Source organism: Orcinus orca, chromosome 13 (genome assembly GCF_937001465.1).
Source record: "Orcinus orca chromosome 13, mOrcOrc1.1, whole genome shotgun sequence".
NCBI classification, from domain to species: Eukaryota; Metazoa; Chordata; class Mammalia; order Artiodactyla; family Delphinidae; genus Orcinus; species Orcinus orca.
Window position 1 is genome coordinate 91,025,487 of NC_064571.1, and position 71,002 is coordinate 91,096,488.

At 50.6% G+C, this 71,002-nt stretch overlaps 1 protein-coding gene across 2 annotated transcripts; it reads left to right on the forward strand.

The window, feature by feature from the left end:
- Window positions 1–12,017: 12,017 nt before the first annotated feature.
- On the forward strand, window positions 12,018–17,075 carry TMEM18 (transmembrane protein 18). Of its 2 annotated transcripts, none has more exons than XM_033437528.2 (5): window positions 12,018–12,194; window positions 13,082–13,199; window positions 15,413–15,467; window positions 16,524–16,617; window positions 16,705–17,075. In XM_033437528.2, exons 1-5 carry the CDS (start codon window positions 12,138–12,140, stop codon window positions 16,915–16,917), a joined length of 537 nt encoding a protein of 178 aa, XP_033293419.1. In that variant the 5' UTR covers window positions 12,018–12,137; the 3' UTR covers window positions 16,918–17,075. The 2 variants fall into 2 exon arrangements, with proteins under 2 accessions (XP_033293419.1, XP_012390312.1); XM_012534858.3 differs by having other exon boundaries at window positions 12,034–12,194; window positions 13,079–13,199.
- Window positions 17,076–71,002: the final 53,927 nt, after the last annotated feature.

The following is a 71,002-nucleotide window of genomic DNA, read 5'->3' on the forward strand; positions in this document are numbered from 1 at the left end:
AGAAAAATACTTTTGGCCTCAGGGAAAAAATTAAAACATGTGAGAAAAAAGGTAAGCTTAACTTCCTAACAGATTGGCTTTCCAAAGGACGAAATGCTGCCTGCAGGGGGTGTGGTCCCCTCTCCAGAGAAAGTCCTGTAGGTTTCCACGGTGATGCCAGAGATGATTCAAGAACTGTGTGTATCCCTGTGACACACGAGTTAATTGAACAACAGCTCATGTTCCTCTGACCACTGCCTCTCTCTTCTCTCCCCCCACCCCATTTTCTCCCCTCTAACCCGTGTTACTCTTTTTTCCTGCAGTGACTCTGATTTTTGAAGCAACACATTTTTTAAGACTTGGTTAAATTCCCTCCTCGTATTAAAAAAGATGTCTGGGTAAAAGAAGTTTCAGAACTAATGTTGCATACATACAATTTCCTTTTAAAATGTCAGACTCTATACCTTCTTAAATGTATACAACACATTAAAATTTAAAAGAGGGCATGAGTGTATTGACAATTAAATTGATTATTCCAAAGTCTCAATTTCTGGTATAATATTCTTTTTTTTTATTTAGAAAAGATATGATCATTAAATTTGTATACAAAATGTAAGATACCACCATTTTTGCTGAGTCTTGAGAACATGAATGAGGAACATCAACTGTCTGAAGCTGTGCTTCACGTGGTCTTTAAACTGGTCGGTAATTCCTGGGCCGAGGGAACTCTTAGCAAACGTGAGCAATGTGTGTAGCGGCCATGTGCCATCAGTGTGAGTCAGCTGGCCCTTCTCCACATGCTTTATAATGTGTAGGAATGATGAGACCTCTGATACATTCCCTCGGTGTAAACGTATCATCTGTAAGTTACTTCAGCTACATGAGGGCCTCCTCCTGGCGGTTTTGGAAATTCCACTTATGATGAAGACATGGTTTTCCTTCTTCCAGTACAACAAGCATTACCAGGCATATATAACTTCATGTTTCTCATGGTTGTTTTCAACAAAGCAGTAACTTTGCAATCAGTGCGAAGCAGCTGGACCCTCATTGACAGAACACGGTACCAGAGACCTGGACGCCCCGCATCCGTCCTGCTCAGCGTGGTTTCCTGACCAGGAATCAGCACGTGTGGAGGCATCTCAGCCTCGCCTGCAGCATCCTGCCCATGTTTCCGTGCTGCTCGCCCCTCCCCAGGCTCTCAGAGAGGACAGTGGTGTCTGCACCCCGCCCTGGAAGACCAGGCAAGTACGTCCCCCCATCACTCTGATCACAGCCCACCTGAGACAAAGACCCTCCAGGTCACCTAGGGAGTGAGTCTGTGCAGCTTCGAGGGCAGCAGCCGGCAGTGTCACTGGGAGTCCAGGCAATTCAGACGCCAGAGGCGCTGGTGCCTACCTTCCCACACTCTGATGGTGCTAGAAAACGGCAAGTAAAAGACCCTATAAGAATGGGTGAGGATTTTTTGTGGTAGATTTCCCAGGGAAAAATGGGAACTATATTAGATTGGACCTGGCAAGAGGGAAGATCTGACCCTTAGGACCTGTCAGAATTCTAAATTAACCTTCATTTATGCCAGAGTGAATTTTAAATAGGTATATAAACCTCAGTTCGCCTATACTCCTCAATGAAAAGCAAGTATGTAAATGAAATAAAATAAGTACTACTGTTGCATAAGTAATTTGAATTCTATTACAAACTAAGACATAATAGACTATAGAGGAAAAAGAAGCTTGGATCCTCCCTTAAAGTCAATGGGGAGGTTGTAGAGAAGCTAATATCACCTACGAAGAGGAGAAAGTCATTGCCCTCCATCAGGAAAGGAAAAAGGCTATTGTTGCAGGTAAAGCATCCATAAAATGGTTTAATACATCCTTTTTTTAATAAATACTCTCTGTGGCTGCGTGCAGGAGGTAGTATTAGGATAGGCTTCACTCTTAAAATGATGAAATTGAGTTCAGTGTAAATTTATAGAGGATAAAGAAAATAAAAATATGCTCTTGTAAGTCATATGGGACAGAGGAATTTTAAAATCAAGAGAAGGAAAGTCTCTAACCTTCTCAGGTCTGAACTGCTCAGTTTCAGGCTCTCTTGGAAAAGGTGAGTATTAACACTCACTTACATTCAATATCCTGTAAATAAAATACCACACGATGAAAAAGCAAAAGCATTCTCTATGGCAGCCACTGGAAAACAATAGAGGATTGATAAAAAGCTTATTTAACAATAACACTGCTTAAAACATCGAACTATCACACATGACTTGGAGTAGATTTATAGACGGTGACTTTTCGTGCAAGCGTTTTGTTTTGCTTATCTTTTGAGACTTGTCTCCAGGGAGAACGACACATCTTTCAGCCCAGAACAGAGCAGACATGGAACGGCACCTTTGCAAGCAAAGGAACCTGGCCTTTCTCTTTTAATTCTATCCTTGCACCAATGAAATATTAACTGACTCAGTGCATCTAATTCAAAGACCACGAAAGCAGTGAAGGGAACAGACAGTAGCAAGATTCCATGTCTTTTTAACGACAGGACGTAGCCTGTGGGCACGTGATAAGGAAGCATCACTTAGTAATAGTCGCAGGAAAGGAAGAGACTTCTAAGCACCACCGGCAGATTTTCTGTGGAACGAAGTCAGTGTCTGAATGCATGCGATGCGTTTACCCACAGTCCTCATTTCCAAAGCCCTCTATCTGCTGACACAGCTGACCCCTGGTAGGGCTGAAAATCCGTTACCCTATTGCTGCTTCTTCCATGGGGACAGCAGGGGATTCTGCCTAAACGGGGCATTCACAGGAGAGACGGCTGTAGGCAGAGGTGGACCTGGATTTTCAAGCGCGTCCTGTGTCAGATGCACAGAGATTTGAAGAATAAATGGAGGATTGGTGAAGGTGAAGTTTGAGGAAGATTTACCTTGGTCCGTAAAGGATAGGCTGACATGCCAGGCAGTCCCTTCGGCAGACAAGCCTCCGTGTCAGAGGACATGGGAATTTCAGTCAGCACCGTCCCTCCAGCCAGTGGACGGTCACCATGGCCACTCCCTTTCCCCTTTGTGATCTGCCCGTGCAGTTACGACTCGCATGTTCACAGGAAGCAGACAGGTGACAGACCCCCAACGGTCAGCCGCACGAAAATCCCCTCAAACTGGGTGCCCGGGGCTCACGGTGCTTCTTCCACTGATGCCAGCTCTGGACGTCTTGACCACTTCATCCACCGTTCACAATTTCACATAAAACATCACTTCTGACAAAATAACTCATTTACAGCAAAACGGTAAAGCAATGTTGGATTCGCTGATCCGATCATGTTCCCAGTAATAGAGTGACTGTATAATTATCATCCCAAACTGGACAGTTCTGCACTCAAAAGGGGGTGCTGTTGATAATCTTATGAGGAAATGTGTGATCCAGGACTTTCCAGCCAGGAGGGTGGCCCTGGCTGTCTCTCACTGGGGATGGTCGAACGCCTAGTGGTGATTCTAGCTGCCAAGACGCGTGGCGCTCTGCTTCGCCTTGAGCGGGCTGACCTTATTCATTTCGTTCCTCATTTACACTCAGCTGTTTTATGAGTGTGGAGGGATGTGTGCCCCCGGGAAAGGCTCCAGCTCACATCACACTAGGAGATGCATCGTAGGGGAAACAACAGAGCAGACAAGTCCAGGATACGTAAGCTCTGGGAACCAGAAAATGGACTGGATTTTCTCCATGGACTCTGAGAATTTAACTAAGGATTTAGACATTTTCTGCAGAAAAATTCCATGTAAACAGACGGAAGAAGAAACTTGGTGATTTCCAGAGCTTCATGCATCTACTGAGGCCACCACGGATAGCAGCTTCAGAAACCTTGATTTTTGTCAAAAAGGAAAAGATGTATCCAGTTGGCTTTTAGTTAAATGACCAACCCATCAAAGTATGTTGTCAATTTTTCCTGCTTCTCAATAGTTAAATTCACTCTGCTGTCAAAGGAGAAAGTGCATCATCACCATATCATTAATTAATCCTTCCATCCAGGTCACAACCAACAATCCAGAGACATACTATGCAGAATTACATTTGGATTTGTGTGTGGAGGGAGATCTGTGATTCAAAACAAACTATCATTTGTGTTCACTGTAAATTTGTATTCTAGATTAGGTACTGCATTCAGCTTCTTATGATATTCCTTCAGATATTATTGAAACTCAGCAGCTCTAATCACAAAGTTTGCGATAACAAAAATGTCATGCTTCTTGGAAGTTGCATGATTTCAAAGCAATAACTGAAGAAAAGTTACAACGATCACGCACGAATATAGCGACCTGCAAGCCACTAACACGGCCCGGAAGTTGGGTGTAAGGAGGACTCCCCGAGCGGGGCCCCCCAGCTGCTGACTCCTGCTGACCCCCAAGCACTCTCTCCCCTCCTTTGCAGAGCTGTGGAATTACCATGAGCTGAAGCTGGAGGAGAGGGCGACTCAGGACAACCGAAGGGGCCGGGAAGGGACTCTGGGAACCCAGACAGACCCCAACACGGATGCCAGGTGTCGCCAAGTGACAGACACACAACCAGAAGGTGCAGCCCTCTTCCCAGGATTTGTGCACACCCAGTTTGACCTTCAATCGATCACTTCCTTTTCCCTTTTTGGGTTAAAGTCCTTGTTAACACTGCCATTGACCGCGTGGAGGTGGGGATAAGCTTGGTGCCCAGGAAGAAGAGAAAAGGGTTTGGTAAAAGCCCAACTCACACCTGCCTCCTGTCACTGGTCAGAAGTGTCTACCTCCTTCCAAGGAGTAACTGTACATCCTATATTCTCGAATAGACTGGAGGCAATTTAGGACAAAGAGAAACGTGAACCTGGCAAGTTAAAAACTCAAGGAAGCAAAGCTGAATGCTGTTCACATCTTCAGTAACAGACCTATTTATTAGGCAACCTAGATCTCCAGCTTCAGAATAGAATATCTGTGTAAATACTTTATGTTTAATGAATGCAGGAATATTTACATTAGAAGCAATAATTTGAATTACAGAGTGACAGTGATTGGATACGAACTGGCTGTAGAGTCTCAGACCTTTAAACCTCTTCCAAGATGCAGTATTCAACGTGCAATGGAATTCAAAGAAGCAAATAAAATACAATGTTCTATTTAGAACAACACCGTCCCCAAAATAAAAGAAACGGCACTGTCATGACGAGAGTACCGGATGTATCTCCCTTCACCTCCATCTGCACGGCTTCCCCATGTGCAGAAAAGAGCTGGAAACAGATAGAATATCCATCTTATGCATTAAAAGAAATTTGAAAAGAAGATGCCCTGGGGATAGTTGGGATAAAACAGTATAGAAATAGTAATAGGCATTATATGGCAAGGCAGTGAAGGCGTATCATTACAGTCCAAAAAAATTACATCAGAAAGGCCTTAGTGTGCTCATTCACACAGGAGTAAACTAGTGCTCAGATAATTAAAAAATAATAGCCGCAAGGTCATGCAGCCAACAAGGGGAAAATTCACATTCAAATTGTTTCCTTTGATCTAAAGTCCATTTTCATTCCACTGTTCCCAGTGCTTTATCACATTAGAAAAGGACATGAAAGATCCTCTCTCTGCACTGAACGATCCCCCTGGGAGTGGTTATGGGCTGAGCTGTGCCTGCCCAAAATTCATGTGTTGGGGTCCTACCCCCAGAACCTCAGAATGTGATGATATTTGGAAATATGGCCTTTACTTAAGGTAAAATGAGATTACGTGGGAGGGCTGTAGTCCAACATGGCTGAAGCCCTTAAAAGAAGAGGAGATTGGGACGCAGACAGGCACAGAGGGACGACCAGGTAAGGACACAGGGAGGAGACAGGGGTCTCCAAGCCAAGGAGAGAGGCCTCGGAGGAAACCAACTTGTGGACACCCTGACCTCAGACTTCCAGCCTCCAGGATTGTGAGAGTGAATTTCTGTCCTTTAACCCATCTGGTCCGTGGTATTTTGTTACGGCAGCCCACGCAGAATGTTATGCAGAAAATCATCTGGCAGCTCTCACAGAAGGGTTAAGATGTCCCACGTGAAGGCTGTCTTCAGCCTCTCTAAATGTCCCACGAGACGTCAGTGTGAACTGATCACCACGTGTCACGCTGTCATTTTACACCAGTAAGAAGGGTGTAATATTCGGGGAACCCTGCCGCCTCCATAGTGCAGGAGCCCGCAAACCTCCCAACACCAATCTTCGTGTCAGAGCGCCGGCCCTAGCGTTCAAGGACTCCCGAAGGCTTATCTGCGCATCGAAAGCCCAGAAGCGACCACCTGCTGGCTTTGCTTGCTTCACAAGCAGGCTTTTCCTGGCTGCACCTCATGCCTTGGGGCTTTTGTCCTTCTGTGGCACCAGGACAATAGCAGTTGCCCCTAAATGAATAAGGTGAGAGATACTCAACAGAATGTCTTTGGCCCATTAATTGGGTAAAAATGAGCCAATGATTGCTTGAAGCAGAGGTGGAAATTTCCTTGTGTTTAACAACTGCATTTAAAATTATATCTTACTTGTCTCAAATGTCTTAAAAATAAGTGAGATGATAAACCCCACGGCCGCGCACAGGAAAGCCCACGTGAATGAATAATGTTGCTGCCGTATCAGTAAACAAACGATGCTGTAGCCGTCAAGCCATCCACCGCTACAGCTGCCGGACGGTGAGCCCTGAGGATGCCCACTGCCACGCTCTCAGCCCCTGCAGCCACTCCCTGAAGACGGTGCCCCCTGAGGGCACTCAGGATGGGAAAGCACAGGACACTGGTCCCAGGTAGCTGAGGTGAGGATCAAAGGAACGATTCCAGTAAGCCCAGACTCTTGCCTCTTCCCTTGCATAGAAAAGGGCTGAATTCATTAACCTGAGATGTCTGGTTTTCTTTAATGAACAGTCATCTTTGATGTTCCGACTGCCTGGTCTCTGTGGCAAAAACCCCTGTAGATCCTGGTTCCTCCCCGACCTCTGCACAGCGGTCCCTCAGCGCTACTGACAGGCTGCGTCCTTGGCTTAAGTCCTCAGTTTTGTCCGCCAGATAAACATCATTCTCAACTTTTAGGTTGTGCATTATTTTTCAGTCGACACCCACAACGCCTTCTCCACTGGCTCTGGACTCTTAGAGGGACTCACCGGTGGCTGCTGTGAAGGCAGCGAGCTCCCTGAGGGGACAGGAGCCCAGAGAGCTGACCCGGTCACTTCCCGGGGCGGGTTGTCATAGGAACAGGAGGAGTGAACAGCGGCTGCTAAGGCATCCGGCTTGCCCTGCGTTAGACACAGTCAGCTACTCTAACTCGGCCCTTCTCCAGCGACACTGCCCTGGAGCCGGCGTTGGCAGGAAGCCGAGAACCCTGCTCTTTATGCCCTAGTGTAAGAAGCCATCGTTAGCGAGGAGAAAAACTGCCTTTGAAGTCGTTGATTTCTCCAGCCCGTCTCCCTGACAGGTCAGGGTAGTAAATCCTGAGTATAAACATCCAACATCAGAGTTGAGAGCAGTCACTGCAGGATGGCAGACTCATTCTCAAACAGCTCCGTCTTCTAAGCAAATCCTCACCTGGACAGATGGTTTAACAGTCACAGCGTTTCTGGCCCTCATCCCACAACTCCAGCTTTGCCTTAGAGGAGAGCTGAACCTGACGTAAGACCCGAACGTCAACTCAAGAAAGGCAGGTTGTTGGTCTGCAGAATTGTTGGAGAGTTGCGTTCTGAGACAAGGCTGTACTTGCGAAGAGAATCAGGCATTAAGCCAACGGTTTGCTACTCTGGGGAAGAGCTGTCTCCTGTGCAAAGAAGCGTTTTCTAATTAGAGGGGACCATTTGGGAGGAGGCCGATGGCGGAAGAGTAATAGCCTCTGGAATCAGCTGAGTCTCCCCCGGATCCGGACTGTCTCACTGGCTGTCACGCTAGGCAGTGTATTTACTTCCCTGAGTCTCAGTTTCCTCACTGCACAGTGAATCCACAACATCCATCCCCTCAGTGGTTTAGGAGCATTTAAGTAATAGGTCGACATAGAGGTTTCTGCTTCTGGAGCGGTCAGCTACACCCCATCCTGTCAACCTCTTTCAGACGAGGAAGCCTGTGGCCTGTGAAGTGGGACTGAAGCCAGTTAAGAGGCCCCAGAAGGGCAGTTGTGAGATGATGCAGGTGTCAGCAGCTCTCGGCAGGAACGAGCTCTCTGCAGGAGGCCCCTTCTGTCTTGTCACTAAACTTAGACCAGCCACCCCCATGCTCTGCTTGTCTCCGACCCAAGCACACCTTTCAAATCTCTTGGTCACACAAAGCCTTGCCTAATCTTGTTTCCTTCCGTAGATCAAGGAAGTAAAGATGAAGAATAAGTAATTAACAGATGACCAGATCTTTCCCCAGCTTCCCCTTTCAGGAATCTTGTGAACAAACTGTGAACAAGAGAGCAACTAAAGAGCGAGCCACGGAGTCGACAGCCTGCACACAGTGGGGGATTGCGATGAGTCTGATCTCCTACCTCCACGATTTAACTGAGATTACGTCCCCTCTCTCCCTTTAAAAGCTTGCATGGCCGGGCAGAATCTTTGGGGTTGGTTTTGGGGATACCCAGTCCACCTTCTCCCCAGATTGCTGGCTTTCTGATTAAAAGCAATGTTTCCCATTTCCACCAAAACTTACCTTTTGAAGACTGAGTTCTGAGCAGCAGGCAGCTGGACCTGAGTTCCGTAACACAGGTATCATACCCTCGGGGAGGGGAGGACATATATTACTCCCTCCCTAAGATAGTGGCAATTGAAACCTACAAACTTGAGCTCCTCCTGAGGTTTCCTTCTTTTTTCCCATCCACTGTGTTCAGAACCCCTTCCTCCCACTTGCTGTGTCCGCTCCTCCTGAGGTTTCCTTCTTTTTTTCCCATCCACCGTGTTCAGAACCCCTTCCTCCCACTTGCTGTGTCCGCTCCTCCTGAGGTTTCCTTCTTTTTTTCCCATCCATCGTGTTCAGAACCCCTTCTTCCCACTTGCTGTGTCCGCTCCTCCTGAGGTTTCCTTCTTTCTTTCCCATCCACCGTGTTCAGAACCCCTTCCTCCCACTTGCTGTGTCCATTTCCGGAGCAGGCACCCTTGGGTGTGGCAGAGTTATCTGTTACACAGGTTGTGGGTTAACTGCATCCCCCAAAGATATGTTCAAGCTCTAGTGCCCGTGAATGGGAGCCTATTGGAAACAGGGCTTTGCAGATGTGATCAAGCTAGGATGAGGCTCTACTGGAGGGGGGTGGACCCTGACTCAGTGACCGGTGCCCTGATGAGAAGAGAAGGTGGAGGCGCATGTGACAGTGGAATGTAGGGCTTGCCACCCTCCGTGGGAAGCTGAAAAGGCAGCAGGGACCTTGCCCCCCTCCTTCAGAGGGAGTTTGGCCCTGCTGCCCCTGGGGCTTTGGACCTCCGGCCTCCAGACTGAGAGGGGCTGTCTCCTGCTGTTTTAAGCCCCCTGTCGGGTGTTCCATCAGCGCAGCCACAGGCAAGAACACAGTGCTGGCTATGCAGCAGGTTGGGCCCCGGAGACACCCCCCGTCCAGGTTCAGTCTGGAGGTGTCCTGGGGTGTGAGGTGTGACTTGTATACTGCTGGACGGTCCAGGGCTTCCCAGCTTCACCCCTTGGCCCTTCCTGCAGAATGGTGGAGGGCACGATTTGCTGGGCCAGAAACCCCCCTTTACAGCTGGAGCCGCCTTGCAAAGGCCAAAGCAAACGGTTTTCTGGTTACAATGACTCTAACACTCGTATAAAATCGAGCCCTTGTTGGGTGTCTCTGATCTGATGGCATCTACCCCAGTCCCTGCCTTTGTGGACCCACATCAGTGACACATGCAAAGGCCAAAGCCCACCTGGCTGAGCCCAGGTCTGCAAACCATCACAGTCGAAACACCTGACCTGAGTCCACAGCCGGCCCGAGGAGTCCCCAGCCTGGCAGCCCCAATTGTGACACATGAAGGTACAATTGTGACACATGATTTAAACCCTCAACTTCCATTTAAAAAATTCTCAGTATGTCCAGGCAATGCACAAAATGTTGTGAGTTTGACAAAGGTCAATAAACACATCGTCTCCTATGTCTGAGACAGAAACATAAATCAATGGAAACAGCACATGGCGATGTGCCCTGTAATCCGTGTAGTTACAAACTCCTCCAAGAGCCCTGAGGTCAGGAGACACTAACAGAATAGTGAAAATATAAATTGAGGATGAGATATTAATTTGTTGTATTTTATCTATAAAGCTTTTATTATCCATAATTACGGACTTTTCACAAGCACATTTCTAAATGACTATAATTTTGTAAAGGCAATCTGTGAAAAAAAGAGTCATAAATAACAGATTTGGCTATTCCGTAATTCTCAGAAGAAAAGTATTTCTCCACCTAAAATTAAATGGTATAAATTAAAACCTCTCAATTCAACAACTATGAATATATGAAAATGCATTTGTTGCAAACAACTTTACCTAATTTATGTTTTTAAAGCTGGCTGTGTCTGCGGTGTAAAGACTGGACTGTGGGAGAGTGAGGCCAGGAGGACAGAGCCGTCTTATCCAGCGGGGGATGGGCAGGGCGGGGGCGCGATGGGTGGCGGCCGCCATAGAGACCTCCCCACCCTGGAAGCCGGAGTTGCCAAGTATGGAGTTTCTGGAAAGCTCCTCAGGCAGCAAGGAAGAGAAACCCTGGTGCAGCCTGGCTCACATGTTTGGGTTCAATCCTGGCTTGATTCCCCCAGTCAGGGAGGCCACCTGCCGAGAGCTCACTTTCTCCCTCCCCCCTGCCGCTCTGCAGGTGCCAAGTACCCTCAAGGTGGCGACAGGCTGCAGTCCTTTTCCTCACACCGTCCCCCAGGTCCACCCAGAGAACGGGGTCCGTGTCTTCACCTGACTGAGTGCCTGCGAGCCAGGGGCTTCCCTGTTAGTCTGCAGACACAGGGCAGGATGCCAAGTATTGATTCCATTAATTCTGTGTCTTGAATCAACAGAGAATTCAGGATTCCCTGATTGGTGTGAAAATAAAGGGAACCTCATTTAAGATGGAAACGGGAAGCAGAAGGGGATACGCTCAGGCAGGTACCACTCCGGCCCTCTGCAGACCCAACAGAAGGAACGTCCCTACTTAAGACCGGCAGGGGAGGGAAGATTTTCTCCCCGCCTGGCAACAGCCCAGCCAATGAGAGACTGTCACCACTCATCCAATGAGAAACCACCACTGCCCAGCCAATAGGAACCCCTCAGCACCCTTCACGCTCCCTTTCCTCCAATGGACTTTCCTTCAAAGCAGCTCTTTCCACTTCCCCCTTTTTCTTTATAAAATGACACGCTCCTGTCCTTTGTTTGCCCAACTTGCCTGTGGTTTTGCCTTAGATTATATGTCCCAAGCTGCAATTCCTTTCTATTCAGGAACAAAGCCATTTAGCTGGTAAAACTACTGGCCGTTTTGTTTTTAAGGTCCATGTGAGCTAGAAGCAATCAGCACCCACTTCTGGAGCTGACGGTAGAGTGAGCATCTGGAGACCCTGATTTCTCAGAGGGGCAGGGGCACTGTCCCCTCTGTCCCACTCCATCCACCGACGTCCAGGTCACTGTCCCCCTCCGTGCAGGGCACTGTGCCCCTCTCTCTCTGGGGTCCAGGTCACTGTCCCCTTCTGTCTCCCGGAATCCAGGTCACTGTCCCCCGTTTTCCCCAGTGTCCAGGTCAATTCCCTCTCTGTCCCCCGCCCGAGTCCAGGACACTGTCCCTTTCTGTCCCCGGGATCCAGGTCACTCTCCCCTATGTTCCTAGGGGTCCAGGTCACTCTCCTGAGCCCTAGGCGTTGCGCGGGGAGGAGGCGGGGACGCCCACTAGCCCCCAGTCCTCCGAGCTGCCATTTATGAGAGCCCGCCACATAGGAAGAACTAAAACGTCCCTCTCGCAGCAGCTCGGGGGGGAAAAACAACGCTGGAAGCTACTCGTAATTCCCTTATATTTATTTTAACACCACGGAATCTCGCGAGATTTGAACCTGGTACCGGGAACTGGAGATATCGCGAGATGGCAGGTTGCCTGCCGCTTCCGGATACAGCAGGCATCGCGATAAGTGGAGATAACGCGAGAGGACACCAGAGGACTTCTTGACCTATCCGGGCGGGGCGGGGAAGACGAAAAGGTGGTGGTGAGGCAGGGCCTTTCCGGAGGCGATGCCGTCTGCATTCTCAGTCAGCAAGTTCCCCGTCAGCATCCCCGCCGTGATCACGGTAAGTCGTTGCCTCCTTGGCCGTCAGTTCGGTCGCTGTCGGCTGGGGCCTCTCCAAATTTCCCAGCCTCCGCCGGGGACGCCGGCGGCGCCGGACGGGAGGCGTGGGTGGGGGGTGCAGGGGCGGGGCCTGTACCTGGGTGGGCGCGGCGTGGCGTGGCGGTGGGGCCGGGGCGTCGGGGCGGGACGAGATTGGAGGACCTTCAGGCTGGCGGGATGCTGAGGTGCGGGGCGGTCGGGGGTCGGGGGTTTGCGGGGAGAGCTGGGGCCTCGTGGCGGCGAGGAGCGGGGAGGTGGGCCGTCCTGGGCTGGGATGGGGGGTCCGGGTGGCGTGGACCCGCTGTGGGCAGAGTGGCAGGGCGCGGGCCGCTCCCCCAGCACCCGTGCCCCCGGGGGACCTGAGCCCCAAGGAGGGGGTCCGAGTTCAGGGGTGCGGACGAGCCCACCTCTAGAGTTGAGCGGACGTGCGGTCGCAGCACTGTCTGGAGGGCGGGAGAAAACCACATCTTGCCAGTTTGGGTGGCCCAGGTTTCTGAGGCTTTAATCACTGCTCGGAGGAACTGGTAGCTTTGCCTCTGGGGGCGACCGAGTGCAGCCAGGCACCGCTTTCTCATCTCCCCGTGGGGGAGGGTCTTTAGGTTCTCCCAGCTTGAAGCGCAGTTCTGTTCGACGAGTAGGAAAGCCTTCAGTCCTGTGTGGAGGGACAGCCAGGCACGGCCGCGTGACAGTCCCTGGACGTGGGTGCAGCGGGGGTCCCTGCTCCCCCTCCCCTCCCCGTGTCCCGTGAGGCTTGGCGGGCGCTCGGGACGGGCTCAGAGGAGAGGCGGTGTGAAGCCTGGTCCAGTGCAGGTGGGCCCTGACGAGGTTCTGCTGTGTGTCCTCCAGCAGACGGACTGGACGGAGCCCTGGCTCGTGGGGCTGGCTGCCTTCCACGTGCTCTGCCTGCTGCTCACCTGCTTCTCATCGCGGAGGTACAAGCTGCAGGTGGGGCACTTCCTGTGCCTGGGTGAGTACAGTTCTGCGGCTCAGATCGCTGTGCGCTGCGGCAGCGCGGGTGCCTGTTCTCCCTGTAGCATCAGTGATATGTGAATATATTTGTAAGGCCTCCCAACTCTCCTGCCTTGTGTTCTGCTTTGATCGCTTGTGGGTACTATAAAGATAAGGTACGTTTTGGATATTGGATTTGAAAGGCGTCTCAAGCACGTGTTGTGTTCCTGGGAGGGTGCTGAATACCAGTTACACAAACGAGAGCTGGGTTTGCTGAAACGCCGACTCTGTACAAGAGCCTCCTCTGGGCGCTTAGCTGCCCTGCCTGCTCTGGGAGGGAGTGCAAACCAGGAAGGAAAGCGCTGTGGTGCAAAAATAACACATTGCCTGAGTCAGTTTTGAAGGTAAGGTCTGCAGGGTTTTAGAGAAGACACAGAGCTGTGGGGAGTCGTTGAGAAAGATTTCACTGAGAAGGTAAAGTCATGGTAGGGGGTGTAAGGGTGAGTACAATCTCCTTTTCTAGGGTGAGGAGCAGATGTCGGGCCCAGGCCTGGCATCTGGGGCGGAGGCAGCCGGTGAGAGCACAGGGGCAACGTCAGGTGTCAGAGAAACCACGTTCTGATGCCGACTAGTTAGAAGTATGTTCAGCCAGGAGAGGTGGGCCAGGGCCTCAGAGGCTATGCTGGGCTCTTCGTCTTGTGGACGTTGGGAAGATGCTGAAGATCTTGCTTGGTAGTTTAACGAAGTCCCAAAACTCACCTTAAATGTGATTTTTCAGTTGGCCTTGTGCAAGGTGGGAAATCCAAACAAGAGGTCGTCTTAGGACAGGCGCGAGGCAGCAGGCCTGCACCGGAAACGGTCCTGACGGTCAGGGGTGGCTGTCACTTCACTTCTTTACGTGGGAGTCCTAGGAAGGACCGCGAGGGGCGGACAGGACAGACGGGCTCCGGAGCCTCGTAGGGCTGGGGGTCCCTGGCGTCCACTGAGTAGCCACAGCCCTGCTGAGCATCATGGCAGGAAAGGCGGGAGCGCCGTGAAACCCTGGGAGGGGCCGGACTTAAGTCACTGCCCTGACATTTAAACCGAGGGGGGAAGGATGCGGGGGAACCAGCCAGGCAGCAGGCGTTCGAGGGCCGGATGGGACACTGCAAGCCCCGGGAATAATGTGTGCAAAGGCCCCGAGGCAGGAAGCACAAAGAAGGTGGTGGTGTCATCCGCAGAGCCTCGTGCAAGGAGCCCATGTACTTGAAAAGCTTTGTGAACCTGGGCGCTGCGTGTGGGTTTGTTGTTTTCAAGGACGAACAGAGGGTGACTGTTTCAGCGTGGGGATGATAGATGCTGGTTTGAGTGCGTTTACACATCTGATGGCCCATTTAATCCTCACACCCACAGAAGACTTGCATGTTATTTGCTGCAGTCTTACAAACGAAGCACAGACTGGTTCACTGCGCCCCCAGCTCCTGAGTGGGGTGCATGGTGGATGCATCCCGTTGCCCTCTGGGGAGGTGCCCCCGCTGTGCTCAGGCCTCTCTTCTCTCCCGTCTCCTTTCTTTGGCTTCCTTGATGTGCGCCTCAGGGTCCAGTCGTCGAGGGAGGGGTCAAGGATTGCTCTCCCCCATTTCACCCCAGGAACCGGGGTTTTGCACAGTTTTACAAGGCTGAGGTTCCTGGCGGCCGTCCTCCCCTCCGCCAGCCCCATCCAGGCCCTGAGCAGCTCCTGGTGCTGGGCCAGCCTGCGGTCCTCCCGCCCTGGGCGGGGCTCCCCGCACTCCGGGTGGGACTGCGAGGGCCGACGGGGCTGTCCTCGGCTCCTGTCCCCTCGGGTCGGTGCTCCCTCCGTGTCTTTGCCGCCAGCACCACTGGGGGCTCCAGGCAGCCAGAGGGTGCAGGCAGGTGGCCTTCAGCTCTGGTCTCAGGGCCCTCGGGTTCCACTGCCGGCCTTGCACCCGATGTGTGACCTGCGGGGCAGGGAGGTCGGCAGATGGCCCAGTGCGGCCACTGTGGTGTCGGGGCAGGAAGCCTGGTCGTGGCGCCGCTCCGCTGAGGGCTGGCCTGGTCTGACCGAGACCACCTCGGGTGTCCTTTCTGTGTAATGTGAAGTAGGAGTTACGTCCCGTCCAGCGTGGCATTGTTCTGTTACGTTTCTGTTACGTAGCATGTTGTGAAGGATGTATAAGGCTGTGGCGGTGGACTGGTCCCCTGACTTCTCACGTGGGCTTGCTTTCTTCTCAGTGACCTTAGTCTACTGCGCGGAGTACATCAATGAAGTGGCGGCAATGAACTGGAGGTGAACGGCCCCGGGCACGTGGACCTTGTGTGAGACCGTCCCTGTCAGCAGCAGAACACACCCAGGAAGCCCCCCGCTCTCGCTTATAAAGCAGCCCCAGCCCCGTCCACGTCCCAGCCTCCTTCACGATGAGCCTTGGACGGTGGTCACCGTTGGCCCTGGAGGCCCCCCGAACAGAAGCGCTCTTGTCCGTGACGGGGAGACCGAGATCCACCCACGATTTACTTGGTCCTGAAAACGCTGGTCCCTGGTTTCCGGGACACCGGCCATTCTGTCCTCGCCTGCGTGTCCTTTCCTGCTCACACACCTGGGCAACCCACTCCATGTCCAGTGAGCCCCATGAAGTCGACCCTTCCCCTGGGCCCCACTTCCAGAACCGCCCCAGGCCTTCTGCTCCCTCGGGGCCCGCAGCTTCTCCTTCTGGCTTCTCAGGACGGGGTGCTCGCAGGTCAGGCAGGAACCCTCGGGAGGCTGGAACGAGTCGGCAGGGGAGCGCCGCCGTCCCTGTGTCCCCGCAACCCGGGGGACGACGTGGCCCGATCAGCACGCTGCCTCCCGGGTCTGCCCTCAGCACCCTGCCTGCACAGGTCTCAGAGCAGAGTGACAGCCACGCCCCGGCCGCCGCGCCCTCCCGGCGGCTTCAGACCCCTGTCATTGGGTCAGGAGCCCACCCTCGGCCCCCCCGCACCACCCGTCCCCCCGCTTTGTCTCTTCCGCTTCTAATTAGGACGCGCATCCTGACCACCCCTCGCTGTGGCCCCAGGGTGATGACTGTTGCTGAGTCAGTGACGTAAAGTTCGTGTCCTGCGCTGCCACTGAGAGGGACGCCACGCTGTGTCCCCCTCTCCAGGGGCTCGGCCTGAGCTTGCATGGGGGCCGCAATGCCCCTGGAGGGTCTGGGAATCGTCCCCCACGGGGTTAGGAGGGTCGCCATCGTGTGCAGGTGGGGCTCTGCCCGCACCTCGTCCTCGTGTGTGGAGGGGCTCCTGAGACAGAGAGTATCACGAGAACGCCATGTTGTGACGCTCTGTGATCTTTAAATCTTTCTTGAAACAGGTTGTTCTCGAAATACCAGTATTTTGACTCGAGGGGCATGTTCATCTCCATAGTGTTCTCGGCGCCCGTGCTGCTGAACGCCCTGGTCATCGTGGTACGTGTGTGCCGGAGCTTCGGGCCTCTGTCCTCCTCACACGGCCCGTGTCCACTTCTGACCGCGTCTCTGCACGGTTCTTTCCAGGTCCTGTGGGTGCGCAAGGCCCTGACCGTGATGACCGACCTGAGGGCCCTGCAGCAGAGGAGGAGGGCCAGGGGCAGGCCCAGGAGGAGTGACGCCTCGGATCCGGCCTCGCGCGCTCCTGGACTGCACTTAGACCAGCCTTTAGGACAGAGTTTGCCGCATGTCCACCAGGGCACTCGCCGGGCCTGCAGGGGGTCCCATCTCTCCAGTTAAGTTGTAAGCAAACGGAGCCGCGCACGTCGCCACACGTCCACGGGACTCCTGTGACCGTGTGAGCTACCAGACATCCGTCCACGTGGGGACGGTGACTGAGTGAGGGACAGTGCCATGCACGCGTGGGCACCTCCGTCACCCCCATCAACTCGCATCACCTCCATCACCCCTATCACGCCCGTCACCTCCTGTCACCCCCATCACCTCCATCACCCCTGTTACCTCCATCACCCCCTGTCACCTCCATCACCCCCTGTCAACCCCCATCACCCCCGTCACCTCCTATCACCTCTACCACCCCTGTCACCCCCATCACCTCCATCACCCCTGTCACCTCCATCACCCCTGTCACATCCGTCACCCTGGTCTGATCTGCATAGCGGTGGCCTCTCCATGTGGTGCTGCCACAGGACAGAACACGAGGGCCTGCCTTTCCTTTCATCCAGTTAGAGATGTGACGACACTCGGAGGCCCTGGGTCGGAATCCACAGAAGCAGTGGCTGGATGAGCCCCTTGAGTTGTTTTTTGGAAGGAAAGTTGCCAGTAAAAACAGTCAACATTCACCTGTTTCAACTAACAGATTTTTTTATGGCAAATACAAATATCGATTGTATTCCTGTGTTCCACCTTCTTTTTACCCTTTGGGTGTCCTGGGACGTGATGCCGTTGGTTTATCGGAGCAGGTGCACTATTTCTCTGTGATGTCCGCTCTGTAAACCAGCGTCTGTGCAGGACGCTCGTGGTCTTGTCACACCTGGAGCTGCAGCTGGAGGACGACGGGTGAGCAGCGCACCTGTCTAAACACACAGCGTTCAGTAAAGAGGATGCTGTTGGCTCCTGATTTGGGTTTACGAAAATAGTTTGTGAATAGTTACCATAATTTTAACAAGATAAGTGAAATACATTCGTCCGATTTCAAAAAGAAAAGAAAATTTGTTCATATGAAAGCTTTAGAAGCTCAAAAGGTGACACTTCGGCAGATGATGAAATCAAATCTTGCGACCCAGACGCACAGAGGTCTTATAGGTAGGCATAAACTCTCAGTAGAGAAATTATTTCCTGCAGTTTGACATTAGTTGTAGACGTGAGTGGGTAGAACTTCCTCGATAAAGCTACTGGAGATCTTAACCTGAAATTTTTTCCAGTCCCTCCTTGATGTCGTAAACTTCTGTACTGAACGTTTTAAAAATCGGCTTAGGGGCTTCCCTGGTGGCGCAGTGGTTGAGAGTTCGCCTGCCGATGCAGGGGACACGGGTTCGTGCCCCGGTCCGGGAGGATCCCACATGCTGCGGAGCGGCTGGGCCCGTGAGCCATGGCCGCTGAGCCTGCGCGTCCGGAGCCTGTGCTCCGCAACGGGAGAGGCCACGGCAGTGAGAGGCCCGCGTACCGCAAAAAAAAAAAAAAAAAAAAATCGGCTTAAAAAACAGCATCTCATGTGAAGTCAGATTTTAAATTTCTTGTACCTGACAGCATGCCTCATTGTGCATTTCTGGAAATTTCCAGTTCAGGGTGTCTAATGGTCTTATGGCTTCAGAAGAGTCCACTGCATCCCGAGTGACTTCCTCGGAGAGCAGGGCCGAGCTGGCTGTGCCCTGGGAGCGCGGGTATGGTGGGAGGGGCTGAGGGCGGGATGGCTGGTCCCTTCCAGCCGTGCGGTCAGGCCGGGGCCCAGGGGACAGAATGCATGGATAGGAACATCCTGGCCTCGGCCACACAAGCCAAGGAGGTTCTGGGGCATTTTCCCTGTCCATAATTATTTGGGCTGTCTTAATATGTGACTATCTGACTGAATCTCAGTTTTCGTGTGATAGTGTAATAGCATTGTTAACTTCGCATAAATTTGGCGTTAATGGCATATCAACCTAAAGACATGAAATGGGCCTTTTCGTTCACTGGTGTGTGCAATTATTTTGTAACAGTTTTGTTTTCACAAACACTATTTTTTAACTGTTTTTGGTAAGTTCACATTCAGTGGCTAATTCAGTGTTAACAGATATTTCTCTGTGCTGCTTGGGGAAATCCTACAAGCCAGAATTGTCCCCAGAGGGTTTGGGGTGTATGAGCCTTGCTGTGTGGGGCATGACAGGAGGGGTTCACAGGGGCCCTCCTGGCCCGTTGAAGGAAAGCATATCCCCATTCCTGGTTTCCTGCGGTCCCTTCTCACCCCAGAGCTTTAGCAAAAGGGGGTGGGTTTGGAGCCAGAGAAGGATGCCCGGTGACGTTGTTTGGGCATCTGATGGAAGTTTGTGTAAGTAAATGAAACAGACCACAAAACATTTACACATCAGCTAACACCTACATGAAATAAATAAGCAAAACTGTAAAGATGAGTGTGTTTGTGACTGTTTTGCACTAACTGCGTGTCACTTGGCTGTCACCTTCTGCCGGCATCCTTACAGTCTCAGCAGGCGTCCACGAAGGGGTGTCAGGGCCACAGTCTCTTCCTGACAGGTTCACTTGCTGAGAATGGTGTAAACCACAGAAAATAGAAGGTGTTACCGTGAAGTTACTCGACAAGCTTTTTGCTCTTTAAATTGCGCTCTGCAGGTTGTTACTGATGTCATAGTTATCAAACCAAAATAGTAAATTCAGCTTATGTGAAATCAGACTTGAGTGTTAAAGTTACATGCATTTAATAGTAAGAGTTGCAAAGTTGAAAAAAGTTGTAAATGCAGACAGTTTATATTTTGACAGTATAAAAGTTTATCCAAGAATCTCTCAAAACATACCTGGTATATAATTCAAAGGTCTAAAATTTTGAAATACATTTAGTAGAAATTTGTGGGATTTTGTTCCCTTTTCTGCAGCGTAGCAACCAGTCTCAGTCATCACCTCACTTCCTTTCGTGGCTGGTCGCCTGCTTAGGTTGGGCTAGTGACCAGGGGACCTGTCTCTCCAGCCGAGTGGGGTGTGTGTGTGTGTGTGTGTGTGTGTGTGTGTGTGTGTGTGTGTGTGTGTGTGTGTGTGTGTGTGTGTGTGTGTGTGAGAAAACGGTCAGAGAGCTGCCACATCCACAGCAAATTAAAATACACAATTATCTTAGATTCCAGAACAGGAGCCACAGAATATTGTTGTGGAGTTCCACGCACTAGTGCACATGATGGTAACGATTAACGTGTTCATGAAAAACTCGGGAGTCGTGTGTGTGTGACGTGGGTCCAGGGAGGGTGCTTCCCGTGCTGAGTCTCAGCCCCGCGGAGGTGCCCTGGGAGTAGCTCCTCTTTGTAAGGTCCCATCTCCTGCACGAGGAGTTCCCAGGGTCCCAGGGGTTTGCTTAGACGCGTACAGCGTCACTCCCTGGGAAACAAGAGCCCGGTGGGAAGGGGTCTGCCTTACTTATTTAATAAGATCGCTGTAAGGACCAAAGCATCCGACTCGTGTTAGATCTCCCTGCACTGCTCTTGCTGGGCTGGTGGTAACGGGGGGTTTATCCAACGTCAGAATCGCCTGGAGCCCCCGGGAGCTGTGAAGCCTCAGCTCTCCCCAGGTGCCCAGTAGGAGGACGCGGACAGGTGACCACAGGGCCAGGAGGCTTCTCTGGGCAGGTCGCAGGCGGAGCCCGACCTCCGCCGGTTCCACCGCGCTATGAATCCGTTTCTCAGCCTCCGCTCGTGTTTGCACATGCGACCCCCAGGGGGCGCTAACACAGTGTGTCACCGCCGGAGGCTGAGTCCAGGCCAGGCGGCCTTGCCTCTAGGAGTGTGACGTCTGCTGTCCCGGGCTGAGGGCACCGAGCGGGACCAGCGGCTCTGAGTCCCTTTCTTCACGCGAACTAGGTTAACAGCGTCCAGACTATGTCGTGGGCCACGCACACGTGCACACAGGCACACGCAGACGTTTGGAGGTCAGGAACTCGCCCTCCTGTGACACGAGGGGACACCGCCCAGCCGCACCAGCCCAGCCCCCGTCCCTCCCAGTCAGTCAATAAGCACGTTTGCTCGTGAACTGTCTTCTAGTTTCAAGGATGCTCCGCAGACAGATTGAGCCAAAGAAAGGGGTGCTGTGGCTGCTGCAGGGGGGCCTGTGGTTGCCGCCTAGTAACCCTCAGGGATGCGGAAGCAACAAGTTCACTCTTCACCACCCAGCCGGGCCCCGAGGCTGCGAACCGCGGGCTCCAGGCCTGTCTGGTCCCGGGGCGCCGCGGTGGTAGACGTGAGCTGGGAGCTGATGGAGTCCTGGTCATCTGCCTAGCCCGAGGGCCCGACCCCCGTCCTCAGGTAGAGGAGGAGCCCGCCTCAGCCTGGACCCGCCTCCCTCTCCTCAGAATCCCTGTGTCGGTCACAGGCCAGCGCTGAGTCCAGCACGGCTGGACTCAGAGCCCCAGGGCGTCAGATGGGGACTTTGGCCTTGAATGTCCAGCTCTGAGCGTGCACTCTGCCCCTAAGTGGGACCAGCCTGCCGTGCGCTTCCATCTCGGTAGCTGTTTACACGTGTTCTCCCCGACCTTGGATGCCTGTGTCATCGCGACACAGCAGGGACAGAGCCTCTGAGAACGCAGCCTCACGTGGGAGCGGCAGGACGGCCGGCAGTCCCGGGTCCCACGAGTTTCTTTTAAACGTGTTCCAGCAAACGGATGCTTCTGTTTCCACAGTTAACATTTAAGTTTATGTTTCAAAGCACAGTTCTCAGTCTAGAGATGCCAACATTTTTTCCCTACATTTCCTACAATGAAACTGGAAGGAAGGCTAATAACTGGAATTGAATCTACGTGGATTGGAAGCACCAGTGAAGGCTGAGGACAGGGCTGCCGGGACACACGGTACCTGTGACACGTCCATCGGGGGTGCCGGGCATCCAACGTCAGAATCGCCTGGAGCCCCCGGGAGCTGTGAAGCCTCAGCTCTCCCCAGGTGCCCAGCCTGAATCGTGATTTCGTGAAACGAGCAGGAATTCAGGGAGAGGGTCCCAGGGCACAGGCCACGGCCCACTGTTCTAGCAAATGAGCAGCTGAGGTCGTGGGCTCTGGGGCTGCAGAACCCCGTCGTCTTAGTTGCCCAGGAGTTTGCACAACAGTGACAGGCCAGGTGATTTATGACCAACCCTAAAAGAGAAGATGTGATCTGGCATTTTCCCAAGATTCAACTCAAAAGCAATAATAAGGTAAAGGTTGGTTTGGTTGTTTGTGTCACAATAAAAGGGCTAGAACTTCGGAGTTTACATGTCAGTTGATGTAGGTAACAACCCAAACTGCAGTTTTAGGAGAAGGCAAAGCTTTTCCGTGAGAGCACATGGAAGGCTAGCTTGTCTTTGCTTTTTCCACTTATCGGCTTGCCTGTGTTTTTTACTTGTTTCCGATCTTTGTTGAAAACATCAGCACTTTTAAGAAGACGTCTTCATTTATTGCTCAGGCGGCTGGCGCTCCCCAGCCCTTGAAGACGGCCTGCCGTTTCTGGAAGCTCCTGGCCGTTGCACTGCAGCCTCTCCTTCAGCACCAGCGGTGGGTCCACGGCCACCTCTGGGAGGGCGTGACAGAAAGCCAGCCAGATTGGCGCTGAGCCCGAGGGGACGGCGTTAGGAACGGATGCGTCCTAAGCGTTTCTCCTGCGCACCTTGTAGAGTTTAACAAGGCCCGTGTGCGGAGCCGCCGCCGACCTGGATGAGGTGCCTCTTCCCCACCTGGGGCGCCGCCATGTGGCCCTCAGAGCTGGACTCCGGGGTCTCAGGGGGACCCGCAGAGCTGCCCCGCTGGCCCCGCCCCCTCGGGCCCCGGGGCCTGTCTACCCATCACCAGGGATATGCTGCTGGCTCCCGGGCATCACCTGCCTCCGCAGCCAGGCCCCGCCCACAGGCCCTGGTCCTCGAAAGCCTCCGCTGTCCTGCCCGGGGCTCCCTGCTTTGTCCTAACCAAGGACCCCCCCCCCCCACGAGGCTGCCCCTCCCAAGAGGGGCACACCCCATCTCAGGAGCCGCTTGCCCTCAGACAGGTAAGTTCCCTCCTCGGACGGTCCGGCTGCCCTAAGATCATCTCCCTTCAAATACCGGCCTGCTCTGGGAGCACCATCAAATCGTAGGAACGCTGCCTCCACCCCGTGGGCCCTTCACCCCCGGCCTCACTCTCGCGCGAGGCACCAAATCCCGCCACCTGGCCGCCTCAGCAGCCGGACGACAAGCGTCTACAACTTTCCCATCCACTTCCTCTCAAGTCCTGGCTGGAGACACACGTGTCCAAGGCTCCAGGGCGAAGCATCAGAGAAGCAGGAGGGCGCCTCCCCGAGGAGACGATGCCGCAGCGGCTTGTGCCCTGAGGCCGTCCCGGGGGAATGGTGCCCTTCTCCAAGCAGCTCAGCTGACACACAGCTCTCACTTGTACTGCAACAGTTGTGGAGAATTTTGCAGGGAAATTACAGGAAATAATTCAAGTTTTAGCAACTGTCTTAGTTTCTCTGCAGAACAAACACCGCAGTGGAACCGCTGAAAACAGGGCCGGGCTCTCCTCTCAGGTCTCAAGGCTGAAGTCGCAGCCCTGCTGCGCCTCGTCCGGGCCACGGGGTGCCCTGCCGAGTGCACGGGGCTGTCACCATCTGCCTCCTCAGGCCTCCCTGGGGCCTCTCCCGAGGAGGTCAGGCCGCCCCGGGGTGTCCCCCAGATGGAGCAGGACCCTTCCTTGTCTCTGCAAACCCCTTCACCGGCCCAGGCGGCCTCAGCCCGAGGGCAGTGGGCCGGCCCGGGGAAGGCGCCAGGGCCAGGCCAGGTCCCCCGCCACTGACCCTCCTTCGAGGCAAGTGGAAATCACAACTGTCATTGTATTTGGCTTTTCAGAAAGTTAAATGGCAGGTTTTGGAAACGTTTCTGATTTCAAGGTTTGCCCTGTGGTTTAGGAGCGTAGCTAGCAGTTTTAGCGCATTTCTGCCAAGTTCAACTCTGAAGAAACAATCCCACTTACAGTCAAGTAAGCCATGGCTTGCAGTAGAACAACTGTAGGGAAACTCGGTGGCCCTGTAGATAATGTTCATTTCCTGCAGCACCTAGCTGGGGAGGCTTGGAGGAGGCGGGCGCCCGTCCAGCGCCTGTACCTGCGCCTGTACCTACACCCGTACCTGCGCCGGGCGTCCGCAGTGCCCTGCTGCTCCCGAGAAGCCCGGACGCTCAAGGCCCCGCGTCCAGGAAGGGGAAGAACCAGGGGCTCCTGGCTGAGGACGCTCTCTGGGCGGAATGTGGCCCATGTCCGTGAGAAGGTGGACGCTGGCGAGAAGGAGGTGCTGAGGGGTCTCGGGCGGGAGAAGCAGCACCAGGGAAGAGGCCACGTGAGGAGGCCTGGGGGGAGTTCACCCACAAGTCTGCACGACCCCAGCCGAGGGCGCCCTGCGGCACCAGGCTCAGTGCAGGCGTCACCTCGTGAGGAGCTCAAACACTAAGTTCAAGGCCAGAGTGCTGTCCACCCTGAGTCAGGGGTGTGGCCGGGGCTGACCCGTGGCCTAGGAGCTCCGGGACGGTCCCCACGAGGAGAAATGAGGCAGCAGCCCCATTTCCTGCCGGCACAGTTGTTGCTGCTCTCGGCTCGGGCCTTTACGTGGCTGTCCCGCCTCCATGGACGCCTCACGGAGGCCCCCGGGGGCACTGGCTCGGGCCACCCACGCAGGGTCCCAGAGGGCGTTAACAGCCCAGAGGGTTCTGGCTCTGCACCCCACAGGCACTAAGTCTGCATCTTCCAATGGCAACTCTTCACTTCGCGTTGTTTTACATCATTTTGCATGAAATCCCTTTAACAACCTGCAAAGCCTTTCCTTGCACGTACAGAAAAAGTCTCACCATCAAAGGCTCATGGGGGGAAGCTCAGGACCTTGGAACCTGAGGGGGTCTCAGGCCCCCTGTGACGCTCCTCACGTGTTCTCATCCTGCTTGGCTACAAGTCCGTGGAGAGTCCAGCAGGCCTAGCACGCGGCAGACCCCAAAATGCTTCTTGAACTGAGAGAAGCGTTGGTTGTTTAGTTCAACCCTGGTTTTCTGTAGATGCTGCCGGGTTCTTTGTTGGGAGCAGTTTGAAGGGAACAGAACCAGTTCACGTGGTCCCTTGGTACCAGATGGAGGGGGTAGTGGACCCCTGAGAAGCTAAACCCACTGCAGCCCCAGGGCCGGAGCGTAACCGGGTGTTAAATCTGGACTCTGCAGAGTCATCTTTTCATGTCAGCCCACGGCAGGGGAGCTGGCGAATTCCATCACAGCCTCTCAAAAGGAAACAGGCCCGTAAGTTCTATTCGTCAACTCCCTTTAAAAGCCGCGGTCTGTTGAGCGGCCGAACACGCTGTCATGGGGCATTAATTTAGAACATCGAGCTCTGTAATTGACCTGCACTCTATCGCACGGCCTGACAACGCCCACCCCCCTGAGCGGCAAATGTTTTAGAAGCCGTTCCAGAGAATCACCCCAGATTCTGGGTACGACTGCTAGTGATTTGATTGTTCACCGGAGTAAACAGGCTAGTCTGAATACTTAATAGGTTTCCCATGGTTTTGGTATCACAGGAACCCCCTAACTGGGCTTGTAGCAGGAAAGGCTGGGAAGAAGCAGTGTTGGGAAACTGTCTTCTCCGCGGTCTCCCCGGACGGTTCCCCAGAAGACGCAGATCTCCTGGGAGCACACGGTCCGTCAGGATGGCCACCAGTCAGGAGCAGAGACGCCTCCAGGCCACGGGGGGCCGGTTGTGCAGGATGACATCCCAGGTGCAGAGTCTGGCCTTTGCGGGAGGGGGTCAAGTGACTCCTCTGGACCGTCTTGAGATCCTGATCTAGAGGGAGAAGGCCCACCCCCACTGCCGAGGCTGGCCCTGAAGCCGGGCTGTCACTCACGGTGACCTCGCCGGACACGCAGAAGATCCCAGGGCCCCGGCCAGGCGTGGAGCTGCATTTCAGCCCCAGCAGAGCCCTCGTGTGGGCCTGAGTAAGGGCACCGGCCACGCTGCCCCTTGGGGGCCCTTGGGGTCCCTGCAGCCTTGGCATGTCCGCAGCACCTTCAAGGGCTCCCCCCCGACCCCACCTGCCCTGGGCTAGCTCAGCCATCTCTCCTGGCTTTCGGTCGACCAGGTGTCAAGGGCTCTGCACTTCTGATTTTTAGAGAACATTTCGTTCATTCCTGCCCCCCACCACGCTGGCATCTTTCAAGCAAGGCCCTGGCACCCAGGCCACACACTTCAAGGAAGGCCCTGGCACCCAGGCCGCACGCGATTCCTTCGCCTGGAGAACGTGAGCTGGACTTAGCGAAGGGCTTCCAGTGATGAGGACATGACGGAGCCATGGGGTCACTTCCAAGACTGTGGCCATTTCCTGCTCTGGGGGAACAAGCCACCAGGCTGGAGAGGCCAGTGTAGCGGGAAGCCAAGGGCGACCCCTGACCCACCACCCTTGAGTCACTGAGTCCTGCGAGCGGTTGCTGGGATGACCAGTGACTGTAGTCCCCGCTGCCCTGTGGCTGCAGCCGAGGACCCGCTGAGCCTGCACCCTGAGCACAGAGGCGTGGTGCTCAAGGCAGTAACTCCCAGAACAGTGCAGACCGTGGACGGGGTCACCGGGGCCCCCAGGGAGACGCCCTCTTGCCTCAGGGCCCCTGCAGAGCCCGCAGCGACGACCTGCACCGTCCACCCTTGGATTCTCTGCCACCCGCTCGTCCGTGGCCAGCACCGCCGCCCGTGACAGTGGCCTCGGTGTCCGGCACGTGGCAGCCGCTCCCACACGTGGGGGGGGTCTGGCGGCCCACGGGGGAGGGCGGTGGCACCAACATCCTGGGGTTTGATGCTGGTATTGGCTGTGCAGCCTCTTTCTAAAACGGCCCAAAGTCTACCAGCTATGAGTAAACTTCCTGCTTTGTTTTTACTTTACATTTTTTGAAAGGACCCAGGTTATGAAGACACATGACGTCAGTGTGCTCCCATCTGGCTTCTGCCTCGAAGTTCCCGGCAGTTTCACCCTCCAGGGTCACCCCGACGGATTCCAGACCCTCACCTGCCCCCCACCCCACCGTGTTCTGGCTCCACCTCGGCGCTGGGCCCCCGACCCTGTCCGCACTCTCCCTCCACTCGCCCCTGTCCTCCTTCACCGTCCAGGAGACAGGACAGCGCCTCGGGGTGGCGACTGCAGCTTGCCGGGCGGCCCTGTAATGACAAGCAGCCCCCAGTTCTCAGGGCCTGAAACAGCCCAGGTCGCCGCTGGGCTCGAGCTGCTCCAGCCTCCTCAGCGCCGCAGGCCTGCCTGGGATCCTGAACCTGCCGACGGGGCTGCCATGTCCCCACACCGTCCCAGCAGAGCCAGGGCCGCTGCCCTTGTCACTCGTCACAGGGCAAGCCGTGCCCTGTCCCTCCCGGGGCCGGTCCAGGAGGGGGACCCAGCGCCGTCCAGTGTCCGCCCGCTACTTCCCTGGAGGCTCGAGTGTGTCTGGTGCGGCGGGAAGAGATGAGCTCGGGTGTGACAACCCAGTTCTGTATCTCAGCTCTGTGTGCTTTTTCTTAAGTTTTGGTAAAACACTCAACCTCTCTGAGTCTCAGTTTCAGTTGGGAAAAGGTATGGCTGATATCTACCCGCTGTGTTTCGGCAAAGATTAGGGAACATCATGGAAAACAGACTTTTATTTGGGGTCCAGAGTATTGACATTACTTAACAAATGCTAGCACGTGTTAGTTTGGTTTTAACCATCTCTTTAAATGCTTATATATTATCTATCTAACCAGATAATAATTTCCATGAAGGTATAGTCTAGATCATACAAAAAATCAAATAAAAAATGCTATTAGTTATTTTAAGATTCAGGGCTTGTGTCGTTATTTCCGTGTCCTCCCCAGGCACCTGGACTAGTGTCCAGTAAATAGTTACTAAAGTGGTAAAGAGATTCTTCCAATTTGTTTTCTGGATCGTTCTACAGAAGCATGGAGTCTACAGCAAAAAAAAAAAAGTTTGCACTGAACTATAAATTCAAAAGGGTATTTCAGCAAATGCAATGGCATGAAAATTCGAAAACATGATTTTTTTCCACCAAGACAGACATGCTTGGCACTAAAGCCCGTATTTCGGGAATACAAAACGGCCACGGTATTGACTCCCATGATAACTGAGTGGGTTTTGAGAGCTCGAGGTTGTACCTTAAATTACGTGTTACTTCAGTCGTCTGTAGGTGTGTTGTACTTAATTCATTAAAGATGCATTTCAGAGTCATTTTGAAAATATTATCTCATCGATGTGAGCGAAGTGTTGCCAGGAAGTGTGACCTGCACAGTCATGAACCCACCCGGTCGGTAAGACTCAGGCGTCACCTGTGGTTTCTTCAGGTTCCCCCGAGACCCAGGCGGACTGGCCTTTTGAGTAAAAAGAGCCATCAGCTCATCTGTGACCACCTATTTCTGAACTAACTGGTCCCCCATCTCAGCTCTGAGTCCTTCCTTTTTTACTCTTTTTTTTTTTTTTTGCCAAATCTCTGTTAGAAAAGAATACCACAGTTATAGTTTGTAAATCTGTATTTGTGAATACATAAATATTTTATTCTATTTGGCTATAATTTTCATATAGAGAAAAATATTCTAAATACTTAAATTTGAATTATGTTTTGATGTTTCTAAGGGATGAATTGGCAGGCAAACTGGAGAGTTTCATTTTTCTCAAGCTTAACTTTTCCGAGACAGATGAGAGCACGGGGAGGTGACTCAGGAAGCAGTGATTCCTTTGCAAAAGGAAAAAGCGATCATTCTAAAAAACTAGAACGCCATCTCTGTGAAAAATTTTGGACCAAATTATCTCCTGCACTTCCAGGCTCTAGCTGAAGTCTGCTCTACAAATAGAAATGTCTTAATGTTTTTAAAAATTATGAATAAAATGCAAATACTGTTGCACTTCTAATTGGTACTAACCATTCACGCTCAGTGTGAATTTGTTTCACATCAACCCTGCGAGCTCTAGGGCCTGGGAAAGGTTCCTACTGTCTGGAGCAGCGTGTTGCTTTGCTGTGAAGTTAATGCAAAGTTAAGCCCTTCGGTCCATTCCCCTGTGCTGTACTGAGTGTCTGGGAGGACAGCCCCACGCCTATGAGCTGCCCTAACCAACTACCCACGGTCCTGCTGTCTTCATGCTAGGAGGCTCTGTCCTGGCTCCGCACCTGGGGGAGGGACCTGCAGGGTCAGTGAGGAGCTGGGGGTGCGCCTGGGAGTGCTGGTGTCTGTCTGCCTGGTCTCATCAGCCGGAATCACATGCTCCTGCCCACCTGGAAGCAGGGCTGGGGGGACATCCCTGAGATGGCGTGGGCCAATCCTGCCCCACGCAGCGCTGAGCGCAGTGCTGCAGGTAAACGCGTGTCCTCGTGTCAGATTCATAGTGAAACGCGCACTGTGTGTACAAGTGCTTGTCACCTGAGCCAGGTGACTTTTCTCTTGGCAAAATCATATTTGTAAAATATATATTATAAAAATATACAAATATATGCATGTATATGTGAACTGAAAATAATGCACAACCTAAAAGTTGAGAATGATGTTTATTTGGCGGACAAAACTGAGGACGTAAGCCCAGGGCGCAGCCTGTCAGTAGCGCTGAGGGACCGCTGTGCAGAGGTCGGGGAGGAACCAGGATCTACAGGGGTTTTTGCCACAGAGACCAGGCAGTCGGAACATCACAGATGACTGTTCATTAAAGAAAACCAGACATCTCAGGTTAATGGATTCAGCCCTTTTCTATGCATGGGAAGATGCAAGAGTCTGGGCTCACCGGAATCGTTCCTTTGATCCGCACCTCAGCTACCTGGGGCCAGGATCCTGTGCTTTCCCATCCCGAGTCCCCGCAGGGGGCCCTGTCCGGGCAGCTGTAATGGCGGATGGCTTGGTGGCCGCAGCATCCTTTGCTTACTGACATGGCAGCAACGTTTTTCATTCACAAATATAATGGTCAACATTTCCCAGTTATAGTTATCTTTAAAACTGCAAGGACCTGGTGTACCATTTTGATATTGTGATTTATAGTAAGAAATACATATTTGGTCAAAGTCCCACTCCTTAAACACTTTGAACTTCCTGTGAGGAGAGCCTTGGTTGTCTTTTGTTACGTGAGTGAGGTGATGTTTGCAAAGCCCCCGAGGGTGGGGGCTGGGAGCCAGGGAATGCCGCCCCCCCGCCCCCCCCCCGCCCCGCCCCCGTCAGTCCCACCCGACCTCTGGGAGGTTGAGCTCAATCACTGACTCAAGTTGGGCGCCTTGCCGAGGCCCCTGCAGCAAGAGACCTGAAGCACGACCTGGAGGCCCAGGGGGCAGCTGAGGAGGGGCCAGTCGTACAGGACTGAGCCCCTCACCTTGGGGTCGGAGGCCGTCTCCAGGCAGACAGTGTCAGGGCTGCGTCGAACTGTAGGGCACCCCGCGGGCCTCGGAGCCTTGCTTGGTGTGAGGAAGAGCCCCAGCCCTCGGAATTCGGTGTCAGAATTGGATGTAGAAGCTAAACGTGTTGTACTTCATCTAGCTCTTCACGCATTCACTCAGAAGTTACCCTTGTGCGGTCAGTGGGTCAGTGCTGCCTGGAGACGCTGACCAGAAGCGGACAGAGCAGGCTGGTGTCGCTGACCTCGGTGAGCTGGTGTGCGAGGTTGCAGGCCAGTGGAGAGAAGCAGGACCGCAGCTCGCGTTTCTGGGGAAAACAAGAGGGCCTGTGCGTGAGAAATTCAAAGAAAAGAGGTTTGCTGGGGTAAGAAAAATTTCATTGAGCAGTTTCATCATTGAAACTACTGTGATTCTTATCAGCACACACTTTCTGTGCTGAAATAACGTGAATGTCAACCACCTTTGATGGTCGGCAACAAGGGAGCCCAGACCTGGCGGCCCGAGTGCTCTCAGGATGAAACCCCCTTAACCCGCTGGCTCCAGACCTGGCACCTGCTGCTGGGTATTGATGGATGTTCATCCCTGTTTCTCTAAAATCAGGCCTGGAAAGGACATATTTACACTCCCTTTCACACAAACCACCCATAAAAATAAGCTCTAGTCTAACCCCGTAATGGGAGGCAACAGTCAGGACCGTGATTTCTCCCCAGCTGTGCCACCAGGGGCAGCAGGCCTGGTGCAGACTTGCCTGGGCAGTGAAATCAGCCCCAAGGCGTCCGGCCCTGCCCTAGGGCTCCTGCTTCTCAGACCTCTGCCCCTGGCTTGTTTGGAAGCACAGTCTGTGTTTCCCAATCTCAGCTGCAGGAGGTGTGACGATGCAAGGCCCGGTGGGCCCAGATAAGGGCAAGGGCCCGTTGTTTTGCGGGTTTTGAGGCACTGGTTCTCACAGGGCTCCCCCTGCACCCCGTCCGCCCTGGGGCCACTGCCGTGCTCACAGGCAGATGTCTGGGCCTGAGACTCACCTGAAGGGATTGAGGGGGTCTGGCCACCTGGAAGATTAACCAGGGCTTCGAGTCCGGGGCGGGAGTGTCCGCTGCCTGAGGGGACTCTGAACGTGGGCGATGGGCAAAGACCATCCACCCAAGCCTCCAGGGACCGCTCTTCTCTCCGAAGGAGGAGGACGTTTCCTGAATACACGACACTTCTGCGGGTCGGCCCTCAAGCAGGCAGCACACACGCAGCGGCCGGCAATGCACTTGTTTGGAGCCCGACCTCGCGGTGTCTCTGTGTTAATTCGTGGCCCTGGGTGCACACAGTGGGCTCCCCGGATCTGTCCCCCCGTTAGAGCTGAGCCGTTTGTGCCCAGGGCCCAGCAGACCCCCGCTGCCCAGCTGCACGCCTCCCACCAGCTGCGTGTGCCCTGCTTCCCGCGGCCTTCAAGTGCCCTCGGGCGACCTGGACTCCCAGCTTGCACTCTTCTCTGCGGGGTGGACCTGCCCCAGTCCCCAGATCTGGGACCGCCTCTGCCAGGTTGGCTCCAAGGATGTCAGAGGTCAGGTCTGGAATAAGATGTGTTTTAAATCCCAGGATTCCATTTGCACGATAATCTCTGACTTTATTTTACTGGTTGGAAAGGCTGATCTTGCAGTGATACTTAGTAATTGATAGAATTAATTAAATACATTTTAGTTTTGTGGGCCTATAGTTCTCAAGTTAGTTAATTTGGGGAATTTCCCCACATTTTGAAGGGTCAGTACCTCACCCAGGTTTGAGAAAAGCTGTCTCCCAGACTCAGCTTGTCTCCTGGACAGGGCCATGCCTGGCTCCTCTGACCGAGTCCTGAGCCACGTCTGGGTGAGAAGATCCGGTTCTGCCCCAAGCCCACCAACTACTCAACTCATCTCACTTCCTGTCTGAGAACAAAATAGCCACCCCTCTGCCCCAGGGCCAGCTACAGAAACCAGGCAAGAAAACGTGGAGGTGCTGGGCCCGCCTGAACATCCTCACGCCCTTCGGCAGGTAAGCTGTGTTCCGGGATCTCTCATTCACCCCAAGCAGGTGACCCTTCACTTCAGCCCTCCTCAGGGAGCTCAGGGCAGACTCGGAAAGGGTCAAGGAAACCAGACCCAGGATATCGCCTGTGGTTGCTATGGTTGGCCCGGGGTGAGCGGCTGCACTTCTGGAAACTTCTCACCCACACACGCCCAGACATTCACACCTTTCGTCCCAGAATTAAACTGAGGCCGTCTGGATGCACGGCCACGAAGGCGGACGGGAGGTTTCTGAGTTCCAGGCCCGCGCACAGCAGATGGCAGGCGACAAGTGGATTCTGGTCTCAGGTCCGGGAACTATGACGGACGATGCAATAAACAGCGCGGATTTCTCACGTTAGAATGAGTGAAGGGCAAATCCTGGGTGGGTTATGGGCGTGTTTCACCCTGAGACCACCCTGCCCTCACAGAGGGCTGCCGAGGCCCCATGGGGGTGCTCTCCTGATGGGGGCCGTTCCCTGCAAGGCCCTGCCCTGCCCACACGGCCCCCCAGCCCTGCCCACCCCTCCTCAGAAAGGAGGGCCCCCAGGAGGAAGAGTTCTTTGAATACGTCTCTCCTTGCTTCAGTCGGATCTGTTTACTGGGCTCCACAGAACCCACGTGTGCCCTGTTTCCCTCCCAGGTGCGTGTAGGAAGCAACCTGGTGACACGGCCAGCTCCTGCCTCGCGTTTCCCCACCTTAGGAGCGACTTCGGCTCAGACGTCTTAATCCGGCGCCTTCAGGAGGCAGGCAGCAGGTGGCACTGCAGGGTTTCTCTTCCTAAGTTGCCCTTGGGGAGCCTGCAGTTCCTCGACGGGCCCAACGCTGCTTCTCCCCGCCGTTCTCCGCTGCTGACCAGATGCCCGTCGCCCACATCAGCCTCAGCATCGGCGAGGCTCCAGGCCAGCGTTCCCACCCTGACGGGGGCACAGGGACGTCGTCACCGCTTCAGTGGAGAAGATGGGGATAGTTTCTGGGCTGTCACTTCTGAAGCTAACAGATCCGCGCTCAGTGGCCCTTGCTGGTGAGCTCCGTGGTTGACCACCTACCGCACGGAGCGCATCTCCTCCTATTTACCTTAAGTTCACGTTTTCTTCAGTGTCACATGTTGCGCTAAAATCCCTGAACTTGAATTTGAGGATTCAGGTCATTCTGTCTTTTCTCCTCTGTTTGGTGATTTCAGAGTCTTTCTTGGCTGGTCTTTTTAGATGAAGGGACCCTGGGTTTTCGTCCCAGCGAGAAGCGAGGCGTGAGGACAGCATGGTGATAAAACAGACCCGAGCAGCGGGGAGGCTGGAGAGCCAGCGGGTGGGGGTCCGACGAGTCCGGGCAGCAGGCTGCGCGCAGGCCGGAGATGCCGCAGGGAAGCCTGCTCTCTGCAGATGCGATGGCGAGGCTGCCCTGTCCCAGGGCTGTAACCACATCCACTCCTGTCTCTCCAGCCACGCGTAGGTCTGTTCTCTTGGGTCCAAGCTTGAAGCCTTTCCTGACTTCCCCCTTTGTTCTCTCTGTAAACCCTCTGCCCCAAACATCCCTCCTCCCCGGTCCTTCCCTGGCCACTTTGCAGCTCTGCCACCGTCTCCAGGTCTGGTCACTGCCACGTCCTCCATGTTTGTCTCAGTCATCAGTTGTTCAGACCCACAGGGCTCCTCAAGGTTGGGCACTCCCCACGTCCCACTGCTCTGGGGGACCAGCCCCCACACAGCACCTGCCTGGGCTTTCTCATCTTCAGTGTTGGTCACGGAGTTTCCTCCGGATGAAAGGTCCTCCTCGCTGATCTGCACCTACATTGAACCTGCCTCAGCTCTGCTGAGTTCCCACCTGCCGTGGGAAAAGTCTCCGAGTGATGGCGGCCACTGGGTCTCGTGTGGAGGGAGCGAGGATGCTCTGATACATCTTGCTGAGCAGCTGCACACCGGCTGCCCGCTCCTCTCCCCGACGGAGGGAGAACAGAACAGCCCCCAGGGGGGCGGAGCTTCCCACCCAGGAGGGAGGGGTCATCGGGTTGGAGGTGTTTGATTTCATCGAAAGCTGGAGCTTCTTCCCGTCCCATCGCCAGCAAGAGCCCCCCAGAACGTTACACCTGCCGAAACCTGGGAGTCACGTGGCCCCGTCATGAGCTGTTTCCTGAGAGATCGGGCTGAGGACGAAGCCCTGGGTGTGGATGCCTGACCCCGTGTGGTCCTCGGGCCAGCAGCTCCTGCCTCTCCCGGGCGCCTGGAAGCTCCCAAATTCCAGCCCAGCCAGGCCCACAGGTCAGACCCCTGGGCGGCCTGTGTCCCCACCACTTGCTCCCCAAAGCCACCTACATCTCATCGTTTTCACTCCTGTGGGAACAGTCGTGTCCCATGGGGCGTTCGGCACCTGCAAACCCCAGGGGCTGTCAGGGCCAGCATCTCACCTCCATTCCAGAGTAAACGTGTCAGCCTTTTCTAGAGACACACAACGAGCCACCTTTTGTTTGAACATTCTTCTGTCTCTCAGACTGTCCTTTCTAACAAGATAGTTTGTCCATCAGCTGGTGAGATCATCACTTTGACCCCAACTGTAACATTAATTGTGAAAACTAGCAACAGTAACTAGTAACAGTAAAACTAGTAACAGTGCTTTCTTTGGATTTATTGCTAAATACGTGTGTACATATTACCTGCTACACACAATATTGCACAAATACACATGTGTGCAGTGTGTAAAGGCCAAATAAGTGGTCGATGTGAGGAAATATTTCTAAGTTCCTTCATTTCATCCAGCAGAATACATTCATCTACAGCTAAAATTGTCATTTTAAACAGTAAGCTAAACACACCATTTAAGAATAGGATTATAAAGCTCTTTTTATTTACAAAATAATTAAAACCAATTTCATAGTATAAGAGGGATTTTAGTCATTGTGAAATGATACATAAATGTGAAGTTGTGATTTTTAAAAATTCAGTGTCAATGACAGATATTTAAGCCAGCAGATTTAAAGTCTCAGTAATACAGACATAATTGACTTTAAATGTAATGTTTTATGGTATTTTCACTTAAATAGGTAATCTCAGCCCTTGGCAGTTATTATAAATAGTGAGGTGTATGGTGTGCATTTCTTCTTGTAATACATGTTCAGGACCACCTCGTATATTACAGGAGACCAGGACCCCTCAGGAAGGGACAGGAAGAGCGAGAAGGGGACAGGAGCTGATCACAGTCCAGATGTGTGTGTTCGGGGCATCATTATTCCTTAATTAAGGCCGACATAAACCTCACACCACGTTTGCTGGAAAACAGACTCATTCATACAACACTGTATGGATTTAAGATATTTAAGTCTTCAGGTTCTAAAAATGTGAGTGGAAACAAATGCGAAGACCCAAAACTTGGAATGGGCACAACGCAATATGATCCTGAGGTCAGGCACCCAAAACAGAATGGAATTAAAATGAAAGAAACAAATTAAAGTATATGGAGGATATCAGTGTGAAGTATAGTGAGGGAGACGGTTTTATTAGGAAAATACCGAGACCTGAAACTTGACCGCAGGGACTGAGTAGTGGACGAGCAGGACGGCAGGATGGATGGAACCACGTCCCGGCTCCGTTCTTCCCTCCTCCGCTCCTCTCTTCCTCTCACTGGGTCTCACTCTCTACCAGAAGGAACCACAGGCATCTGACGGTCAAAGGCGTATAAACAGCCATCGGCGAGCAAGGTGACTGGAGCCACACATTAGGAAAGCTGGTAGAGCATCTTGGCTAAGATGCACTTTGGAACTTTTTGGCATTTGAATGGAAAATGAGGAAATACAGGAATACATATAAATATAAGTAAATGCATAGACACGCCCTCTCGTACCCTTTCAAGTGATGCCCCTCCCCTGTCCCTGGAGGCCGGCCTCACCTCCCGCCCACATCGCCCAGGTCTGACCTGCACCATCATCTGCAGCCCCAGTCTTGGGGCTCCTGCAGCTCAGGGACAGGACCCCAAGGCAGGGACAGGCTCTGAAGACCCCAGGAACCTGACTTAGTGCACATGCAGTTCTGGTGATATCCTCCCGCCACAGAGCCTCCCATCCAGGCGTTTTCTAAGCCTTCACATGAGTGTTCAATGTAACAAGACTTTTTCAATCAAGAATTCAAAACTCAGAATAAAATCTCTGTTGTCTTAGTTAATAACCCAAACACTTGCAATCACAGTGCTTACACACCCCATGCTTACCAAGACAATGCAACAGTGTTTGCTTCCTTTCATAATCTTTAATAATCTATTTCTGAGCATGATATAAACTCTTTATACCAGAGGGTCAGTAAGGTATAATTAATACAAGCGGGTGGATTTCAAGACCTGAGGGTCACAAGAAAAATCCCGCCTGGAGTGAGTGCCCTGTGTTTGCTGCTTCTCCTCTGAATTGCCCCAATTCCCACGGGCTACAGCTTCCTGGTCAGGTCAGAAGGTTCCTGGTCTGACAGAGTGGTGACAAGCACGAGGGACAGGACAACCACCTGCCAGGACTGTTCACTTCTCCTTATCTTGGGGCTGGAAGCCAAAGCAACTAGGTTCTTTATCCTAGCAAGACCAGGAGCAGGGTGTCTTCTGACGGGTACAACGTCTGCCTTTCACAGGGAGCGGGGCCAGGAGGGTGAGGGGCGACTCTGTCCGAGCAGAGCTGCTGAGACCTTAGAGTTCACTTTCGTGCATTTCCAAGGCCTCACAACACAATCTGGGGTGTCTAGAGACAGTTTCGATGGTGTCGTACTGCAAAGCTTCAGGTCTTGCTTAAAATCTAAAATGTTTTTGCGACTCTTTCCTCAGGAGGCCCGTTTTCCTCCTGAGCTTCAGTTTCTTGCCTACAAAATGAGAATTTTGTTCAGACAATGTTAAAATTCTGTTCCTTCTTTAATGTTTTATTAAAGTCCTTCGCTCCAGGTCCTACAAACAAAAATTGGTTCAAGGAAACGAAAAATCTGCATCAGTCACACCTGTGCTTTTCCTACATCTAAACACTTCATCGAAAACTTCATTGATAATTGCGTTAAATGCTGTGTCTGAGTGAAGTGGTTTAAACCAACAAAAAAACGCGGTTGAAGAGACGCTGTTCTCAAACACACGTGGTTTTGTGGTCATTCATGGGGACACGCCCACCACATGCACTAACCTGCACCCAACGCTCACCAGTGTGAATTAATTAACTTTATTTGAAGAATGAGTTAATTTTACTATGATTAGATCTATAAAATAGCTATATTTTTGTGAGGAATAACACAATTCAAAATGGACTGATTTTCAGGATAGCTCACGTGCACACACACTCAGAGAAGTGCACAGCAGGGCAGGGAGCAGACCCGCCGTGTCCCTCAGACACGTGGACGGAGACGTTCATCACTGCAGGCCCGAGGGTCGAGCTGCCCGCACGACGGCCTGAGGCTCCTGGAGAAACTGCCTGGCGGGCAGGAAGCTGCCAGGTCACACTCTCTGCCCCCCGAGATGACAGTGCTGGCGGCCGGGTGGTGGGAGCGCTATGCGGGGGGGCAGTGTGAAGGGCTGTCCCTGTTGCTGGGAGACGTCCCCCGACAAGCCTCATGCAGCGTCTCCGTCTCAGAGCCTCGTTCCCGGGGGAGCAGATCACCCACCGGAAGCATCTTTTCTCCAGGAACCTGTAGACACGGACTCTAGGAGTTCACAGAGCTTGGCAGATCCGCTCCTCTGGTTAGTCTTTGCAGGGACACACGGGCTGATCGCAGGCACGCACACGTATTAGCATCTGGACGCTGGCGAGTGTTAACAAGGACTATAGGATACAGAGCAATTATATAATACACGATATATATGGTGCAAAGAGTTATTCTATATATTGTGTATTTAATAGACTATATTAAATATAAAACACATAAAATATGATATATTGTTTTTAAGAATTAAAAAGGAAACATAATATACATTGTAATAGTGCCTCTAGCTGTGCATTACAGTATATCATATATTTCCTTTGGCACCACCTCAGTCCGTGTGGATCCATGGTTGGTGGGTGACGGCCTCACCCTTGGTTTTCCCAGATCTTGTGAAAGCAGAAGGTCACACCCAAGGTCAGGCTGGGGCCCTTGATCGAACGCGGACTGACGGCAGCTCTGTTTTAGCTCCAGCAAAACTGGTCCATGGGGATGGAACCCCCTCGAGGTGAGTGCGGCCTCTTCTCCGAGGCTCAGTGCATTGACCAGCCTAGAGGAGATGGCCTGGAGGGAGGGATAGGCCGGCCTGAGCCCACCCGACCCCGCTGAGGGTCCTCCAGGAATTGGCAGGTGTCCCCGGAGAGTGCCCACCTCAGCCCTCACCTCAGCGGTGATGGGGAGATGGACGTATGAACAAATAACATAGAGAAGGAAAACAGAAGTGAGGATGTGTAAGGTGCTGGGATGTGTAAGGTGCCACGATGTGCCTAGAGCCCGTGCTCCGCAACAAGAGAAGCCACTGCAATGAGAAGCCCCTGCACCACGACAAAGACCCAACACGGCCAAAAATAAATAAATAAACAAACAAATAAATAAGTAAATAAAAATTTTTAATTAAAAAAATAAGAACTGGAACCTAGACACATGAGGGTGAGGAGTGTTTAGTCCCTTGGGGACCATGGTGGGGGGATTGTTGGCTGTGCTCTGAGATCCGGTGCTGGTGGACAGAGAAAGCGGCAGGACGACACTGACACCCCAGCTGCCCTCTGGTCCTCTCCTCCCAGGATGGGCTGCTGGGGGTGAGCAGACAGGTTCACGTGAGTCCACCTGTGGGACTTCAAGGTGTAACCCTGTTACTGTGACACAATTACCAGGGCCTCTGACAACACGATTAGTCTCTGTCATCACTAATCAACAGTCAGCATCTAGCTGGTAAATAACCACATTTAATTAATACTCTAGAGGGCTGGGAAAACTCGATTTCCACGGTTCTCTGTCCTTTTGTGCAAACACAATTCTATTTCCTGTGCTATTTAGGATTTCTGAAAACATGTAAAGTCACCAAATGAAATTTAAAAATAAACAAAGTGAATTGTGAAAGTCTTGTGGTGGGATTTTTTGTCTAAATCCGAGAAGTCGCCTTTCTCTCCCCAGGCCAACTGGAAAAGCGTAAGTACAGGTAACTCTGCGTAGCGGATGGAAATGTGAGCGTTACGTCTGGGAGAACAGCAGGGCCGCCTGCATCTCTCTGAGAGCTCAGCCAGGACCCCCTCCATCCTGGCACCTCTGTCCACATGCAAGTGAGGATGCTGAGGGAGTTGGGCGCCTCAGACGGCACACCTGCTGCTGGCCCCAGGGCGGGAGGCATCCCAGCCTCCAGAACGCCCCATCCTCTTCCTTCTGGAAGGTTGAGGCTGCTTCCCCTGATGAAAGTGTGAGGGAGAAACAGCCACAAGTACCATCTGATAAAAGTCCCTTCCTGGGAAGAGGAAACAAACACGGAATTTAGTCCCTAGCGATCAAGCAGGGTTGCTGTTGTTTACGAGCTCAGGTGACTCCCCAGCCCCCCGAGATCCGTAGCAGGAGGACACCCTTGGCTGAGAAACCTGATGGAAGTCAGCACAACCCCCTTGTCCCTTCAGTCGACACCAAAAGCCCCCAGGCCCCGTGACAACGACGCAACCATTCCCTGTGACACCAGCGTCACACCCACGATGGTCAGGTGTGGACACTGGCCACCCGCGGGCCTGGCCGTGCGGAGAAGGGGGCCCATCATCACGAGGACCCTAGGAGGCTGAGGGATTTCGCTATAAAATGAGGCCCGGTCCTGGAACACGGACCAGTGATATCTTGCGTTTGCTCCTGGCCCGGCGAGGGCGCTGGGAGGGGATGGAGGGTGGCACGTGGCCTCTGAGCATCCAGTCCTGCAGGGCAGACCCTCGGCGAAGCCTCTTCCCCGGGAGCCCCCATTTCCTGGCAGAGGCGGCAATGGAAGCAGGCGTGGATCTAGAGAGGCGCGTGTCCGAGCAGCGGGGCAGAGTCTCCCGGCCGCAGTCTCCTCCATGTGAACGACCGTGCTATCTGCACCATGTTCATGATGGCATTGTCACCAAGATCACACAGTGCAGGGCTCAAAAATCTCTCCAACACCAACAGAGGTCCATCCACCTCACTACAAATAGCTCAATTTCGTTGCTTTTCATGGCTGGGTAATAGTCCATTGTATATATGAACCACACCTTCTTTATCCATTCATCCGATCATGGACACTTAGGTTGCTTCCATCTCCTGGCTATTGTAAACAGAGCTGCAATGAACATGTACCAAGTGCATGACTCTTTTTGAATTATGGTTTTCTTAGGGTATATGCCCAGTAGTGGGATTGCTGGGTCATATGGTAGTTTTACTTTTGGTTTTTTAAGGAACCTCCATACTGTTCTCCATAGTGGCTGTATCAATGTACATTCCCACCAACAGTGTAGGAGGGTTCCCTTTTCTCCACAACCTCTCCAGCAAGGAAATATAGATTTTATTTTCATTTTACCCTCAGATATACATGGGCCCCCGGACCCCTAACAGCTCAGGCACGCGGCTCTGGTGAGGGATGTGAAAGGCCAGGCCTGAGATGGGCTCTGTCGCTGATGAGATGCTTGGGTTCCACTTCTTCACCAGAAGCCAGTGCCTCTTCCTGCACTGCTGGGAGGACTGAACGATCTTTAAGGACCAAACCTTGGCTGTGTCCCTTACAACATGCAAATCAAAATAAATCAAAACTGGAAGCACATTCCTGATAGCCGGCAAGATTGTGTAGCTATTTTGCTAGCAGCCGTTCAGTGACAAGATGGACACCTAACTAGTGTTGATGATTTATTGTGAGATTCATTCTTGTGAAAAGAGGCAAATTAACTTTGTGAGATTCATAGAGAGGCCAAGCGAATTGAGTTTTTGTTTGAAACTAATACTACTCTTCGTTTTGAAGTGATGAAGTGTTTTTTACAATCTTGCTTTACTTTGATAGCAAATAAAAGACGTCCAACTTTTAAGAACTTATACCGTCTTTTCATGGTGTGGGATTAGCTCCTCCTGCATTTGGATTGTTTATGCTGTGGAAATGGAAATTTTTGCACATGGAAGGGGTTGAGAAAACACCATGAATACACGATGGGGTTTACTTACGTTGGCGCCTGGGGATGCACAACGATGTGTTTACGTTAAGTTTATGGTCATTTACAATAAAACACAATTGTTTTAATGGAACTGTGGGTGGTGGCAACGTAAGGGAAATAGATTGTGTCCTATGCGCCTGTAGCCTTAGAACCAGGGGCCCCAGGGGAACCTGCTGGCTCTCCAGGTGGAACCTGGTCTGCTGGCTCTCTGGCAGTGATGCTCTGGGCGTCTGGGGAGCCCACCCCGCCATGCCCTCTGACCTGCACTTCATGTGGCTGCTCTCGTCACCCTGTGCTTGTCCAGCTTGACGAGCAGACAGTGTGAAAACTGGACCATCTTCTTCTCTCTCCCCAGACACTTCCAAATGGTCCAACAAACACAAGTTTTAGGAGACCGTATTACCCCACAGGTGTTGCTCTACTAATCTGCAAAAAACAGTCCTGCAGGATGTAAACATCAAGGTACTTTTGGTTACTGGTGGCAGAATAATTAAGCGGCCTTATTTTATTTGCTGGAAAGGAAAGAGTCTATTCAGGGACTCTGTCATCTCGCTCTGCTCTGGCCCAGTTCTCTCCTAACAAAACCCTTTTCCTCTGTTACCACCTCCACGTTCGTGTCACCAAACTAAGAGAGAGAGAGGTTCCCTTTTGACGCGTGTGCATCCCCCGAGGGGCACAGGCACCCTGGTCATTTCCACGCCAAACGGGTGGAGGCTCCCTTGGGTGCACGTGGCAGAACCCACAGCCTGGGGGGGTCAGTGGGTCAAGCAGTCTCCACAACTCTCCATGGACGGGCTGGAGCAGCAGTAGGGGGCCCCTGGCAGAGACAAAGGGGGCACGCGTCTCATTTGCTCCCGGGCTGAGAGCCTCTGCAGGGCACTCGCTGCACAGGGACGCGGGCAGAAGGTGTTCGGCGTGCTCCCCATGACAGCCAGCAGGAGGGCACTGTCTCGCCCAGTTTACAGAGGTGGGAGAGGCACATGGAGGAGGCTCTCGCTGCGCACCGAGGAGGTGGAGGGGCCAGGGTCCGGGCTCTTAACCGTAACGTCTGAATTTGGGGTAGCAATACAATTTCCACTCGTTAGGAAAACTCGAGACTAAAATAGCGTCCTAGTAATAATTACACTGGAACCACAGGGTATATCCAGCCAAACGGTCCTACCTTCAGTCTCAACAGTATTTCCGTGAACGTATAGAAGACTTGCAACTCAGGCGTCTGCTTGGTCCCCAGAGCACTGGCCATTGAGGCCCTGTTTGTCACTTAGGGAGGCCTGGATCCCAAAGAGCTGGGGACCCGGGAATGTCCACGCCCAGGCGTCTAGAAAACCTCCAGGTGGCCTGTCTAGCGCCACATCACTAACTTTTAGAAAAGTTAACCCAGTACAGTATTCATTTTTCTGAGTCAGGCGGGAAAACACATAAAGCTGCCCAGGCCTGCTGGCTTGTTTCTTTTCCCCTTGCAAACACGAATTCTGAGAGCTCTGGCGATGGCCAAGGTTTCTAAGATAAATGAGTGATTCATTTGGTAAGCTGACTAGAGCTATTTATTTTAAAATGAGCTCCTGTTTTCTTTTTCACCAGGTTTTTGGAATTTCACAGTTGAATGATTATACTTTCCTGAACCATTTATATCCTCCTCCTTTTCACAGGTTAGTGACCCTCTGAATGTCAGCCCTGCTGAAATCACGTTAGCGGCCTGATTACCACCTTTTTCAGATCATTAATAACTCGATTAAGACTATTTGGAGGCCCTAAACCCGACTCCTAGGGCACTTCTGGGCAAACGTCCTCCAACTCAGAACATCTCCATTTATCAACTCTCCGAATTTGGTCTTCCAGTGAATTCTCTCCCTTCCAAGGAGTGGGCAGCATTGCAGTCAGATGCAGACACACATGATGTTTACCCTTCGGCACACTTCTCTGAAATTCTCTATCCCCTGAGCGTGGTAACTTTACATATTTAATTCTTCACCTTTCTTTTTAGTTTGTAGGTAGGAAGTCTGCTAGAGGGATGGTACGCATCTCAGCACCCTTCCCTTCTGCTCTCCTGCAGTCAGGGAAGGAGCTGCCTTTTCTCCAGGACAGTCTCTTCTCAGAGGCGCTCTCAGGGACACAGTGGGGAGGGGGCCACAGGCTTCTCCGTCTCTGACTTCCTGTGCACGCTGGCAGCACCTCCACTCAGCTGTCAGCACAGCATCTCTGATAAAAATCTGGTGTTTGGCTGGAGTGCAGGGTGTCCCCCAAAGGACCAGCCCATCAATGGGGCTTCATGCCTGCATCCCAGCATCCTTTAAGGACAATATGTTACCAAAATTAAACAAAAACAAAACTCTTCCCTGTGTGAAAATTGTGACCTCAGGAAGTAGAGGGAAGTGTAAAACACAAACATATAGAATTAAAGCTTTATAATCCATACACATATTTTCAATTGGGTCATTTTTGTTGTGTACTGTTGCCACTCCACTTATCGGGTATTTATTGATATTATTTAGCAACATAACATGGTGCTAAATAGTGTTGGCTCAGCAATACCAGAAATAAAATTACACATGTTAATGAGGAACAAGAAGGATGAAAACTAGCTTTTGAAGTACTTTTGGTAAAAACTGAGAGCCACTGCCAGCTTCTGTCCTGCTCTGTTGCTCTGTTGTCGTGTTTCCCAAACGGTACCTGAGGGCAGAGCCAGGGCTCACACCCCTCGGCTCCGACCCAGCACCGTCCCCGCTCTGTGCACATCAGGGCTCTGGGGTCTCTTTTCCCTCTGTTCCCTGACTCCACTCCCCTCCTCTTCCTTCCTGCCCATCAACAACCCGGAGTGTGCAAGACGCATCCCTCTGTCTGTGTCACATAAACTGTGCTCGAGGTCTGTGGTGTATACTTAATAAGGCGATTGCTTCAGCAGGGCCATCCTCACCTGGAGCTGGTCCACAGGACATCCTACAACCAGCACAGTTTGGGGCCGCTACCACCTTTGCACCAAGGCATCTGCCATTCTACCCACCACTGCTTTGTGCGTGGTTGGTTTTTGCTAGTTTTTGTTTCACTATCAGTGGCAATATCAACACAGTAGAAAAAACATATCCAAGTATTATTTTGAAAATGGTTTGGCTTCAGGAATCCCTCAAAAGTGTTTCAGGGACCTCAGGACCCTCGGATGTAGCCTTGCAATTTGGGGAACACTCTATTCAATGTTATGTTAAAGAAGTATCATATTTTTAATGTGTTGCTACATTCTTTTGCAAATATTTAATTTTCTGCATCATTATTACTAAATAAAAGTGATTTGTAGTCATTTTGTTTCTGGAATCAATGTTTTACTCTCAATAAAGGTAATATGGAAGTTTTCCTTTTTTTCCTGTGCTCTAAAATAATTTAGGTAGCATTGGGATAATCAAATTTATAAAGTTTAATGGAATTCGCCTGTTAGACTACCTGGGCATTTTGCTTTCTATAGGAGGATTCTTTATTAACTCAATTTCTTTTAAGGCTATTGGTTTCAAGTTTATGACTCTACCACGGTCAAATTTATAAATCTATAAAATGAAGTTTTTAATTTCTTCTGGTGTTGCATTTTATATGTGTAAAGTTGCACAAAGTGTCACCTTGCATTTTAAAACTTTCTTCTGATCTGTGGTTATTCTCCTGTCATTTCTAATTTCATCTCTTTGTCTTTCCCCTATTTTCTGGATTAGCTTAGCTTATAATTTTTGCCTATTTTGTTGATTTTTCACAGAGATGTGTTTCTGATTTCTTCTGCTCTTTGTGTTGTAATTCATTCATTTCTTCCTTGATCTTTACTTATTCCTGACTTGTGCTTTCTTTTTTATTTTAGGAGAGAAAATGTAATATAAAGAACTGGTTAAATCGTATTAGACAAGTAGAAAAGCAGACAGTGAGTTATCAGAAGTAGTAACTGCAGGAAAGAGATACACCCTGAGGGGTGGGAAGACAGGGGAAGAAGTAGGGGCTCTTAGAAATGAGGACCCAGACTCCCGAGGGGACACGCCTGTGGTAGGTGCTGGTATATCCAGGGGCCCATGATGAGCTGGTTCCGGGGATGTGGAAACCTGGAAATTGGAACCAGTTACTACTGACACCCACCTACTCCATTCTGACCCTTCCTTTTAGTGGTTACCTTTTGAATCTTTTGATTTAGGAATGTCGCTTACGTACGAATTAGTGCTGAGTTTTGCTCTGATGGTCAATGTAAAGTCTTTCACTAAGTGCACTGAGCACATTTACATTTACTGATCTTGGCATTTTAATCTCAGTTTTGTCATCTGTTTTGTGTTGTATTTATGTGTCCACCAGGCTCTGAGATGGTCTCTGTCTGTCCTCCCCACTTAAGACATGTCGTCTGGTTTACAGAGACGTTTGTATTTCTGTTGTATTGTTTGCTTTATCCCAGTACTTTTATTTAACATCGTCAGATCCTCTTTATTTTGAATGTTGGTTCTCCCCCTTCCTCCTTCCTAGTATTTAATTTGAAGTAACATCTTTTTACTGGAATTCAGTGTCTCTCAGGCAACTGACAATTTTTTTCTAACTTTTCACATTCTCTTTCAATTCTGCCCCCCCCATTTTTAAATGTTCTCTATATTATCCTTTATTTTAGAAATATGTATCCACTGCCTATAGAATTTGCTCCCACATTCATTTGCTTTTATTGTTTTTGAAGATGCCTTTACAGTCTTCTGGCTTCTTTTGTCCTATTAAAAAGTTAACTATCTGTCTCAGTTTCTGCTTTTATAAAATGGAATAGGTCTTTTCTTTCCCAGGCTGTTTTTAAGATTTTCTGCTTGTCTTTTTATCTTTATATTTTGGAATATTATTTTGATGTGCCTTCTTTTTTGTTTATTCTTGTACACTTATTCTGACTGGGGTTTATGGGATTCTTGAATCTGTGGCTTGATGTCTTTCAACAGTTTGGAGGAATTTTCATCTTTTCAATGATTACTTCTCTCCATCCATCCCTCCTGTCCTTCCAGAACCCAGATTACAAATACAGCAGGGCTTGCACTTTGTTCCACAACCTCTTATGCTTTTTGTTCTTATGGAATCTCTCCTGGGTTCTCTCTGTGCTTTGTTCTGAGTATTACCTCTTTACTGTCTACTTCACTAATTATCACTTCTAGTTAGTTTACTGAGTTATTGATTTCAGCTATTGATTTTTTAATTCTAGAATTTCCAATAGTCTTTTCAAGCTTCCAATCCTCTTCTAAAATTTTTTATTTGATAATTTCTAGCACATACTAATCACAGGTATTTTAAGTTTCATTAATTCCTACTGTGATATCTGGAATTCCTTTAGGAGGTATTCTGGCTGAGATCATCCCTCAGGATCCAGGACACCTGCAGCCCTGCCTGTCAAGCTAGTGAAGAAGGATCCTGCTGCTGCCTCTGTGGCTGCTGGACAATGCCAGGCCAGCAGGTGGTCAGCCAACAATCCTGGAACCTCACGATGTGGAGTCCTGAGCAGCTGCCTGGCATAACTCAGCCCCTTCATTACCATGTGTTGGATTTATCGAATGTTTGCTGCATAATGTCTCTGACGCACCTAGGCCGGTAACTGGAGTCGAAAGCCAATAGGGCCCTTTCCCATCCCTGAGGAGCTCAGAGGAGTGGCCCCAGCAGGCACATGTCAGAGTTACATGGCAGCTTCAGTCTCTGGAAGGAGCTCACAGAGCACACTGCTGTTCTGGGACTCCGTGCTCTGAGTGGGGTAGATGTATCAGGTTATCCATGCACCTTTATTGTGAGAAGACCTACCTCCCTGTGTCCAGCATGCTCACAGGCTGTGTGCTGTCCCTGGACAGACCCCTAGTGAGGAGTGAGGAGTGCTGTGTGTGGAAGGTTGCCTGGCCTCTCCTGCTCAGGGCAGTGGTGACGGAACCCAGTGTTTCCCTGAGAGAAATCAGGGAACAGAAGACCACGGACACTCCGCACAACAATGGTAACTCTCTCAAGTGCCCCATAAAACATTTTGTTGTTCGTTTCTCCTGCTAATGCTTGAAGGTGGTACTGCAACTATGTGTCAAGGGGTCATTTACGATGTCCAGTAGCCCCTGGCGGTCCACACAGCTGGTTGCACTGGTGCCCGGACTCCTCTCAGCAGAGTCAGGGACCTGCTTCCTTCCCAGTCACCAGTGAGGAGTGATGGTCCACACGACACCCACACGGCTGCCTGTCTGACTCAGACCCCAGTCTTCCTGTGTCTGAAGAACACAATTTTTGCATTTGTACAACCTTTTAAAGAAGGTCTTTTTTAGAAGACTCATTTCCCCTTATTTAGATGTGTCTTCAGCCTGTTCCATAATTAAACATTGAAAGCCCCCTCATTTCCATGGACATAAATGTCTTAAGAGGATGCAGCTGTGTCATTCTTGGCATATTTCAAAGAAAATACACAGATTACAAGAGGGGCTCGCTGCTTTCAGCAGTTCCTCAGAGCTGCCCGCCTTCGGCTTTCTTCCCCAGCTTGAATCAGTGATGTTCAAGCCTGCCCAGTGCAAGAGAGAACCTGCCTGTCCCAGAGCCGAGCCTCCCTTGCAGAGTCCTGGGGGGGAGGTCTGACATTCAGCAGGCATGAGATTGTCCAGGCCCCGAGGGATGAGGAGACATAAACTCCTTGCTTTGACTCGTTAGTAGGTTGGCTTTGGCAATTCTGATTTATTCTTCATGAAGGGATAGATCACTGGGTGGTGGTGGTGGGGAAGGTCGTTTCCGTTAGCAGAGTCGTGAACCTGATAAGAGACGATTTTATCTCTTCAGGCTACATGCCCAGTTGCTCAAGTAGCCATTGGAGTTGAGAACAATAACATAGAGTTATAATAAATAAAGCATAGCCTTAGCTTCTCTGGATATGTGTGAAGGAGCAAACGTTAATACTTACTTAACCCATAGAGTTTATATTTAATATTGCCCCCAGTGAACCAGAACATTTACTTTTAGATAGAACAGAGATACTGAGAGAAGAAAATGCCCGACAGTCGGGTCCTTATGAAGGTGCTGTGTGGACATAAGAGGCGTGTAGACACATTTTGTCCGAGTCGGGATTAACTCGCTCTCCTCAAGGTTTGGCAGACACACCTGTCTTCATCAGGTGAGAACCTTCGGGAAGAAGCTGACCGGGTCACTTTGCACACTCAACGGCAGATGCAGAGTGAAGGTGGGTCTCCCTGGGTGGTGCCTCTTGCCCATCTGCAGGAACCTGGGATTGCGTCCTCGCCGACACGCCTGCCCGTGCACACGGGGTTCAAGGCCTCACTGCATCCTGGTGGCTCCAGTTTTAAGTTTCTTCTCGATTCCTACCTTTTTCACTTGGGGCCTCTCCACTGCTTCAAAGACAAAAGGCGGCCAGGGTGTTGCATTGCAACCGTGTTCAAACTCTTTAAAAAGAGTGAAGGAAGCTGATCCTTAACACAGAGAAGCGACGGCAGGGGCCCTGGCGCCAGAGGTCACCTGCGTGTGGCCACGGGCTCTGCTGATGCCAGGCCTGCCATCAGCTGCCCCACGGCCGACCCCCCTCCGCCACACCCCTCGGCTGGAAATGTTTCTGCCGTCACAAATGTGTCATGGACCCCAACCTTCTCCACGTCCCCAGCCCAGTATACCAGCTAGTGACCACCTTCTCACAGGAGTATCCTGACACAACAGAATCCATCCTCCCATCAAGTTTCCACATGCTCAGAAAACTCAACCAAGCAGAACAAAAGTAACCCACAAGGGAGCTGAACGACTTCCTTGTCTTGGTAACCTTTCCAGTAATTTTGCAAGAAATCCACATTTTGCCAAACGTTTTATAAAAGCTCAGTTTTTACAGACCTGCATATATTGAAAAATTGAACATGAAACAAAAGAAATCTTGAGGAGACAGAAAGGAGAGCAAGTAACCATTTGTTTCTTGCCAGTTTTTTGACGCACGCTCCCAGTTAAATGCTTGTGTCTGTTCCCCAGGCAGCCCCTGTGTCAGAACCAGGCCTGAGCAACCATTGAAACCAGTGGGATCCGGGAAGAACAGACATTTAGGAACAATGTTTGGTTTATTATGTTAAAGCACAGAGTCTACCCTTTCCTCACAACATTGACCTTCCAGCCTCCCGTGTACATCTGAGGCCAGAAAGCTGGGGGCTCCGGGGCCCGAGAGCAGAAGCACAGCCTCATCTGCCTTATCGCCTGCACCTGGGGCCACAAAATACTGAAAACCATCGAAAGATATAAGATTCAGAGTTCGCGTTGTTTTAAAAGCATGAAGAATATCCTATAAAACTGAAAAGACCATAATCTTTCCAAAATCCACCCCTAGTTTACGGGAAAGGCTCCACTTCTAAACATTATGTGAATTTAAAATCTTCCATTTAAAGTGACTTTTTTAAACCTTTCATCAAATCCAAAATTTCTAATAGTTTTCATGAAAGCAAACATAACAGGCTTGACAAAGCACAGACCTTAAAAGTGCAGCTGATGATTATTTCCAGAACCATAAGCTCTAGTTTTCTTGGCACAGAAGGAAAACTATTTCGTTAAAAAGAAAAGAAAAGAAAAGAAAAGAAAGAAAGACAGAAAAGGAGGAGAGTGGGCAGCTGTCCCTCCTCTGTGGGCAGGTCCCGCCAGTCCTCTGCCGAGTGTCCTGGCTGAGTCTCGGACCCCAAGTCTGGGGCTGAGTCCCCCTCGCCTCACGGGCTGGCAGGTGCAGCAAAGAGCAGTCAGACCCCTGCCCCCCTGGGTGATGCCGCCTCTCCTCTCAGATCTGGAGGCCCCGGAATGCGGGGTCCTGGGGCAGCAGCATCTTCCCAGCCTCCAGGTGTCTGACCCCATGGACACCTCCGGACACCTTGCTCCCCATCTCAGCTCCTGGCACGTAAAGGCATTTTCCCTCTACCCCAGATTACCTATGAATCACACTCATAGGATGTGTGATTGTCTGTCCTCATCTCCAGGCTCTGAGCCCCTCCAGTGACAGGACTGCCTCTCAGCCATGTCTGCAGCTTGTGGTCTCGTCCTAGACACAGTAGTGCTCCAGAAATGACCACTGAGAGGAAGTGAGGGAATCTCTGCAGACACCCAGCTGTCGACTGAAAAAGAAAGCACAACGTGAGAGTTGTGAGTTAAGTTTTACTGGGGCAAAATGAGGACTGCAGGCTGGGAGACAGCGTTTCAGACAGTGCTGAGGAACTGCTCCGAAGAGGCGGCGGGACGGCCAGTATCGATGTGATTTTGGCGAAGGGGATACTTTTTGCAGAAGGTTCTGCTAGTCTCGTAAAGGTCACTGCTCGTCATGGGGTGCTGACGTCATCATGAAGGATTTTAGTGCTTTTCTAGACATGAGGAGATGCAAGAATTGGGTTCATAAAATCTTCCCCTGAAAATATCTAATAATCTGAAGGCCTGTTCTGCCAGTTTTCCCCAGAGCACAGAGGGCGTCATTCCTGACTTCCACCCAGAGCTCCTTTCTGGGGGTGTTGAAGGGCAGTGGTCGCAGCAGCTTGTGATTGAACCCTTGTAGAGGCAGATGGCAAGTACCAACGTTTAGCTGGCTGAAGTGGGGCAGGACAAGGCAGAATGATTCCTATGCAAATACCAAGCTTTGTGTGTCGCGGCTGGGGATTGTGGGGTGATGCTGCAAACCAATTCCAGTTAAAACAATTAAACTTGATAGCCTGAAATCCTGATTTCTGTCAAATTCAAATCCCTAGGGAGACTGCAGAACTCTAGCATGACATTCTGAACCTCCAGCTAAAATATGAAAGGGAGTTGTGAGTGAATGTACACTGGCCTCTCCTAAAATGTGACACTCACCTTTATTCTTTTAGGCAAAATAGGAGAAAATTCCGATGTTGAAGGGAGGCCGCCCATTGTTTGGGTATTTGTTCTAATGTCAGAGAAATTGATGCAATATGTAAACATTAGTGCACCACGCTGCAATATGTGTTTATATTTTTAAGGGAAAAATACTTTTTCTTTTTGTAAAAGTAATTTATGGTCATCATAGACTATTAAGAAAATAAATAAAAGTAAACTAAAATTAAATCTTCCATATCTTATCACCCAGAAATAACTGTTCTTAACATTTTAGTGTGTGTTCTTCCAGATTTTGTCAGTCTGTATGCATTATAGTTTTCAAAAATAGGATACGATTGTATTCACTGTTTTGAAAACTTTATTTCACTTAACAGTATATTGTCAGCATTTTTCCAAGTCAACCTGTAATTATGATTTTTGGTGCTCATAGAATTCTACTGTGTGGGTTTATCATAATTCATTTAGCTACTGTTTTACTAATTGCACTTTTAATAATTGCACTTTATTTTGTTTCCAGGTTTTTTTTTTTATAAACACTACTGTAAAAATTATCTTTAAACGTACACATTTGCTTGCTTCTCCATTTTTTCCTTACAGAACTTTTCTGGCACTGTTGGACTTATTTTTAAAATTATTAGTACACATTTTCAAACGGCCCTTCTAAGAGCTCATCCCAACATCCCTCCGATGGACACACAGAAAGGTGCCCTTTGCCTGTCTTCACGGCCGGAAGACCGCACTCTGTTTTGTTTTGGGCAATTTGGCTGGAAAAGGAAGAGCAGACAATTATTTTAATTTTCATTTTTGGAAATCTAGTGATAGTAAGCTTTTTCTTACATTTCTACTGGCTATTGTGCTCACTTAATAATTAAGAACAAAGATAAGAATGTCTTTGCTAAGGAAAGTGCTATAAGGGCCACTTGGAAGAGAAGACATTGAGGCCACAGTGTTGCTTGGGGCCGGGAGACCAAAATGACAGTTAACTGCTTAGTATAAGAAACGGGGCAACATCTGATTTTCCACATCTGAGAAGGGAAAGCGAAGGTGCTTTGCTCCGAGCCTGGGGTAAAGCGCCCAGTCAATCCCCAGTTGTGAGGTGGTCCACCTGCATTTTGGGAGCAAGGCTGTTCACACTGCAGGACACCTGTGAGTGTGTGCGTGTGTGTGCGTGAGCGCGTGTGTGCGCGTGTGCACGTGTGCAAGCGTGTGAGTGTGTGTGCGCGTGTGCGTGCGTGAGTGTGTCATATCACCTTCATCCATCTCTCACCGTGAGGAATGAGAAATGTACTCACCCAGTTACAGCCACCAGGGAAACTACCCCTGCCACACAGAAACAGTCCAGAAGTAACGCACGGGCCAGCTCAGCACCTGCGGTCTCTTCCCCAGAACTCATCAGGGCTTGGAAGGTGTGCGGAGAATAAGAGGACACCCCCACGGGGTCACCACCAGCAGCCATGGGGGCTCCAGAGCCACCTCTGCCTCATTTCAGAGCAAGACTCCAGGGCCACGCCAAGTTACCCTCCAAGGGCATCTGGTAGTGAGAAGGGATGAACTAAAGGTGCTGAAAACAAGAGGAAATGAACCCAAATAGGGCAGGTCCAAATCCACCGTGGAGGGCGGAGGAGCAGTGGGACGCAGGCGAGTCCCGGCGGGTCCAAGCCGACAGCGGCGGCAGCAGCAGAGCAGCTCCTCTGCCCGGGTGACGGCCCAGACAGGGAGGCGGCTGCTTCCACCTCCTCACGGGACAGGAATGATCCTCAGGGAAGAGTTTAAGCTACAGCCACTCAAGTCCATTGCCAGACAATCCAGGGAAGACTGTTGTGTCAGGAATTACTGACCTAGGGTCTACACTTAAGGCCAGTCGGTAAATAACTCTTAACCCTGCCGTCCTGCTGCCTCTATGGTTGTGACAAGAGGGGCTAAACTCAACCGTCTCACCTACGAAGTCACTTTCTAGGGGGTTGGTGCAGGTGGTGGTTATAAGGGATTCATGGCGGATGAGGGCCAGGGTAAAGCATCCTTTGGACGATTTGCTGGGGGTTAACTTGAAAAAATCTAAGAGGGGATCTCAGAGCTCCTTAGGAGCGACTTAGGAGTTCTACTGTACTTGGATGACACCATTGTCTTTGGTAGAAACTCAGAGAAGCACAGGAGACCTTCAGGGAGCTTAGTTTAAATGTCCCTATAAACTCCATCTTTCATTTCATCGTCAAATACCTGATGCGTTTACCACCACAGAAGCAGGTAAGAAGGACGGTCTTAGAGGTGCAGTGATGCGGTTTCACTTAGCATGATCGGGATCACCGTGTTGTTGCAATGGCAGGGTTTCCTTTATTTTTAAGAGTGAGTAATAGTCCACTATGTATATATATAACATTTCCTTTATCCAGCGGAGACACCTAGGTTGTTATCATATCATGGCATACGAATAACGCTGCAGTGAACCCGGGTGCAGGTATCCCTTCAAGACGGCGATTTTATTTGCTTTGGACGCTTACCCAGGAGTGGGGCTGCTGGAGCGTGTGGAGACTCTGTTTTTAATTTTTTAAGGAACCTCCATACTGTTTCCAAAGTGGCCGCACCAATCTGCATTCTCACCAGCTGAGCTGAACACCTGAAACTGGTTAAGGTAGTAAATTTTGTGTGTGTTGCTACAGTAAGAAAAAGTTGGAAAAAAGAAAGACGGCCTTTTAGCAGCAGAGACTTGTTCAACCAGGCGCTTTGTGTCACTGACCCGGAGGCAGAAAAGCACATAAACCCGGCATAACTTAATTCCTCGCCGAGGTCGGCCTGATCCCGAGGTCGGCCTGATCCCGAGATCAGCTCCGGGTGTGAGACCGCTTCTTGTCAGTGATGACTGCTGCATGTTTGTCACTGTGACCCTAGACCAAAATGAGTTAGAATAGAAGCAGAACAATCAAATAATATATGTACCATGAAGTTGAGCTGTTTGTCAAGGATGTTGAATCGGTGAATAACCCGGTGGGGAAGCCGAGGCTGCCGCCCTGCCTCTCGCTGCAGGAGGGTCCCGAGTCCCCGGGCCGCGAGGAGGGGCTCCCGGGTGGGCAGAAGTCCCTCTGGCTTCCGTCGCCTACTGGACACCGGCAGCTGCTGCCAGGTCGCCTCGTTCTCGGCATCCTAACCTTCAAAGGATTAGTTCAGGAGAGGGCGCTGCCCCGCAGCCTTGATGGCTGTACTTGGTGCACAAGTCCTTCCTGGAGCTGAGACTTCTCCGCAGGTCCTGAGACCACGACGACTCAGCTCCGCCACGCTCCTCCGGCCCAGCCTGGACTCTTCACAGGTAATGCTTTCACTTCCTCCTGGCATCTCACAGCCAAGGCTGCAGGGGATAAGCAGCTGATCCCTATAGCCTGGGTGTATTTTTGTTTGCCAGCTGGGCTCCTGTGAATAATGCGCCAGCTGCACGCGGACAGTGTGTGCAAACAATGTGTAAGTGACCAGAATGGCATCAGGACAATGCGAGAAGCTCGGCGTCAGCGGATGTGACACTGATGAGAGTGACGGAAATACAGCCTGGGCGCGGGTGACGCGCCGCGTGGCCTCCCAGGTTGGAGCGACGGTGCTGGGCTTGGTTCACGGTGCTGCTGAGAACAGTCGCCCATGTCCTGGAATAAAGGACGCGGGTAACTCACTTACGCTGAGGAAAAAGTAACTACGGATCTTTCTGTTTCTAAGCAGGTGTGAGGAGTGTAGCTGCAGAGCCGTGGATGAAGGATTCACAGTGTTGCTGTTAGTTATTCACCAATGGTTTCACTTCTTAGCCTGCGGATTTGCTCATCTGTGTATATGTTTCTGTGTCTGTATAATAATATGTGTTTATATAATTATAAAATATATATAATCTATATACATGTACACATATGAAATAATCTGTTCTCATGCAGCACACCATTATTTTAGACTTTAGTGCTTATAGCAGCGTTAGATTCACAGAAAATTAAGAGAAAGATACAGAAAGTCCAGTATAGCCCCTGCCCACCCCTCACCAGGAACAGCGTCCGCCATCGCCAGCACCCCCAGAAGGTAGAGTTACTGCAGCTGCTGAACGTACGTTGACCTGTGATCCTCACCCAGAGTCCACAGTTCACACCAAGTGTCACTCTTGGGGTTGACGTTCTATGGGCTTGGACACATGTATAATGACAGGCGTCCACCATTACTGTCACACGGAGTATAATGACAGGCGTCCACCATTACACTGTCACAGGGAGTATAATGACAGGCGTCTACCATTACTGTCACACGGAGTATAATGACAGGCGTCCACCATTACTGTCACACGGAGTAACGTCACCACCCTAAGTGTCCTGTGTGCCCCCCTTAACCCTTGGCAACCGCTGATCTTCTCACAAAACTGTCTGCATTGTTCTGTCTTTCCCAGAATGTCACAGAGCTGGAATCACGTAGTGCGTAGCGCTTCCAGACTGGCTTCTGTCACTTAGTATATATACATTTAAAGTGCTTCCATATCTTTTCATGGGTAGATAGCTCATTTGTCATTACTGCTGAATAATACTCCGTTATTATGTCTGGATGTAACAGTTTATTCATCCACTCACCTACTGAAGGACATCTTGGTTGCATCCAAGTTACAGCAATTATGAATAAAACTCCAGTAAACATCTGTGTGCATGTAACTTTGCAGCAGCTTTGGGTAAATACCAGGGAGCATGACTGTTGGACTGTGTGGTAAGAGTATGCTTGTTTTGTAGAAAACACCCAACTGTCTTCCAAGGTGGCCGCATCATGTTGCGTCCTCACCGGCAGTGATGAGGGTTCCTGTTGCTCCACAACCTCACCAGCATTTAGGGTGTCAGTGTTCTGGATTCTAATAGGTTTGGCCATTCTAATAGGTGTGTAGTTGTACCTTGTTGTTGAAACAGTGCATTTCAACATAGTATTAAGCATAGTAGTACTAAGAAAAATAGAGAACTTACATGCTACTAAATTATATAGGTCGCATTGAAATCGTTTAAGTTCCCCGAGCCTCAGTGCATCAATGAGAAGTGAGTATAATGTTAATGCCCACCTCATGGGGTTTGTACAGATGAAAGGTGATGATGTAAACTTGGTAAACTGTGGATTGCTAAAGAGACATCAGTTGTTACGCGTATTATATCATAAGATAGAATACTAACTAGAATAAGAATGTAGATAAGAGAATTTGAATAAATTGGTGAGTTGACACCCAACAGGACCCTGACAATATGTCAATTCATTCATTAGTTTATCCAGAAATAAATATTAAACATTTTTGCCATACTTGGACCTTGGGACACAGCACCGGCAAAGCAAGCACGAGCTTTGTCCTCACCGAGCTGGTTTTTATTTATGTATTTATTTATTTTAACATCTTTATTGGAGTATAATTGCTTTACAGTGTTGTGTTACTTTCTGGTGTATAACAAGATGAATCAGCTGTACGTTTTAAACGACTGTAGCAGAAACTAAGACAAATGCTGTCATTCAACGGATAGTTTAACTTACTAAGTAGCCCACATATAACCGGCCTCAGTGATAAAGGCAGAGCATTCCAGCCTCTGGGCCAAAACTATAAACCCCCTGCGAGTATCTGACCTCTTTCCATCAGACCTCAGCGCTATAGTTCGAAGCATCACTTTAGCCTCTGCTACGTTTACTGAAGACTCGGACAGGTTTTCTCTCCATTCAGACAAGCTACCCTGAAAAGTGCTTCCGGAGGGACAGCTGTGACTCAGCGCGGCCTGGACTCGGGACTCTGCACTGGGCTGGGATGACTCAGAGTCGTGTGGTCAGACCTCCGGGCTCGGAGTGAAGGATGTGGTCATTCGGCATCATGTAAATGATCCAATTTCTTAGTCTTTGTAAGCTCGGTGCAGTCACAGTCGAGAGAAAAGTGCATCTATTTATTCCTCAGCAAACAAGAGCAAGTGAACACATCTTTTTAACGTCACCATTTCTTCTTAAAGCGACCATGGAACTTGTTTGAGTAGAACCTCCTCTTGGTGTGAAGTTACCACACAGTGTGGTTTGATAAAACTTCTTCCCAGGACTTTTTAGGTCGAAGCTGTTACTCTATTTTATAAGAAAATCTATTTTTGAATAGAGGGTGGATGAGCCCACATTTTCCCTGGAGTGTGTGACCCTCCTACGAGGGTCAGGAGGGCCCAGCTGTCTGGGGAGGGATCTGGGGGGCAGGTACCATTGTTCCCCAACAGGTTAATTTATAACTGCTTGTTCTCTGACGGGGAGCTGCACATGTGACCAAAGGGCCCTTGGTTGGGCAGAGTTGGTGGGATTTCTCTCTGGCTCTCTGCTTTAGTGCATCTACCACTGTTAACCCTAAGCTGACCCTCACAGAGCCTTCATACAGCTGTCAGAACGTTCCTTTAAGAGGGAGGTTCTGACCCTGAAAGAGAAGGGAGTAGGACTTGCATCAGCTGCCACTCACAGAACCACGACCAGAGTGCTTTTGTCAACCCCCAGTCCCCTCGGCTCAACGCGCACCTGCTCTGGAAATTTAATCCATCAGAGCATCCAAATGAAAGCACTCTGCTGACGCACCAAACTGTCTAGCTGCCTATGGTCCTAACTTACCTCCTCTGGGTCCAACTCAGCTTCTGTGGTCCTAGCTCAGCTTCTGTGGTCCTAGCTCAGCTTCTGTGGTCCTAACTCACCTTCTGTGGTCCTAGCTTACCTTTTGTGGTCCTAACTCAGCTTCTGTGGTCCTAGCTCAGCTTCTGTGGTCCTAACTCACCTTCTGTGATCCTAACTCAACTTCTGTGATCCTAGCTTACCTTCTGTGATCCTAACTCACCTTCTGTGGTCCTAACTCGCCTTCTGTGATCCTAACTCACCTTCTGTGGTCCTAACTCACCTTCTGTGATCCTAACTCACCTTCTGTGGTCCTAACTCAACTTTTGTGGTCCTAACTCACCTTCTGTGATCCTAACTCACCTTTTGTGGTCCTAACTCACCTTCTGTGGTCCTAACTCACCTTCTGTGGTCCTAACTTACCTTTCATGGACCTAACTCACCTTCTGTGGTCCTAACTCACCTTCTGTGGTCCTAACTCAGCTTCTGTGGTCCTAACTCAGCTTCTGTGGTCCTAACTCAGCTTCTGTGATCCTAACTTACCTTTCATGGACCTAACTCACCTTCTGTGGTCCTAACTCACCTTCTGTGGTCCTAACTCACCTTCTGTGATCCTAACTCACCTTCTGTGGTCCTAGCTCAGCTTCTGTGGTCCTAACTTACCTTTCATGGACCTAACTCACCTTCTGTGATCCTAACTCACCTTCTGTGGTCCTAACTCAGCTTCTGTGGTCCTAACTCAGCTTCTGTGGTCCTAACTCACCTTCTGTGGTCCTAACTCAGCTTCTGTGGTCCTAACTCACCTTCATTGGTCCTAACTCACCTTCTGTGGGTTCTAATTCTCCTTCTGTGGGTTCTAATTTACCTCAGACTTCCCATCATGTGATGTTTCTCAGTGATGACTCACCTACACCTACACCTGCCCCAACATTGAGAAAGTGTAGGTGCTGTGGGTGAGTTGACTGAGTTATTTAAATTCCTTGAGCTTTGATGTAATACTTTCTAAAATGGGACAATAATACCCTCCTCCGTGGAGGTGAGAACCCCCATTTCATAGGGACCAGAAATGCCAGTGTCTCTCTTTTTTCCTGGATAGCACAGGAGACCCTAGGAGTTAATACTAAATTTGGATTTGTAATTGAGTTGCTGCGGAAAGGCTTTTTCTCCCAAAGAGAAAAAGTTCCCATTTCTTTAACTTGTATTTGTTTTACACTCTTGCAACATACTCTGTGGGCACTAAGTGAAAATGAGGGAAAGTATCAGAGAACGTTTCAGATGAAATGAAAACTAATTCACATTTTCTATTCCACTAACCAGCTTGAGCTATTTCTTACATGGCATCAACTATTTTGTGGGGATTTGCTGGGAGAGCCCCTCTGCATTTTTAAGGGGCAGGTTCTGTGGTGCTGCCTCTCTAGATTTTGTATGTGCTTTGCCTAAACTTGTCATTTCATTTTGGGGAAGAATTAACACGTGGAGAAAAAAATGCTGTGTTTTGCATCTACCCAGGGCCCAGGCCAACTCTGCCTCCCCTCAGGTGCTCTGACCCTCACTTGGAGAAGAGGGACCTGCACCACCTGGCCACGTGGGGACCCGGTGCTGCTAGCGCTGTGAGCACTTAGCAACAGACAGGACGTTACAGACTTGAGAGCAGCATTTTCCCTTGGACATCTGAGCGCAGCATGTCCATACGCATCGGGCCCATTTAGAACAAGGTGCTCCACTGAGGCTCACCGTTGTCTTGGCGTCTTAACACCCTTGACCTTTGGAGGTCGCTGCCCGAGTCAGGAGTGGGAAGCTTGACGTGGATGAATATTAAAAGAGTTTTGGCTAAAAGAGAAACCGGTGGGTTTTTGAAAGTTTAAATTAAAGGAAAAAGGACTTGAATGCACAAACGTCTCTAAAACCTGGTTCTTGGGCTTCCCTGGTGGCGCAGTGGTTGAGAGTCCGCCTGCCGATGCAGGGGACACGGGTTCGTGCCCCGGTCCGGGAGGATCCCACATGCCACGGAGCGGCTGGGCCCATGAGCCATGGCCGCTGAGCCTGCGCGTCCGGAGCCTGTGCTCCGCAACAGGAGAGGTCACAACAGTGAGAGGCCCACGTACCGCAAAAACAAACAAACAAAAAAAACCTGGTTCTTACTTTGTCTTTTGCTTTCAGCCCTTTTGGTGCATCACAAGGCCCAGGGAGGTGTTAACACATGAGGCCACCTTCAGATTCACCCAGTTCCTCTGGCTTATCTTGCAGTAGATTTAGCAATTTACAGGCCACAGAATTCTGAGAGTTGGACTTTTGACACTGCCTGGGGAAAGACTGTGCTTCCTGTTAGTTGGCCCCCTAACTGGAAGCGTCAGACTCTCACAGTAGAAACACTAAATCCTGAACGGCCATACTCACCGTGGCATCCTTTGTCATTTCTTTGAGGGAAACGTATTTGTAATTCGACGTATGGGACTCCGCTTGGCCGACTGCCCCCAACTCCCACCAAGCAGTGATGCTCTGGCCGTTCTGCCCCGGCTGCCTGAGGCCACGTCTGAGCTTTCCAGGTGTCCCTGGGAGGCAGGCAGAGGCCGGCCAGGCTGCGGACCAGCAGAGACTGCTCACAGGTGAAGTGAAGCGGGTGGCCTGACCCGGCCTGACCCGCCAGCCACTCCCATGGCATGAACATTGTCTTCATCACCAACTTCAGGTGATTTGAGGGATTCTGTGTAGAAGTTTCTTGTGGATGTCATGAGCTCCTCGGGAGTCTTCAACAGCAAACCCCACTTACACGAAGCTTCTGCGTGGGTCACATTTCTCACCCCACCTGCCCAGCACTGTCCCCACCCCCGCAGAGCAAGCCCTCGCGTGGACTCTGAAGCCCCCCATTAACCCGGATGACACAACCCCTGAGCATAGTGGGCACTGGGCAGGCATCCAAGTACACGAATGGACGGTAAGTCAGGCCCTGTGGACACTGGGGTGTGAGTCCAGGCTGAGCAGTGAGGGGTGTTGTCTGTTTCCTCTCCTCTGGCGGCCCTTTTGTCTCTGCAGGGCACAGCGTCTGTACTGGTCAGATTCTCCAGAGAAACAGAGACTAGAGGATGTGTCCACGTAGAGAAAGAGATTGAGATTAAAGGTTCAGCTTCCACGATCTCAAGTCCCGAGATCGGCCAGGCGAGTTGGCAAGCTGGAGACCCATGACAGCTGAGTCTGGAGGCAGAGAAAAGCCGATGTCCCAGCTCCAGGCCACCAGGCAGGAGGGCACTACTCAGCACAGGGTCAGCCGTTTTGTTCATTCAGGCCTTCAACTGATTGCACGAGACCCACCACATCGGGAGGGCAATCTGCTTTACACATTCTGCTGATTTAAACGCTAATCTCATCCAAACCCACCATCCCAGACACACCCAGAAGAATGATTGACCAGACACCTGGGCACTGAGGCCCCATAAAGTGGACACATGAAACAGCCACCTCAGCATCTTAGACATGTGTCCTTTCTTCTCACATCAAAGCCTCCAGAAGTGTTTCTGAAAATGCGCTCATTGTGGGGCATGGTTACTGGGGAGTGTGTTCTCCAGGACTTCCCTTCACTCGGCCCCTCCAGGGACAGCCAGACGCCCACACTTCAGATTCTCTCCGTGGCTGGTCAGAGCCCACAGTGAATACCTGCACCCAACCTACTGTAGGGGAAAGAGGTCCAGACGTTTAAGAGCCGCTCAAAGCCTAAGGTTGGCATGTGCTGAGGCAGACGTACTGTAGCCTGAACCAGGGTCAGGGTCAGGGTCAGGGATTAAACCCCCTGTTGCCCAGGCCCTCGCAGAGGGTGAGGTTGGACACAGAAGGGGGTTTGCCCCCGGCCCAAGCCACCGTCTCTCTGGAGGCCATGCCTCAGAAACCTTCAAATAAGTTCCTGTTTCTGCTTAAACCAGCTCCAGAGAGTTCCGCTCTTGGTCACCAAGCATGTCACCAACCGGAAGACCTCCTTGCCGACCTTGCTGGAATTATCCACAGAGGTTAGTACTGACTGGCTGTGAAGTTGTGTTTCAGAACTGTTGAACCCAGACAGCCAGTCTCCTATGCCAGGCCTGTGGGTCCCCACTCCCTTCCCCAGTGGAGATGCTCGGTGGACTGTCCTGATTTTTCTGCTACTGACCCAATCATGCCAGGGCTCTGTACTCATGTCGCTAAGGCTGCAAGGGCTGAAACCCAGGTGCACATCCTGGGTGGGTGTGTTTGTAGCCAGGGCAGCCCCTACATGTGTCTGAGGTCCCTCACGTGGGCATCACCCCTGTACTACCGAGAGCAAATGGCCCAGGACACGACTCCCTCGACCTTGCAGCTAGAACGCTCGAGGCCTGGATTTTCCAAAGCCTGAGGCCTTACCACCCCCCAGGCCCTGTCACAGCTTTCCAGGACCAACCCGCAACTGCAGAAGAAGGTGGCAGATGACCTGTCATCTCCGTTTGAGTGTTTCTACAGACTTTGAGGAGAGACTTTTCATAGGTCAGGTAGTAGCAAAAAGAAATGACCTTATTTGAGAAAACACAATGTCTCAGGACTTCCAAGCGTTTCCATCAATATTCAAGTAGGATTCTTCCAGGATATAACAGAATTAAGAAGGTGAGGAGACACAGTGAATCACTGAGCTGACGCATCTACTGATTTCAAGCAAAAGTTGGAAATTGTATTTTAATGCAATATAGGTGAGGCAATTTGCTTAGTGTCCAAAGGCTGAATCTCGAACCCAGTCATAAGCTTCAGCGAGAGAGGGGCGAGCAGTGTGCCCCTGCTCCCGTGACTCTGTGCTGTGCCCGCCCGGGTCCCTGGATGAGCAACGCTGCCCTTCCTGGGGCTCAGCTGCCTCAGGGGCCTCAGAGTCAGAACCAACCTTGGGTGGAGGGGCAGGACCCCAGCCTCCTCACAAATGGGATTCAGGAAAGATTAGGCTTTTCTTTAGAGATCGCTTCTGAACTGGCCTGAGCAGTGAGTCACTGCCCTTGACAACACTTTTGAAAATGAGATGTGCTTTTTGAAGTCTCTAACAATTTACAAAACCAAGTTCCTTTGTTGCAGACTAGAATATATATACTGTCGGCCCACAGCAATTCAGTTCTATGGTCTTGAAGTATTGTGGTGATGAATACAAGGATTTTGCTATACAGGCTTTTAAAGTCAAAGGTTATTTTGTGCCTCTAGATTGGAGGACCTGCAGCCCACTCCCCTCGAAGGAGAGCAAACGTCCCTCTCCTGCCGGCTCCCAGCCAGGCACCTACCTGCCTTTATCCGGCCCGTCTCCATCACAGGCCACGCAGCCGCAGGCCTGGTCCCAAAGCCCTTGGGGGCTTTAGGAGGAAGTCCTGACCCCACGAGGCCCCGTGGGACCTCATCTCTGGCCCCATCACGTGAATGGCCCTTGTCCCCCTTCTCATGAATTACTGTGCTGTTAGGTGTTGTTCATTATTAATGCATTCAGCCCAGTGAACAACGCACAGCTGAGTGACTACAGCACTGCTCGTGGCATCTTTAAATAAAACATTACCAGACCCCGAGTCGCTCCTGTGTGACGCCTCCCCACCTCCCGAAAGCTAACTGTTATCTTGGCTCCTGTCATCAGCATCGTGGAGTCAGTTCTGTGCGTTTTCGAACCTTGTAAAGATGCATCACACACCCGTGATGTCGGTCATTGTGTCTCAGCTGCTCCAGATGGTGGAGCGCGGCCTCTCACTGCGGTTTAGCGGGAGGGTCCTTGGCGAATCTGCTTTCTACCCTTTGTTCACCGTGCCCGTCCATTTCGACGGGGCCCAGCCAGTGCCACTCACACTGTCTATGGAGAGCCCATCTTACTGTATCCAGGAGTTCTCTCCTGATAACAGACAGGAGCTTTTGCAAATATCCCTTCCCAGTCTGTCTTGCTTTTTTTCTTTCTTTTTTGTTACAATATTTTGATGGACAGATGTTCATAATTTTATTTATTTATTTATTTATTATAAATTTATTTATTTTTGGCTGCATTGGGTCTTCGTTGCTACACGCCGTCTTTTCTCTAGTCGTGGTGAGCGGGGGCTACTCTTCGTTGTGGTGCACAGGCTTCTCATTACGGTGGCTTCTCTTGCTGTGGAGCACGGGCTCTCGGCACACGGGCTTCAGTAGTTGTGGCACACGGGCTCAGTAGTTGTGGCTCGCGGGCTGTAGAGCGCAGGCTCAGTAGTTGTAGCGCACAGTCTTAGTTGCTCCGTGGCATATGGGATCTTCCTGGACCAGGGCTTGAACCCATGTCCTCTGCATTGGCAGGCGGATTCTTACCCACTGCGCCGCCAGGGAAGCCCCTCATAATTTTAATATAGCGCCTTTATCACTACTTCTCTGTTTGTCTGGTTAATAGAGGTTTGCTACCTCAAGGTCACCCAGATATTTGACTGTTACCTTCTATGAGTTTCATTGTTTTGCCTTCACATTTATATCTACTATTCCCCCGGAAGGGATTTGATTGATGGTGTGAGCTGGGAATCCCGTAATGTTTTTTCCGTATGGATAATATCCACGTGACTCAATGCTCATTTATTGGGAAGGTTGTGCTTTACTATTTCTCTGCAGTGCCCTCTGCCCTCAATTGAATGTCCATCTACTGTGGGTCTCTCTGAACTGTCTGTGCTGTTCCTGTGTCTGTTGTCCATGCTGTGACAATTCCTCACTGTTGTTAATTACTGTAGCTTTATAAGTCTGCAATTATTCCTCCACAAGATTTTCTTAACCTTATAAATTATGCTAGGATTTTATATTAAACCCATAAAACACTGGAGAAAATTGACATATTTAGAATGATGGAGTCTTGCAATTCAATTAGGTCTTTAATTTGTTCTGTAATGTTTTCTGGATTTTTGCTTAAAGGTCTCATGTACCCTTTGTTAGATGTGTTGCTAACATTTGACTTTTTCTGTCCTTATAAAGGTCTCTTTTAAATTGTGTTTTCTCACTGTTTCTTATTGTAGAAATAGAATTTTTTGTATGTTGATCCTTATCCAATGTCTTGCTAAATTCAGTTATCAATTTTTAAGTTTATCTGTTTACTGTATTGGATTTTTTGCATACATAATCAGTTTAATTACATACAAGGGTAGATGTATTTTTTCCTTTCCAGTTTTCATGTATTATTTCTTATTCTTGTTTTATTCCCCTGCTAGTTAAACATCAGTAATGATGGTGGATTTCTAGTCTCTTTCCTGACCTCGAGAGAGAGGGCAGTTCATCTTCTACAACCGTGACTTTGCTGTAGTTTTTCACACGTCCTTCTGGGGGCTGAGGAAGTTCCTTTTGTTCCTAGTTTGCCAAATCCTTTCTGTTGATGTTGTCGATTGTGTGTGTGTATGGTGTGTGTATGGTGTGTGTATGGTATGTGTATGGTGTGTGTGTGTATGGTGTGTGTGTATGTGTGTATGGTGTGTGTGTGTATGGTGTGTGTCTCTGTGTGTGTGTGTATGGTGTGTGTCTGTGTGTATATATATGTGTGTGTTATTTTATCAAATACTTTTTTCTGCCTTTATTGGTGTAATTTCTCTTTGTCCTGTTAATGCGGTGATTTACACGATTTGTCTTAAAACATCAACTCTTTCATATCCTTGCTAATTCCTTGTCTGACTTTTCTATTAGTTACTGAAGATGTATTTTTACACCAAACAGTACAACTGAGGATTTGTCCATTACTTTCTTGTTGTTTTCTTTTTTCCAGCTTCGTTGAGGTATAATTGACAAGAATGGTATACATTTAAGGTGTGCAGTGTGATGTTGTGATTTCTGTGTACATCGTGAAATGATCATGGAACTCAAGTTATTTAACACACCCATCACCTCATGTAGTTACCGTTTTTTTTACTTGTTGGTGTGGTGAGAACACTTAAGATTTATTCTCTCAGTAAATTTCAAGTGTACAATACAGTACTATTAACTGTAGTCCCCATACTGTGCATTAGATCCCCAGAACTTCCTCAGTCACTAAAAGTTTGTACTTTCTGACCAGCCTCTCCCCATTTCCCCCACCCTCAGTCCTGGTAACCATTTATTTCATAGTTTCCAGTTTCCTGCCGAAGCTTTCCACTTTAGTGTAATTCTTGTACATGTTATCATAGTTGTCATAAAGTCTGTGTCTGATAATCCCAACCTGAACTCCCTATGGGTCTGACTTCTCGTTTTCCTCTGTTCTCCTTGTATATTGGAGATTTTATATAAATCATCTTAGGAGTAATTTGACGCTCTGGCTGAATTATTCCTTCATAATAGTTTAAATTTGCCTCTGGCATCCCCTGGTCTAAAGGGACAGGCGACTTTAATATAATCAGGGAATGGAATAAATAATTAGGGATTTTCTCTATTTCGTATTTTTCCTTATTTCTAGGCTGAGGCGTTTGGACACGGATCCCACAGCAAGGCCGTGACTGTTTCCCAGTGTCCCCGCTCCGTGATGAAACCAAACCCCATTATTGTCCGTCTGTCCTTTGAGACTTGGGGATTCCTAATATGCGTTTCCGTTTTTCATGGCTGGCCTCGAGTGAAAAGTCGCCCTCAGAAGCCAGCTTCCGCCTCTGGGTTCCCTCCTCTGGGCCCTGCCCGGGCACGTCCTCCACCCTCAGGCTCCCCAGAGCTCTGGCCGGATCTGAGAAGCGGCGTGCCCAGCTCCTCTACGTGCGTCCACCCAGCAGTGTGGCCTGCAGCTGCCACTGCACGTGGAGCCTCAGACGTGGTCTGGACACAGCGCTTCCTCCTTCAGGCTGGAGACGCTTCTTCCTCCTTCCTGGGCCGTCTGCGGGCCTGGCCGTTGTGCCCAGGCCCCATCCCGGCACAGCCCCAAATCACAGAGCCTGAGTCGGGTAACCCACTTTTCCCTCGGATTTAAGGATCTGTCATTGAAAACAACGCAGAAACGCGGAGGTCTGCGCGAGCGGCAGGGATGAGCCCCAGCGAGGGCTGCGGCTCCGACTGTCAAGGGCGCCCGGCCTGCTCTGCCCTTGCTTTGCTCTCACCTAGCTCTGCATCTCATTTGTCGTCACATTTTAAATAAGGAGAATCTCTGCTTTCCTTAACAGAGAGTAACCGGAAACGCCTTCCTTAACGGCACTCGCCATGGAGCGGGGACTCCTTGTCGCTTCAGCCCCGAGCGAGTCGCCTCGCCTGGCGGGGAGGCTGCACTGGACCTTCTCACGGCCTGAGAGGAGGCTGAGCCGTCATTCGCCAGCTTGCCAGGTGCCTTGAGAGCATTTATCCTGGATAACTGTTGACATTTTATTTCTAAAGGGCTTTTTAATTGATTCTGAACTTTTACAGAGACGGGATTGTGCTATTTCTGCCATGGCGGGTCTCAGAGCAAATCCCCTTGCTCTATCTAATTAGCAAGTGAGTCATACCTGAGGGTGTCACACAGGATAATTAAAAACTTAATTGGGCTGCTTATCCAGCTAGTGTCACAGTGGCGTCCAGACAGTTAATACTGGCCGGAATGAAGGCTTTGCTTAAAACTTAATGGAGACTGGGCTCCATTTCCATATCACAGCAGGCGGCACAACTTTGAGGGGCGCTGGATGACAAGGAAGTCTGTTGTTCTAGGCTTTTGGGGTCTGTGCTCTAGCATCGGCGAAAGAGAATCGGCTGTGTCGGTGGGAGGGCCCCTATGATCTAAGGCCTGGCTTTATCACCCTTCTAAACCACTAGTACGTACGATTCATCGGGGACGAACGGGGCGGCCCAGGGAAGGCTCAACTGTGTGTTTAAAGCTCGGAGGAGGTAACAGGGAGGGAAGGACCCATCGATCAGTGACAGCGTTGAGCGACTTGTGGGCTTCTGACTCAGGTGGTTCCCGGAGAAGCCGCCTGTGAGCTGGAGACCATTGTGCAGGGCGTTTACCAGGAAGAACCCCATCCGTGGGAGGAAAAAGGAAGGGCTGGGCCCAGGGAGGGGTGGAGGGCACGACGCAGTCCCACCGAGGCCCCACAGACCCCACAAGGAGCTCCAGAGCTAAGGGTCCTCCAGAGCCGTCTCGGCTGAGGAGGGAGGCCCAGGTCACTCTGGGGGGCGGCCCCAGGAGATGCCATCTGGGCCAGACGGACCCTGGCCCTGAGGGCAGCTTGGGCACCACTGCTAGGACCCTCTTCTTCACATGAGCTCCGGGGGCACCTGGCCCTCGGGTGGGGCGTCAGGAGAAGGCTGCAGGCCCTGTGGCTGGCTCAGGTCCACGGCATGAGCATGACCGCCCTCCCCTACCTCCACTGCAGGTCCCCTGCCCGCGGGTGTGTCCCCTGCCCCCAGGTGTCCCCTGCGCCAGTCCTGGGGATGGGGCTTAGGCCCTCGTCCCCAAGGAGCTGAAGCCTGCTGACCGTGCCCTTCTCGGCCAGGGCTGGTGCCCGGCCCACTCGCCGTCCAGTCACCCAATACCCCTCCCTGCCCCCTCGTCTATCCCCGCCCGTCGTCCCTGCATCAGGACCCGAGGCAGTGGCACCGTAGCCCGTGGTCCCCCAGCTCCTCAGCACCGCGGCTCCAGGAACCATGGTCTTTGGGCTCCGGAGGCCCCTCCGCAGCGACAAACACGCGGCCCGGGGCAGGTGATGGGAGGATGGAGAGGGGAGGTGTTTGGCTCCCAGAGTGATTTCCCCGCATCCACGTGCTTTGCTCATGGGACCAGGAGCCACGAAAGGGGAGGGAGATCTGTGCATGCTGCCCCCCCCACCCCCCGCTCTCAGCTCTCACCTGCAGCTGCATCGCTCAGCCTGGCCCCTTCTGGAGGTGCGTGCACAGGGTGGGCGGGTCCCCTCCCCCAATGCTGCGAAGTTGGTCACTTCGCCCGGCTGGGTGGTGTGGGGATCCCATTTTGGTGGATACAGCTTTCTATGCAGTCTCAGGTCGGGGTGCTGGCCGAGGCCCGGGCAGGAAGGCCAGTACCTGGCACGAGTGTCTACTTTTGTCCAAACGCATCAGTGTAGGCGCCCAGCACACTGCTGACCTCTCCTCTGCCCACCGAAGGTGGCACTGCCAGTGCTACGTGTCCTGTGGATGTCCCGCTGGACACATACGCACTGGAAGCGAACAACTAAGCTCACGGATAGTGGGCAGTGGCGGCCAGGCACCCTCTGCTGCAGCAGACACTTGCAGAGAAGCGGGAGGGGCAGGGTGTGGGTAAAGGTGGGCTGGAGTGGCAGACACAGGGGTGAACTCGTGTTTAGTGTAATGTAGATGCAGGTAGTACCTACGGAAATATTTAGTGGAAAGTGTTTATACCGGGGTTAGTAGACACACATATTTCTCTGCTCTGTCAGCTGATAGAGCCTAAAGGAAACAACGCCCCAGGGGTACCTTGCACATCTAGCCCCAGAGCATGGTTTCTAATACCATTTCCCAATAAAAGGACGCAGGGATCCATGGAGAAGTGGCTGATTCTAGGATTAGAACAAAAGTCCCCAAGACGAGCCTGGAGCACCCCACAGTATAGGGAGGAAGAAGTGACCAAAACCAAACAAGCAGCCCATTGAGAGGGTGTGAAGGGAACAGGCCCAACTGAAGGGCTCCCAGTGGCCAGAGCTGGAAGAATTTGAGCAAAAAATAAATGAATTAGTGTTGGATCATAACCCAAAGTTTAGAACAAATACCCATGAGTTCATACTGATGTAAATGATTGAATAAATAAATAGTGGCAAAGAGGACAAATCTTCCATGCAGGAAAATTCCAAATAACGTATGTAGATGCCGTAATCTCAGTGAAGGGGAGGGTGGATCCCACTCCTTGTGTGTGGGCTGCACAGTCACTTCCCTCCGGTGAGCACAGGACGGATCTCAGGAGGGGCATCCACGGTGGAGGAACCTGACGCACCACCCAGCCAGGTGCTCAAGGCCAACGTGAGCGGTGATGGGTCAGGCTGACGATATGCACCCCCCACACAAGGTGACGAAAACAGCACTTTACCTTGGTAATACATTAACTCACTCTTACCATGAAAAAAATCATAAGAATTCCATTGTGGGTGTCCCACAAAATGCCTGACCAGGAGTCTTCAAAACCGTCAACAGAGTCAAAAACCAGGCAAGTCAGATAAATCACCACACCCTAAGGAGACGTGATAACCGGATGTCATATGGTGTCCCCGATGGGGATCCTGGAACAGAAAAGGGACAATAGGTAAAAGCTAAGGAAATCTGAATAAGCAGTAGGCTTTACTTAATAACAGTGTATCAGTATGGGTTCATCATTGTAACAAACGTGCCATACTAATGTAATGTAATGTTGCTAATAATAATGTAATGTGTTAATAGTAATAAATAATGTAAGACGTTAATAAAGAAGAATCTGAATGCAGGATGCTTAGATCCCTGCACCACCTTTGCAATTTTACTGTGAATCTGAAACTGCTCTGTAAACTAAAGTCTGTTTTTTCAAAAGATGATATTGGTAATTACCCAATTATATTCAGAGATTTTAATGCCTCTTTCTCAGTGACTGACTGAATAAGGAGATAAAAATTCAGTAAAGATATAGAAAACATGAATAACACTATTAACAAATTTGATTTAATTTTCATTTATAGAGTGCGCTCCACATAAGAACAAAACACACATTATTTTCAAGTGCAATGAACGTTCTTCAAGATTCATCATATGCTGAGCCATAGAAAGATTTTCAATAAATTTAAAAGATTGAAAATATAAAGAGTATATACCCTGAAGTGGCATTAAATTAGAAATCCATAACAGTGAGACATCCAAAAACATTTGGAAATTTGAAACATACTTCCATATAAGCAATGATTAAAGAGGAAACATTAAGAAAATTAGAAATATTTGGAACATAATCATTATAAAAACACAACATATGAAAATGTATGGGATTCAACTAAGACAGTGCATAGAGGTAAATATATAGCAAGAAGAAAATTTTAAATTAGTTAGCTAAGCTTCTACTTTAAGAAACTAAATGGAGAGCAAATTAAAACCAACATAATTAGAAAAAATAGTAAAAAATAAGAGCAAAAAATCAGTGGAAGTGAAAAGAGAGAAAATCAACAATGTCAAAAGTTAATTTTAAAAAAGTTTAATAAAATTAATAATTCTCTAATCAAGAAAAAAAGGGAGAAAATGCAAATTACCTATAGCAGGCATGAAAGATGGGACACTATACAGATCCTACACACATTAAAGGGAAAATATGGAAATACTATGAACTGCATTATAGAAATATATTTGTCAAGTTCAATGAAATGAGAAAACTCCTTGAAAAATACAGCTTCCCGAAACTGACATGAAAAGCGATGGGTAATCTGAAAGCTTATATAAACTAGA

Bases quoted from the DNA above. Each gene is read 5' to 3' on its own strand.
- TMEM18 (XM_012534858.3), top strand. From the start codon at position 12,138: ATGCCGTCTGCATTCTCAGTCAGCAAGTTCCCCGTCAGCATCCCCGCC. The intron at 12,195-13,078 runs GTAAGTCGTTGC...TGTGTCCTCCAG, and splicing joins GCATCCCCGCCGTGATCACG to CAGACGGACTGGACGGAGCC. The intron at 16,618-16,704 runs GTACGTGTGTGC...GGTTCTTTCCAG, and splicing joins TGAACGCCCTGGTCATCGTG to GTCCTGTGGGTGCGCAAGGC.